This window comes from Cricetulus griseus, chromosome 4 (assembly GCF_003668045.3).
Source record: "Cricetulus griseus strain 17A/GY chromosome 4, alternate assembly CriGri-PICRH-1.0, whole genome shotgun sequence".
Classification (NCBI taxonomy): domain Eukaryota; kingdom Metazoa; phylum Chordata; class Mammalia; order Rodentia; family Cricetidae; genus Cricetulus; species Cricetulus griseus.
The window spans coordinates 132,692,069-132,764,157 of NC_048597.1; the positions used below are offsets into that span (position 1 = coordinate 132,692,069).

General features: G+C 37.3%; 4 protein-coding genes and 1 non-coding gene across 5 annotated transcripts; 2 read left to right on the forward strand and 3 right to left on the reverse strand.

The window, feature by feature from the left end:
- The first annotated feature begins 11,540 nt into the window (after window positions 1-11,540).
- Window positions 11,541-12,491, forward strand: LOC100767986 (olfactory receptor 7G2-like). The gene has a single exon (XM_027411648.1). The coding sequence runs from the start codon at window positions 11,553-11,555 to the stop codon at window positions 12,489-12,491; it is 939 nt and encodes a 312-aa protein (XP_027267449.1). The 5' UTR covers window positions 11,541-11,552.
- Window positions 12,492-41,814: 29,323 nt separating this feature from the next.
- Window positions 41,815-42,732, reverse strand: LOC100763037 (putative gustatory receptor clone PTE03). Its single transcript, XM_035444365.1, has one exon. It carries the CDS (start codon window positions 42,730-42,732, stop codon window positions 41,815-41,817), a length of 918 nt encoding a protein of 305 aa, XP_035300256.1.
- A 15,446-nt stretch (window positions 42,733-58,178) lies between these two features.
- On the reverse strand, window positions 58,179-59,018 carry LOC100763328 (olfactory receptor 7G2). The gene has a single exon (XM_035444711.1). The coding sequence runs from the start codon at window positions 59,016-59,018 to the stop codon at window positions 58,179-58,181; it is 840 nt and encodes a 279-aa protein (XP_035300602.1).
- A 7,703-nt stretch (window positions 59,019-66,721) lies between these two features.
- LOC113831877 lies at window positions 66,722-66,851 on the reverse strand. Its single transcript, XR_003484642.1, has one exon. It is a non-coding gene; the product is annotated as a small nucleolar RNA SNORA31 (small nucleolar RNA).
- A 1,287-nt stretch (window positions 66,852-68,138) lies between these two features.
- LOC100762883 (olfactory receptor 7G2) lies at window positions 68,139-71,176 on the forward strand. The gene is made up of 2 exons (XM_027411629.2): window positions 68,139-68,143; window positions 70,225-71,176. Exons 1-2 carry the CDS (start codon window positions 68,139-68,141, stop codon window positions 71,174-71,176), a joined length of 957 nt encoding a protein of 318 aa, XP_027267430.1.
- Window positions 71,177-72,089: the final 913 nt, after the last annotated feature.

Genomic DNA, 72,089 nt, shown 5'->3' on the forward strand with positions numbered 1-72,089 from the left:
TGATGTGGAAAAAAAACAAACAACCCAGTACAATAAAGGAACTTCTGGAAGCATCACCATCCCTGACTTCATTAAGCTCTATTATAGAGGCATAGACCTAAAAACAGCTTGGTATTGGCACAAAAGTAGTAACATAAACCAATGGAATCAAAATGAAAACCCTGATTTTAACCCATACACCTACAAACATGTGATTTTTGAGACAGAAGCTAAATTTATACAATGTAAAAAAGAAAGCATCTTCAACAAATGTGCTGGCATAACTGAATTCAGACATGTAGAAAGTTCCAAATTGACCCATATCTATTGTCATGCACAAAACTGAAGTCCAAATGGATCAAAAACCTCAACATAAATCCAGCCACACTGAACCTCTTAGAAGATAAAGAATGAATTAGTACAGGAGACTGCTTCCTGAATATAACACCAGTAGCACAGACATTGCTATAGACAATTAATAAGAGGACCTCCTGAAACTGAGAAGCTTCTGTAAGGCAAAGGACACAGTTAGCAAGATAAAATGCCAGCCCTCAGAATGGGAAAAGATCTTCACCAACCCCACATCTGACAGAGGGCTAATTTCCAAAATATACAATGAACTCAAGAAGCTAGCCACCAAAACACCAAACAATGAAATTAAAAAGTGAGGTTTTTAGAGAATTCTCAACAGAGGAATCTAAAATGGCTGAAAGATACTTAAGAAAGTGCATTTCCCTGATGCTAAAATCAAAAACACCAATGACAGTCTATACTGGAGAGGGTTTAGAGAAAGAGTAACACTCCTCCATTGCTGGTGGGAGTGTAAACTTGTATCACCACTCTGGAAATCAGTATGGTGATTTCTCAGAAAATGGAAATCAGTCTACCTCAAGATCCAGCAGTTCCTCTTTAGGGCATATACCCAAATAATGCACGTCCATACAACAAGGACATATGTTCAAATATGTTCATAGCAGCATTATTTGTAATAGCCAGAACCTGGAAGCAACCACAGAAACACTTATAAAGACTAATAGCTGGGAAACCATCATGGGACTGATCCAGACCCCCTGAATGTGGGTGTCAGTGAGGAGACCTTGGAAATCTATGGGGTCTCTTGCAATTGATTAGTACTTATCCCTAGCATAGTAATGGACTTTGGGAGCCCATCCCACGTGGAGGGATACTCCCTGAGCCTAGACACAAGGGGGTTGGCCTAAGCCCTATACCAAAGAATATGACAGACTTTAAAGACCCTCTATGGAAGGCCTCACCCTCCCCGGGGAGCAGAAAGGGTATGGGATAGGTAGAGTGTTAGTGGGGTGGGGGGTCAAGGAAGTAGGGGAGGGAGAGGGACCTGAGATTGACATGAAACATAATTTTCTTTCTAATTAAAATAAATATTAAAAAAGAAAGAATTTAATTGAGTGGCTTGCTTATAGTTTCAGAGGTACAATCCATCAGTGTTGACTAGTGTCATAATTTTGCATTGTTTAAGCAACTATAAAGCCAATGTTTCATTGTGCAGCTTCCTTGCCATGTTTAGAAAATGCTGTCTTAGCAGCAGTCATCCTGGTTTTCTGGCACTTGCAATGTTTCTGGCCCTCTTCTGCAAATTTTTACAGACTGGGGATTAGGAATTGCATTGTACATGTGTTATCTGAAACTCAGCCCACCGCTGTTATGATAAATCTTTCTGCCATAAGCCACTGAGCCCCGCTACCACATGTGCGCTTTATGCCAGCCGCCCGCCCGAGTTAGGCCCAAATCAATACATAGAAACTTGTATTAGGTTCAAAGCTGCTTGGCCAATGACTAGGACTTCTCATCTGCTAGCTCTGTCTTAATTTTCATAAATCTATATATTTTATAAGACTTATCTTATCAAAGACCACAGAAGGATAATATATAAACTCTAGAATTGACAGAGACATCTCGATACCTGGTACCAGAATATGAACATCGTCCCTAATCAGCAGGAAGCAGTTTAGAAAGAACGATGCCCATATTCCCAAATATTGTTTATAAATGTTTGTATTCATTTAAATGGAGTTAGTTATAAATGATAATGAGCATAGTCAATCTCTTTTTAAAGAAAAAAAGGAGGAATAGGATATATGAATGAATACTTTGCATTGGTATAGATTTTCATTTATTTATACAACTTTAAGGTCAATTTGTGATATGTATATGTCTCCTCTTGTTTAGGTACTGTGTTTATACAGATCTTTACATATAATAGTCAGAACTTTAAATTAGGTTAGTTAGGTTTTCTAGATATACAGAGATGTATTTGAAATGGTTAGGTATTCTTCAAACATTTCAAAGACCTACAGAAATATGGCATTTAAATGGTTTAGGGTTTTTCTTGGCAGTAAGACACAACTGTTCCTGGCACACCAATTATGTCTGATAGGAGGGCATCGAAGAAACTTGTTATGGAGTTTGCTTTCAACATGGCAAGATTAGTCATTTGGGCAAGAAACTGCTCTTGCCTGGACTGTTTGTTGCTGTATAAACTGGACATGTAGGACCCACAAGAAAGTGACTGCTGAACTTACAAAACAAGACAGTAGTGAAGGGTTCCTGCTGAAATGGAGAAGTGTGCTAGACACACTGTGGCTTATAGGCTGAAGATGGATGCCCCAACATTACAGAGGAACTTTGAGTGACTGTCCAGGTAGCAAGATGTCTCTGTCAATTCTAGAGTTTATATATTATCCTTCTGTGGTCTTTGATAGAGTTGAAGACAGATAGTTAAGGTTATAGTTTTCTTCACTTATTATAAAAGATAAGTTACCCTTTTTATTTAGACAGAAAAGAGGAGAGGATGGGGAATGTACTGTGTATGTTTATCTTATTGATTGTTAAATAAAATACTGTTTGGCCAATGAGACAGCAAGTTAGACGGGACTAGGAGTCAAAGAGGATTCTGGGAAATGTAGTAGAGAAGTGGTGATCCAGGCAGGAAGTGACATAGCAAGGAGACTCAGTTTAAGCAAGGAGAAACAGGAAGTGTCCTTTTTCCCATTCAGCATCCTCCAGCGGCACGATGTGATCCACCAGCAAGGAGGGACACCAATAAGGCATCCGATAAGATAAGTCTTATAAAATATATAGATTTATGAAAATTAAGACTGAGCTAGCTGATGAGAAGTCCTAGTCATTGGCCAAGCAGCTTTGAACCTAATACAAGTTTCTGTGTATTCATTTGGGCCCTAACTCAGGCGGGTGGCTGGCGTAAAGCTCACACGTGGCAGTGGGGCTCAGGCGGCTTTTGGCAGAAAGATTCATCGTAACACACCCCCATAACTTATTTGTTATTTCTTCACCACTATAACAATCTATGTAAATTGTAAAATAAGCTTGTTTAATTGGTGACAAAAACTGCACTTTCATAAATGTATAAAATTATTACTACTAAGAGATTATATGAGCTTAATATGATTCACTCAAGAACTAAAGACAATTGACAAATAGAACCTCACAAAAATAAAAGATTCTTTACAGCAATTAGATTAATCAATGGAGTGAAGAGGAAAAACACCAAGTGGGAATTAATCATTGCCCTCTATACATCTGATATAAAATTAATGTCAGTAATAAATAAAAAGTCAAACATTCAGAGACATATAGAAATCAAGAAAACTAATAACACAAGTGAAAATTTGAATTTGATTAGAAAATTCTCAGAAGAAAAAATTAAAAGGATACATTTTTCTACTTTGCTTTTTTTGAGATTGTAATATTATCATTTATCCCTTTCATTTCCTTCCTTCACACACTCCCTTATACTTACTTGCTCCCTTTCGAATTCATGGCTTTTTTTTCACTAATTGTTGAGATATGGATAAATGTTTATGTTTACACACATATAGTTCTAAATATAACTTGCTCAACCTGTATTAGAATTCTATATAATTTTGCAGGGCTATATGGTATTAGATAGCCAATTGTACTCTTCTATGGGGAAGATTATTTCTCCCACTCTCAGTATTCCTTAGTTGTCCATTGTTCTTTGTGTAGGGTTGAGGCTTCCTGGGTTTTCCCCCCCTTCCACTCTGCATACCCATTATTGCTATTCTTGTTCACCTCATTTTAGACAGTCATTTTGATGAGAATTTATAGGTGAAGTTCTGACATCCCTGAGAGAAAACAGTCTCGGAACAAATTCCCTGATCCTCTGGCTTCTACAATCTTTCTGTATCCTCTTCTGAAATATCTCTTGCGCTTCAGGTTTAGGGAGTTCTTTCCTCTTACAATTGTTTTTATTTTTGGTTTATTTTGCCACAGCAACAAAGAGAAACCACAGGAGTAGGTATGGTATTTCTCGATAATTTGATTGGATTTTAACCACCACTTTAATACTGGGGAGAGACTCTTCATTTAAACAGTAATCTAAGATCTCCAATATGCTTATAGGTGGTGGCACATGCCTTTAATCCCAGCACTAGGGAGGCTGAGGCAGGCAGATCTCTGTGAGCCCAAGGCCAGCCTGGCCTACAAAGCTACTTCCAAGAAAGCCAGGATAGTTACACAGAAAAGCCCTGTGTCAAAACAAAACAAAAAGACCTCATATGTTTAAGACTTCTGAAATTTTATAACTTTCCACTCCATTTACAATGCATTAATACTTCTTATGAGAAATTACAGTATCGAGGCTATATTTGAAATAAAGTATAATTTGAAATTCATTATAATAATATCATTATAATAATTTTATTAAAAATTATCATATATGTTGATGATATAGTCCCCTTTCCCAACACCTCCAAGATCTTTGCACATTCATTCCACTCAACTTTCTCTCTCTCCAAAAAGACACAGAAACAAAAATAAAAACAAGCAGAAGCCAACATAAGTAAAAATGTCAAAACAAAAAAAAAATGAAACAAAAAGCCCCACCTTCATATACATATACAAAAGAACCTGGAGTTTGTTTTTTGTTACCCTTCTCCTCCTAGACATTTTCCTTGTGAGAGTATGACACTCCATGACAGAATAAAATTGATTTTCCCTTTGTCATCCATTATCAATTCCAAATAGCTTCTTGGTTAGGAATGGAATCATCTGTCCACTTCTCTTTTTCAGAGCTTGGAAGGCATCAGATTTGAACCTGTGAACATATTGTGTTTTGATCATATTGAAACTGTGAAATTTGTTGTGTATGTAAAATACTCGTGACATTTAACATTCTTTCCATTTCTCCATCCATACAAAGCTGTGGGCCTTGAAGAGAACAAAGAATTTGATGAAGACATCCCAGTTAGTAGTTAATGTTCAAAACTTTCCCACTACTGTTGTGGGTTCCTGTGCTAATCTACTGAAAAAAGGCTTATTTGATAAGAGTTTACAATGTACTGATCAGTGGGTACAGAAATATTAACACAGGAGTCATTTTATTGCTCTGTTCCTTTAGCATAATAATAATATCACATTTTCCCCTAGACAAAGATCTGTCTGCCTCAGGTTCTTGGCCACTTTAGCAGTGTCATGGAGTGAGCATTAGTTCCAATAAAAACGTGTTTGTTTACCTTCATTAACCTAAGCCACAGTCCATCTGGGTCCTCAATAGAAACTCATGTGTTCTAGCTGTGTGACATTTCTTTGTTTATATTTTTATCATCAAAACTCTATTTGCACTACCATTATTATTAATTAGATAGTACAGATTAGGAAGAAATGACCCTGATAATAATCCATAGGTAATAATGCCCAGTAGAACTGAATGTTTTCATGAGATAAACACACTGTATTACAGGCAGTGGGGATCTCCATAAACCGATCCACACCATGCCAGATACCAGAGAAAGATGGCAGCAGCAAACATGTAAAGGCACATCAGAAGTGAAAGACATTCTGGGGTCTGGGGTCTTAGGGTATCACATACCATAGATTCATCCATCAAGGAGTTACCTCCTGGTGGACTGGTTCTTGAACTTCAATTGCCAACTGCTACTCCTCTAGCATGGCCAACAGCAGTATTCACATGCCGAGCAATATTAACTCACTCGTGTGATAGTGGCACAAATATTAAAGTGGTAAGTAATTGCTTCATGATTGGCTTTAAGGGCAACTCCATAGGAATTAATTTGTACCTGTTACTGTATGCCTGTTCAGAAGCCCATAGTATGTGAGGTCATGGTTCCTTTAAGGAATTAATTCTACTACTTAATTAAAGTTACAAAACTGTCTTCACATGTGTGTGTGTGTGTGTGTGTGTGTGTGTGTGTGTGTGTGTGTGTGTTTATATGTGTATGTTTACCATAGATATAACTTTCAGCCATAATCAGGAAATGTTTTATTTCCAATAAACTTCAATGAATTCAGAGACTTGTGCTGCACAAAATAATAATTTATAGCTAAGTTTTCTGTTCTATATAAGACATTAATACCTTTCTCTCTCAGGCTCAGGGAACACTGAGGAAGATGGGGGGGAAAGACTGTAGGAAACAGAAAATAGGGAACACAAGGGCTTCAAAATATCATCTTCTAAACCATAAATTTCATTCTAATCATGAACGTTCACTATTTACAGTTGATTCCAGTGGTTCTGAAGAAGAATGGACCTGTCAACAGCTAGGGGTGAATGGGAAGCCTCACCCATGACTGATGGACTTTTTCCTTTGGATAGATTCAAGGAAAAAATGGAATTAATGTCTGGAGTTGTATGCCCACTGCTTACCTGAGCAATCTTCAGTGGATAAATCCCATCTAATTGTCACTCAGATGCCTTTTATTGAATTAAATGTGTCAATTAAAAGACCAAAAATCTTGAGTCTAGCAAAGAGACAAGGGGGGACAGGGAACTGATAGCAATGTAAGAAAGATAAATGATAACATTAAGATAAATGATAAACAGTAGCCAAAATGCATTTTATGTATATATAAAATTGTCAAATATTTAGCTTAATAAACAAAGGACACTATCAATCAAAACATAGATTGGAACTTTCTACATAAAATTTACAAAACATAAATAATAATTCTTGCAACACTAATGGTAAAAAGCTTTGAAAATATTAATAAAATGAACAGAAACAAAGCAAAAAACTGGGTACAGAATTCTTACCCCCAGGGATCAGCAAATCATGCATGTTGAATTCCATACTTCTATACACTCAGTCATTAAGGCCAGCTCTACTGGGAATAGAATTATAGTAAAACTGATGTCCTAATGGGGAGCTTTGGATATTGAGTACCTGAGAAACCTATGCTACACTGTCATATTTAGCCTGTGACCAACTCCTTGATGTTCTTTGTATGTTCGGATGAAATACCAGAACTTTCAACCAAACATGATCATCCTTTTTCAGGAACCAATTAAGTACTAAGACACTCATTTTGTGCAACGGCTTGGTAAGATTCTGAGTATCATTGCCTGTAAGAGAGCAGGTACTTTGTGATGTCTTACTAAGTATTTTGAAAATGAGGGCAAGTGTTTATAATTCTATCCTAAGAAGAGATGAAGCATGAAAAATGTGAGAAATAAGAATTTTCACTTCATGTGTCACTTGTTGGTACTCTTCTTTGACATTATCATATTTGTTTATAACAACATTCATACTTCTCTCATGTTGCTTATATAATATGATCAAGTTATTTTGTTGTGGTTCTGGAGTAATCCAAAATTTTAAATGTCTTCAGATTATTTTTTTGAAGGTTGGAGATGCTTACCTTTCCTTGTGCGATCATTTCTTTTAACAGGGACAGAGTCATATTAGACCTGGATACCATAATTTGTCACATCTTGACAAATGCATTTTCAAGAAACCATATCCAAATTCAATCATCTTAGAAATTATACACAAATATGAATTTGGGTTATGTCACCCTTGATAGACAGTCCATCTTTAATCTTCTTTGTTTATTCTTAGATGAATCATAAGACATAGTACTGTCAATTAACAGACTTTGAGATGTAGGGAGAAAGACAGATTATACAAAGCAGCATCTTGGATCTTTCTAGACAATATGAAATATTATAAACAGAAACATCCCAAAGAGTGTGATTAGCAACAGCATGTTAGTTACATATTCTGATCCTAACAGGCTGGAAGTCATGAAGACTGGACTGTCACCTTTTAATGGGAACATCCAAACACTGAAAAATGAATTTTGTTTATTGATTTAAAAAACGGAGTCTGGGCCAAACTAGTCACCCTGGGGAGGGACATAACATTTCAAATAGAAACAACATGATGTTTCTATCTGTGAGGAGGCTTTCTGTTCATTAACAACTGTAAGCATTGCTGCCTCTTTGAGAATTAATCCAAAAGGGTTCCTCAATCTTCTGGATATAGCAATACCATTCACAAATCTGTTTCATAAACACTTAGAAATAGTACAGAGGCTATCTTAAAATTTAGGTTGGCATGATTTTTGTAGGCATTTTCCACTATCCCTTTGAGAAGTTCTCATTTTGTTCCCCAATAGTCTGCCTATCTTCTTCAGTATGTTCTGTGTGTCTCACTAAAATTTATTAGAAGGGGATCAGAAGGACCAGGAGGCAAAATAGGTGAGTGCTTAAACATGGTTAGCAGATACACATGATAATACCTTGTTTCTTCACACAATTAACCGGTGCTAACATTGTGTTGCATTTCAGATTTTACTAAAATAATTAAATAATACACATATAAAAGTTACTCCTTGACTATTTCCCTTCATTTGTTTTATTGAAAAAACATTTTATTGTGAATTCAATTAGAATTCTATATTTATCTATATTAAATATGCATTTGTGAATAAAAGAAAGGAGGCATATTATGCATCACTTAAAGAAAGCAATCTGTGTATTGTAGCCAAATATTGGAATATAGTATTAATTAAAATTTATAAATGGTGAGTGAACATGTTAGCATTAATTAAAAAATATCAATTAAGCATACCAGTTTAAATAAAACATTTATTTTCTGCTTTTATAGGAATATATATTTTAACTTCAAGACAATGCAGATATATTACTTAGCATAATGATCTTAAATAGAATATTGTGATAGAATGATGTACATTATAAAAGTGTGTTTATTTTTCATAGAAAAGGAGGAATTTGAGTGTTATGTGAGGGATTGAGATTCAATTATTATTTGCTATATATGAAAAGCCAGTAAAGCAATAAGTGGGAAAGGTGTGTATTTTATTGTTTATTCTCATGTAACCAAGCGTGCATTATTTATTTGCTTTCTATTATATGAGCATAATCCACAGTAACATACACTAATGCTTGCAGATTCAAAAATGCCTAAAATTTTGCTGTGATGTACAATTTTTCAATGATATGCTTCTAAAGTTTACAATCAAAATATATTTATAGTATGTAACTAATTAAGTGTTATTTAATCATATTATCACTATATAATGTATCATGTGTCTAGGCTAAATGAATATTGTAACTATTGTTCATTATTGTTGCATTTCTTTTCTACATAACCAAGATTAGTGGTGGTGTAATGATGTAAACTCTTACTCAAAATTGGCATTCTTCAAGTTAAAAATGTTCTCTTTCTTATAGTCTTACCTGCCTCAATCTATCATTTCTTTGGGGATAAAGAAACCTGCCATGTCCTTTTGCTCAATGCAGATACAAATACACACACACATACACACACACACACACACACACACACACACACACACACACACACACACGATAGGCAATATCAAATCAATGATCTTACATGCCCCACACTATGTTGGTAGTCTTTGTTCTTTTTACTTTTCTTTTTATTTATTTATTTATTAACTTATTTTTTGGTTTTTTTTCAAAACAAGGTTTCTCTGTTGCTTTGGAGGCTGTCTTGGAACACACTCTGTAAATCAGGCTGGTCTCAAACTCACAGAGATCTGCCTGCCTCTGCCTCCTGAGTGCTGGGATTAAAGATGTGCACCACCACTACCTGGCTGTTCTTTTTTCCTTTTCATCATTGAAGATTTTCCATAAAATCATTTGCAAAATTCCAGTATAAATGTAGAAATAAGAGTTGCACAAATTTAAGACATTCAATATGATGGCTGAAGAAGGTTTAATCGTGAACTGAGTATCACCTCAAGAGGGATACACACGTTTCTCATTCAGTTGTAGTTTATGAAGATATAAACGTTAATACAAGAGACTGAAATAAATACATGATGAGCCTCATTAACACAATATATAACATACATGTCTTATAAATTCAGAATTGTGAAATGATTATTATACAACATGATAATTGTTACCATTGCTACTCCCCTATTCATTGTTAGAAGGAAAACATTGCCATTAATGAATTCTCCTCTTCTTATATCTAATTATCTAAGTCTGTGTTATCTGTACATCTCTATCAAGAAAATACAAATTTTAACAATTCAGTATTTCATTCTTTATATTATTTTGATATTTTTCCAGAGTAGACCTATTAACATCTAATAATATATGTTCTGTTTTTCATTAAATCATGCAGATCCTTTAAGACAAATGAGTCATCAGCCAATGTGGCCTTTATACTTCCTGTGCAATTAATTTCTAAATAAGTAAGCTTTAGTTTTCAATGATGATGTTTTTGAGCTTAAAGAATCCAAGCAGTATTTACTAATCTTACTTCAAACACACCTGAAAGGATTCTCTCTATTAGTTTTAATTATCTGAAACTAATACCTGAAATGAAGGCTTAAGACTATGTTTAAAAGTAGATACTAAAATGAGAAAATGTTATCATATTTTTAATAATTTAGGGTTGCTAATTATTTACTATCTGGAGGGATAAGTAGAGAATGTTCATAAACACATCTCAGAACACAGAAGATCAGAGATTGGACTTTTCCTTTGAAGGTTGTGTATGTTGAGTCCATGCCATCACCTCATAAGTGCATCTGATATGAACCAGTAATTCAAGAGGCACAAAAGATGATTCGGAAGCCAAATGTTTGACCATTACTTTTGGGTTTGAGTTAGATATATTCACTATCATCTGTCATATTTCTTGAAAGCATGGATAGTTTTGAAAGAAAGAATCAGTGCTTTAATGTTCAATATAGTCTCAACATCAGAATATTCGCAAATATCTTGGTTGCAACAAACAGAGTAGATATTAGAATGTAAATAAGCAAGAGGAATGGAGTAACATTTTAGGGAAAAACCATAGGTATTTCTATAGTTTGCCTTATAGCTAAGAAAAATTTTATTTTGTATGCACCAGATCTCAAGCTTTAGAGGGGAAAAATTCAATAGTAATATTTTTTAATTTTTGTGTTCTGTGTCAGTGTATGTGTGCCACGTGTGAGATAGTAAGATTGGAAGCCAGAAGAACAGGGATCATAGGGAGTTATGAGCTTTCAGACAATGATGTTGGGAAACTACTCAAATCTTATGCAAGAGAAAGAAGTGCTTTTAATCCAGTAGTCCACTCTCCAGGCTTCAGTGGGAGAATTTGTTTAAAGATGCATTAATTTCATGATCTTGGTGCCCATTAAAATAAGTGAAATTATTAAAATTATGTTTGTATCTGTCCCATAGTAATGTGATGTTGATATCTACTACATAAGATTGATATCAAATTTTCATTGCACATTTTTTGTCGATATTCAGCATATACATGGAATCTTCAAACCAAACATATACTTCAGAATTCTTCCTCATGGGACTAGAATATGTCCCTGAACTACAGTCCCTCATCTTCAACTTGTTCCTGTTCATGTACCTCATCACCATCATGGGAAACCTACTCATTATCCTGGCTGTAAGCATAGACTCCCACCTCCACACTCCCATGTACTTCTTCCTGTGCAATCTGTCTTTCACTGATATCTGTACAAGTACAACAACAGTCCCAAAGTTGCTATTGAACATCCAAGCACATGACCGGAGCATCACTTACATAGGCTGCCTGTCCCAGGTGTGTTTTATCCTGACATTTTGTGTTTTAGAAAGTTGTCTCCTCACTGTCATGGCTTATGACCGCTATGTGGCCATTTGTCAACCTCTAAGATACACAATCATTATGAACCCTTTCTTATGCATCTTGCTAGTATTACTTTCCATGCTCATCAGCACTATAAATGCACTACTCCACACTCTTCTGTTACTACCACTGTCCTTTTGCACAGAGCAGGATGTCCCCAACTTCTTCTGTGAACTTGGTCTGGTCACCAAGCTTGCCTGCTCTGATACATTTATCAATATAATCTTTATTTATACTGCAACCATTGTATTTTCAGTTATTCCTCTCTCTGGGATTATTTTCTCTTACATGCAAATTGTGTCCTCTATTTTAAAGATCCCGTCAGTTGGTGGAAGGCATAAAGCTTTTTCCACCTGTGGGTCTCATCTTTCTGTGGTATCTTTGTTCTATGGGACTGGCTTAGGTGTGTACATGAGCTCTGCAGTTTCTAACTCTTCCATTAGCAATGTAATAGCATCCATGATGTACAGTGTGGTCCCACAGATGTTGAATCCTTTCATCTACAGTTTGAGGAGCAAAGAAATCAAGGGAGCCTTGAGGCAACTCATCATGAGGATCATTTGTTTTCTGTAATTTTGTATGCTAATTCACAGAGGAAAAAGTACTGTAGTGGTACCAACTCAGTAAAAACTTACATAGACATGTCTAAAATGTAAAATGTGTAGCATATGTTTGTGAAAGCAAAGGTTATGTATGTGTAGTGGCAGTTTTAAAATCCATAGTCAGCCTGATCTCACGGTCAGCATGTGTAGTGGCAGATACAAAATCCAGAGTCAGTCAGATTTCATGGTTTAGGCCAGATGAATTGTCACTTATAAGTAGATCCACTTTGGTTCAGATTAACTAAATACTGCAATCCACTAAGTAAGGACTAAGTCCTTATCATGTATGTCTTTGTGAGCTATGATAGCTTACCCCCAATTGGTTTCATTACTTTTAAAATCTAACATCCTCATAGTTACATTGTATTAGTATCTTAAAATATTACGAAATTCTGGCATGCCTGTTATAAGGATGCTAAGGATTCTCAAACAAGAAAAAGTCCTTATTCTAATATAATGAGAAAAATGTCTAGTACAAGTACTTCTGAAATTGTGAGTTTATAAACTCAGATATAAATGATCATCAGTTCATTTATGAGATAGCCAATCACACTATGCTTTGTTCAGTCTCTTGCTGGTTTTAGAAGTTGAAGATATTCCATTTTTACAGGATATCAGAAGCAGCACCCTGAGCACCCTCCTGTTATGTAGCTATTACATTGGAAATACAGAATCCCTAATACTGAAGAAGTCAACAACATTTAAGAGTCTGAGAAATTTCTGAAAGTAGCAACTTTCCAAAGACACCTCCCCACTGTTACAGTTGTATCATAGTATCTGAGGAGAGCTTTGTTTATTGAATTGAGCAGAGAGATTCTAGGATGAGAATTTGTGAACCATCATCTACACTGTGGTAGGCTGTATGATTTTTAAGCTATTTGATTTACTCATGTCTTAAATAAATTAATTGGTTCTACAAACTACACTTATGTGAAGTTATTTTTATGTCTTTCATTAGTAACTTACCTGAGTAAATAAAAGGTTTTTTTCAACATTTTTCCAGTAAAGTCACACAACTTTTGCCATAAGCTCATTATAGTAAAACTTTCTATGAAATCAGATGCACACACATACACACAAAGAAACACACAAAAATTACCTGTGATTAGTTTTTTCTTAATTTTGACCATGTTTCTTCAGAAATAATATTCTAAACATTTCTAAAGTTGATATAGAGCCATCATATATGCCTGTGCAGTTCTTTCCAATCAATACTTTATTCTTTTAATTTACACAATGCATAGTGAACAAATTCTCAATTTTGGTTATTTGTTATACTTCTAATATTACACCAAATCACCTTTTATGTAGGTTAGCAACTAATTGTTTATTTTTCATTTTTGATTTATTGATATCATAAAAATCAAAAAGACCTCATATTTGAAATGTAGGTAATAATTTTGTCCCATTGCAAATAAATTTTTGGAAGGGGTCTTTTCACATTTTAGGTAATAGATAGCTACATATTTGGCATAAAATTACTGTTAATTAGAGATTAATTGTTATCAATTGATATTTCGGTATATCCCGATAGTTTCACATTACAGGGATTTATCACTTAGAAACTATATTTTCTTCTAATATATTGACATTTACTAATATTTCTGACATTTATAAAATGCACAGGCATGCTTTTCCTCAATTTATTTTATGAGTTCTCCCTTGTGGTCCTACTCACATATGTACACAACCTGGACCCTAGAACTGGCATGTAGCATATTTCTCAATTTTTATCAAGACATACTATGAATTCCTTGTTCTTTTCTTCAGTTTCCCTAAAACCTGTTCTAATTTAATTTACCTTTTGTATATTTTGGAAATAACATAATAGTAAATATAGATAATCTTTAATTTTTTAAATTGTTTATAAAAATAATAGTTATAAAGTATAAGTCTTAAAAAAACTCATTTCTCTGAGTGATATTGGGATGGTACCTCCTGCTACATTCTCCCACTTTAAAAAGATTCTAAAACATTTAATAGTCAAAAGTGACAATTCAGCTTTGTTCAGATGAAATTTTTAGAATATATTTATTGACATCATATTGATAGTTCAGTACACTTAATCTAGTGCTGTTCATAGATTAATACAGTTGTTAGTGTGATTAAATTCTACTCTGAAGTCATATGGACATACTTTTCTCTGATTGAAAAAAATGTCAAGGAATTTCTTAATGTACTATATGTACAAGCTCATCCCATTCCCATTTTGCCAAATTTTCTAGTAGGCATCTCTGCTGTGTAACAATTTTCTCAGGGTTAAAACATTCCATATTGGAGGGACACTCATTATTACTTTGGATGTTCCAAAGGGAAGTGGAACATTCCATCATGCAAAGATCAAGAAATTCTAAAGGTGTGTTCTTTAATACTCAAAAAGTAAATGACATAGAACTGTCCAGGAGTCCTCACAACTTATCAGATGAACAGGCCCCTCCTTTCTCAAGAATATGTTAGCACTAAAGACTCCTGAGAAGACTTATCAATGACTAGCTTCCTGGAAGCGTTTCAGACAATTCAATCTGCCTATGGAAGTCCCTGCAAGTTATTCAGTAAGTTTGAGGGTTCCAGATTTTTTGAGCCATTATTCCTGCTGGTATGGGCTTTGCATGATGCAGCTATACTTGAGTCAGTGTATAACCCCTTGCCTATAATCCTGCAACTAATTTCAGTAAATCTATTGGTTTTCTAGGTTGGACATCAATAATACTGTTACATGTGTTTATGTCCTATTCCTTGTCTTCAGTAATTAGATATTAGTTCACATCTTCTCAGGAGTAATGTCCCATAACTATTTCCAGATGAGTTTTTACTCCTGTAATTTTGCGATTATCCAGAAAGACTAACACCTGATTAGTTGTTTTGCAGCTTTGTTGTGGGCTTCACCCATCACCAGTTACTTATTTATCACAATCCATCCACCATGCTAACAGTTGTTTTCTCTATGTTCTTCCTTAAAAGCTTTTCTGATACTTTTCAGTGATCCAGGCACAAATTCATTGATTTAGACTGTGACACATAATTGTCAAATGAAGTTTCTTGCATAAGAAAAAATGATACAGTAATACATCCCCAATTATAGTTGTTTAGTTTATTGGTGATTTACATATAAGAACCAAGTTACACAACTTCCAAAATAAAGAGGTGAGAAATGGTTCAGGATATGGGCCTGCTCAATGACATTTGGGAATGCAAAAGACAAAATTGATCATGTAGACCACATGAAGTTAAATGCTTCTATACAACAAAGGAATTGTCTGGCAATTTAATAAATAAATAGCAAATGTATAGATCAACTTGTAAAGTACACACATAACCATATGCTTCTATCTAGAATGTATAAATAAGACAAACAACTGAATATTAAAATCTGGTGTGGACTTTGGGAGCCCATTCCACATAGAGGAATACTTCCTGAGCCAAGACACATGGGGGTGGGCCTAGGCCCTATCCCAAAGGATACAGCAGACTCTGATGACACCCTATGGAAGGCTTCACCATCCGTGGGAGCAGAAAGAATATGTGATAGGTAGGGTTTTAGTTGGGAGGAATAGAAGAGGACAGGAGAGAGAAGGGAACTGGGATTGTCATGTAAAACAATCCTGTTTCTAATTCAAATCAAAAAATCTGAAATAATATATTTAAAAGATGCTAAATATCTGAGTGAATATCAAAGTCAGTGAAGAATTTGTGGTAGAAGCATAAGGACCAAAGCTTGATCTCTGGCACCCTGTTCAAAGCCAGACACAGCATTGTGTGTGCACACAATGCTAATTTTGGGGAAGCAGAGGAAAGAGGATCCTTAGGACTCACTGCCAGCCAGCCTAGTTGTATTAACTATAGTTGGTGAGAATCAATGTCTCAAAATCAATGTGAATAATGATTGAGGAAAACACTCACAGGGCATTGGTGGTGCTCGCCTTTAATCCCAGCAGGGAGGCAGACGGATCTCTGTGAGTTCGAGGCCAACCTGGTCTCCAGAGCGAGTGCCAGGATAAGCTCCAAAGCTAAGCAGAGAAACCCTGTCTCGAAAAATCAAAAAAAGAAAAAAAGAAAAGAAAAGAAGTTATTTATTGGTGAAACAAGCTTATTCACAGCAGCCATAACTACAAATGTTCATTGATCAACTTCAGGAAAACACTATTTTTTCCTAGAATGTATTGTGACTATTTATATACTTATATAAAATAGTGTAATTATACACAATTTTACAAGTAAATATTTACATTTTATATAAATATATTTTATTGGTTGTATGTATATTCATATATACATATACATAATCTGAATAAAGAAGTCAGAAGACAGACAACATGTATGAAAGTAGAGTGTAGGAATCATACTTATATTCAATTATGTTATAATAAGAAACAATATTTATTTTTAATTTTGAGATTATATTATAATTATATTTTACTATTTTCCTTCATTTCTCCAAATCTTCCCATCTACCAATCCTTGCTATATTTCCAACTCATGGCCTTTTTTCATTAGTTTTTATTGCTTGCATATATGTATGTACATATAATCCTAAATATAACAATGTTATTGTGTGTATGTTTCAGGGTTGACCATTTGATATTAGATAACCAATTGTCTAAACTTGAGCTAATAAAATGACTTCAATAGACATGCCAAAATGGATAGGGAAAATAATGGTGAACCAGCCATGTTCAAAGAACAACAGGCAACTAAGGAATTCTGGAAGTGGAAGAAAGTGTTCTCTGGAACAATACTTCATTTCAAAGAACTAGAGCACAAACTTTAGACAAAGAAAAATTAATAAGAGTATTTTATTACAGGCTACATTGTTTGTCACCATCCAAAGTTTTAAAAACAGTAAGTGAAAAAATGTTGTAGCAATAGTCATGTCTACCCCAGTATGCAACACTGCTAATATCTTGCAATACTAATATATTTTTTCTACTACTTTGTCAATGTTTACCATACACATGGAACCTCCACACAAGGTATTTTGGTATTATTTTTCATGGGACTAACATGTGTCCCTGAAGTGCAGCCTCTCATTTTCAGCTTCTTTTTGTCCATTTACCTCATCAATATCATTCGAAATCAGCTCCTATTCCTGGCTGTAAGCAGAAACTCCCACCTCCACAACCCATGTGATTTTATAGATTTCTATAAAACCTATCTTTCACTGATATTTGTACAAGGAGAAAGCAGTCCTAAAGTCACTGTTGAATATCTGAGCACATGACCAGAGCATTACTTACATAGGCTACCTGTCCTAAGTAAGTTTTGTCTAGTTTTCTTTTATAAGTTGTCTTCTTGTGATCTTCTTTTTCCACTTTGTGGCTATTTGTCAACCTCTAAGACAGCCAGTCATCCTGAACTCTTTCTTCTGTGACCTGATGATTCTAATTCACCTGTTCATTTATTGCATAAATGCACTAGTACACACACGCATGGCATTGCTGCTTCCCATCTGTGTAGAAATATATATCCACAACTTCTTACCTGAACTTGGCTAAGTCATCACAGTCACTTGCTGTTACTTTCATCAATATCCTTCTTTCATATACTCTTACTATTAAATTTTCTGGTATTCCAAACTGTGGAATGTTTTTCACTTATATTCAGATTCCCCATCAGTTGGTGGGAGGCATAAAGCTTGTTCTACCCACGGGTCTCATTTCTAGGGGTGTCTCTATTTTAGTTTTCTATTTTGGGTGTGTACCTGAGTTCTATAGCTTCCAACCTCTCCCCTAAAAATGTGATTACTTCAGTGATATATTGTGGCCCTGCAAACTCTGAGCCTCTTCATCTGCAGTTTGAGGAAAAGGGAACTACAGAGATGTGTAAAACAACTCATTATTGCAATATCCTCATATCTGTGGTTGAGATGTCTCCATAAACTTGTGTTTTCAGAATGTGTAGATTACAGAAACACTGATGATTTAGGATAAATGATACAATAACTATGTTCTTATGGAAATGGCTAGATGATAAAATGAGGTTTAATTCCATCTCAGCATGATTTATAATTATGTTCTTATTTTAATTTTTTGAGGTGAGTGGTATATATACATGATTTTAATATCCAACTTCATCATGAAAATAAGATTCATGTTTTCCATGCATTTCCTCTAAGTATGCTGAATTATCTAAATCATTGTCATGATTCCAATGAGATGGAATTTGCTTCTGTAATAAGAAAATTTTCTGTAATAAGAAAATTTAAACACAGATGGATAAATGAGAGTCTCATTTAAATTTCACTGCAAGTAGTCTTTTCTTTTTATATACATAGTGGGATTTTATTCAACCATACATTAGAATGAAATTACATCATGAGGGTAATGTACAGAACATATCAACATAGTCAGTGAAATATGCAAATATGATGTTATTATCATGTAAAGAATATATATCTTATTTATTTTTTATTATTATTTTATTAGTTCTAGTTAGGGAACAAGCTTATTTCAAGTCCCTTCTCCCTCTCCCTCCCCTCACCCCCAAACTTCCTCCCCACCCCCAGCCCACCCCCCACCCCATCCACCCACCACTCCCCAGGCAGGGTAGGGCCCTCAACGGGGGCTCTGCAAAGTCCACCAAGTCTTCCTATGCTGGTCCTGGGCCCTTCCCCATGTGTCCAGGGCCAGAGTGTAACCCTTCATATGGGATGGGCTCTCAAAGTCCCTTCTTGCACCAGGGAAAAATACTAATCCACCACCAGAGGCTCCCTGGAGTGCAGAGGCCTCATTATTGACATCCATGTTCAGGGGTCTGGATCAGTCTTCTACGGGCCTCCTGGACAGCATCTGGGGTCGATGTGCTCTCCCTTGTTCAGGCCAACTGTTCCTGTGGGTTTCTCCAACCTGGTACAGACCCCTTCGTTCTTCATTCCTCCCTCTCTTCAACTAAATTCCCGATTTCGGCTCATTGTATATCTGTGGATGTCTGTCTCTGTTTCCATCAGCCACTGGATGAGGGCTCTAGGATGGCATAAAGAGAAGTCATCAATCTCATTTTAGGGGGAGGGTTTTTAGGTTATCCTCTCCACTGTTGCCTGGATTGACAGATCATGTCATCCTTGTAGGTCTCTGGAGATCTCCCTGGTTCCAGATCCCTTCTCGGGCCTATAGTGGCTCCCTCTGATATCGTATCTCTCATCCTGCTCTTATTTTATTCTTATAATTGTAATTAGACCAATTTAAATTAGAAGCAAGCTTCTTTTACATGTCAATCCCAGTTCCCTCTCCCTCCCCTGCCCCAATTCACAATCCCAATCCCTTTCTGCTCCCTAGGGAGGGTGAGGACTTCCATGGGGGAACTTCAATGTCTGTCATATCATTTAGAGCAGGGCCTAGACCTGTCCCCATGAGTCTAGGCTAAGAGAGTTTACCTCTATGAGAAATGGGCTCCCAAAATCCATTCTTATACTAGAGATAAATACTGATCTACTATTAGGCATATACCCAAAAGATGAACATTCATACAACAAGGACATCTTCTCAACCATGTTTACAGCAGCATTATTTGTAATAGCCAGAAACTGGGAGCAACCTAGATGACCCTCAACTGAGGAATGAATGGAGAAAATGTGGTACATTTACACAATGGAGTACTACTCAGTGGATAAAACAATAGAATCTTGAAATTCACAGGCAAATGGATGGAACTAGAAGAAACCATCCTGAGTGATGTAACCCAGTCACAAAAAGACAAAAGTGGTATGTACTCATTCATATATGGATTTTAGACATAGAGCAAAGGATTACCAGCCTACAATACACACCACCAGAGAAGGTAGGAAGCAAGGAAGACCCTAAGAGAGACACATATAGTCTCCAGAAAAAAAAGGGAAAGGGACAAGATCTCCTAAGCTATTGGGTATCATGGGGGAAGGGGAGAGGGAGTTAGAAGAAAGAGAAGGGGAGAAGGGGAGGGGAGAGCAGGACAGGAGGGAGCAGGAAGGTTGAGTCAGGGGAGAAATGGAGAGAGCTAGAAAAGGGATATTATCATAGAGGGAGCCACAATTGGTATAAAGAGAAGCAGGCACCCACAGCTAAACATTGAGCTGAACTCCTGGAATTCAGTTGCAGAGAGGGAGAAGTGATGACTAGGCTGGAGAAACCCACAGACCTGAATAAGGGGGAACTCATGGACCCCAGACTGATAGCTGGAAAACCATCATAGATGATCCAGACCCTCTGAAGGAGGAGGTTAGTTTGGAGGTCTGAACAATCTATGGGACCACTTATAGTGGATCAGTATTTACCCCTAGTACACAAATGAACTTTGGGAGCCCTCTCCACATAGAGGGATACTCTCTCAGCCTAGACACACTGGTGATGGTCTAGGCCCTGCTCCAAATGATATGACAGACTTTGAGGATCCCCCATGGAAGTCCTTACCCTTCCTGAGGAGCAGAAAGGGGTTGGGATAGGGCACTTGGTGGGGGTCAGGGGGGGAAAGGAGGGAGAGGAAACTGAGATTGACATGTAAAAGAAGCTTGATTCTAATTTAAGCAAAGAAAATATTTTGGGGCCTTTGAACTGGGTTTTCCTCCCTCTATTGCTATTGTTCTTTTTTTTTTTTTACTGCTAAAGTTGTTTTACTATTTCTTTCTTTCTTTTACGTACCAAACAGTTTCCTTTCACTTCCCTCCTCCCATTCAGAAGGGTTAAGGCCTCCCATGGGAGTCAGCAAAGCATAGCACATCAAGTTGAGGCAGGACCAAGCTCTTCCCACTTGTATTATGGCTGGGCAAGGCATCCTACCATAGAGAATAGTTTCCAACGAGATAGCTCAGACTTCAGGTTCAGGTTCTGATACAACTGCTAGCAGCGCCACAAAAGACCAAGCTATACAACAGTAACCAGATGTGGAAGGCGTAGGTCTGTCTCATTACAGCTCCCAGCTGTGCATCCAGAGTACAGGAGTTCCCAGAAGTTCAGGTCAGCTGTCTGTGTGTTTCCCTGTCATGATCACGAATGCCCCACATTGCTCATTTAATCCCTCCCCCCTCTCATCAACTGGCCTCCTGGAGCTCATCCTAGTGCTTGGCTATGGTTCTTTGAATATGCTTCCTTCAAATACTGTGTGAATGCTCTCTAATGAAATTAGGGTGGTCACCAATCTGGTGATATTGGGGTTTAAGCTTCAAACACAATATCAGAAAAGCAAAGCAGCTAGATACTAGCTCTTACTTCTACCTCAGACTGGAAGGCAATCCTGAGTCCACCAAATCTCAGACTGCAATCCCAGACTGCTATGCTCTACTCATTGTGGCTAGAGAATCCTAGGACTGACTACTGAAACCCTGCCCAGATGTTTTATATCTCTGTAGTGCTGAGATCTCTATTATTCTTTTAGACTGATTCAAACTTGTGTATCCCTGGGTGGCCTTGAACACAGAGATATCTATTGGAAACCTACACCCCATTTGGGACAGGCTGTGGGTCCCACCAAGCCTGCAGCCTTTACAGGGAAAGGTCCCTCTCTTCACAGGTGTTCCCAGCTCCCAGGTGACCCGTTGCCGCTGAGCTGCTCCCAGCTTGGAGACTCACACAGACCTCCTACGGTTTTACCACCATGTGCTTGGGACCAGCTTGGACTGCTGCCTACCCGAACCCAGAGGCTTCCAGCCTTTGAACCGAGTTGGAGTAGGTCTTGGCTTTCAGCAGGATCCGTGCAGTGGCCTTAAAGCCGCACTTCATTCAGTGGTTTCGGCCACAGGGCAGTATACTCTATAATATAAGCACAGTCTCTTTTGTGACCTCTCTCCACAGCTGCCACCCACCACTGCCAAGCGCCATGGACTAACTGAACATCTGTGCCACCCACTGGTCAAAGATAGTTACTGCATCTGGAGTAGAAATCAGGTAAAATTATGACAGAATATTTATCATTTGCTAAAATTGGTAATATTTTTGCTTAATACATGAATTCACTGTTTGAGGAGGATGCTAATTTGCCAATTACTGGCCTATATGCTGTAATGGCAATTAGCTTGCTGGTACAAATAATACTATTAGCCAGAGGGCTCAGGAACAGGGACAGAGATAACCTCACCACCTGCTTGCAGGAAATAACAGCTTTATACAATGAGGTTTTGGAGAACAGATTAGGTCAGACCACAATTGTGCAGCAAGTGGGACAGAAATTGGATGATAAGCTTGGCTCTGTGTCCAATACACTAAAGACAGAGCTGTCTGTTACCCAAGATGAGATGCAGCTTATTTATGCCATGTCTGAGGCCTTAGAGGCTAGGCTGTCAGAAGACCATGATGAGCTAAAGAATATCTGTAGCCAGCTAGAAACTCAGATAGGCAATGTTACCCAGAAATTAGATGTAAAGGTGCAAGATACCCAGGATAGGGTTGAAGAATTGGACAATGCTATTCAATCAATTATTGAAGCCTCCAAGGTAGCAGATCACAAATTTGAGTCTAGATTTGAATGTTTGGAAGATAATACAGTACAGGGCTGACAGATTATATAGGTCCATGCGGTCGATTGCGGGGGACTCAAAATCAGCAAATCATGACCACAAATCTAGACTCCAATACCTAGAAGGCAGTTTCCATACCGTCCAGATGCTGCCTAAGAATGATCATATTAAAGACCTAGAAAAACATGTAAATGAGCAGTTAGAGCAATTTACAGATTCACTAACATGCTTGGAATCTTTTATGATTAAGGAGATTGAAACTTTTCAAAAGGATATCATTACTAGGCTTAAAGATCATTGGGATGCCTCAGAAGCAATCCCAGGCACCTACACCACCCAGGTATCGTGACTATTCTTCTAAGGTTGTTACTCATACACCATTAGTATACCCAGCTACCATGGTAGAAAAGCCAGCTTCTAAGAAACACCCTCATGGACAGATGGCTTATGAATGGCAACCTATACAGCTGAAGGATCTTAAGAATATTAAAGAATCAGTTGTCTCATATGGTAACCATAGCCCATATGAAAAAGAGCTATTACATTCATGGGCAACCTTCAACAGGGTGACACCCAGAGATTGGGAACGATTGGTAGCAGCTGTACTTGAGAATTCATGCCAAATCCAGTGGAAGGCATTAGTAAGGAAAGAGGCAAAGCTCCTTGATGGCAGGGCATAAAGGAAGGTTTTGAAGCCCCTCTACATAAGTTTCTTGGTCAGGGTATTTATGCTAACCCACAGGTTCAGGCTGAATATGATGACTATATACTGTCTCTATGCAGGAAAGCAGCATTAAATGCCTGGGATAAGGTTCGTGAGCCAGGAGAATGCCTAAAAGCTTATACCAGAATAGAACAGGGACCTACAGAACAGTTCCAGGACTTCTTTCAAAGGTTAACTAGGGCAGTAGAATTACAGATAACAGATCCAGAAACATGACAATCAATTATATATACAATAGCTTATGAAAATGCAAACCCTATATGCAAAAGAATACTTTTGCCTTTAAAGATCAGATCAGCTCTGCTAGAAGAATGGGTTTTGTATGCAGCCAACATTGATTATAATGTGCAAGATACTGGAGTTTGGGTAGGAGAAGCAATCTCCAAAAGCTTAAAACGGCAACAGGAAATTAAAAGTTCTAGAGGTGAGGATGTAAGGGCTGGGCAAGGAGAAGCACCTTACAGTGGTCAACATAGGTACCAAGAGGCTAGAGGTTACTACTACTATAAACCAGAACCTTGGGTAGGAAGAGACTTCCCCTGGAGACCACGAAGACACCAGGAACCTAGATGTTTCAACTGTGGTAGAATGGGACATACTAAGAGAAATTGTAGACAAATGAATTCTAACAATGCCTCATACGGAAGGCCACTTCCTTCTGGATTGTGTAGAAGATGTGGTAAGGGCAGACACTGGACCAATGAATGTAGATCGACCAGGGCCATACAAGGAAACCCGTTAAGGTCGGGAAACCCCGAGGGGGACTCAAGAAGGCCCCCCACTTTGAGAAAGGTCAGATCATTCCCAGTAGCAGTGGGAGACAATCTCTCACAGGACCAATAGATATTTCTTTGCCTATTGTGAAAAATGATACTGCTCTAGATGGTAGTTTGAATAGTGATGAAGTATCAAATGTGAATGGACAAAATGAGAAACGCATATTTTGGCAAGCTTCTATTAATGATAAAAGGCCTCAGTTGAAAGTGAAAGTTAATAATAAAGTTATTTCTGGCTTAGTAGACACTGGGGCAGATGTAACTATTATTACCCAAAAATCTTGGCCTCAGAAATGGCCAATGTGCATTTTTTAGGAATTGAAACTCTATTTAGAGTTCGACAGAGTGCTAACTCAGTGGTCTGCATTGGATCAGAAGGACAGAAAGGGATACTGAAACCATACGTTGCAGATATAGCTATAAATCTCTGGGGTCATGATCTCTTACAGCAATGGAATACTCAGATTAATATTCCTCCAAAGTCAGATACAAATTATGTACAATCTTTAGATAGTAGGAAAGATCTGGTAAGACGCTATGGAAAATGTTTACCACAATCCATGCTGTACAGAAACTAGGTACAAATGATGGACCTTCAGAGGAGCCAAAGGCTCTGCCATTGATGTGGCTTACAGATGAACCAGTTTGGGTAGGACAATTGCCTATGACCTCTGAGAAGCAAGAGGTTTTAGAAAAGTTAGTACAGGAACAGCTAGATGCTGTACATATAGAGAAATCTACCAGTCCTTGGAATTCTCCTGTATTTGTTATCAAAAAGAAGTCACGTAAGTGGAGAATGCTGACAGACCTGAGAGCCATTAACAAGGTAATACAACCAATGGACTCTCTGCAACCTGGAATGCCATTACCTTCCTTAATACCTAAAGGATGGCCTATCATAATCATTGATCTAAAAGACTGTTTTTTCACAATACTGTTACAGGAAAATGATAGAGAAAAATTTGCATTTAATGTACAAACTCTTAATAATTCACAGCCAGTTAGGAGATATCAGTGGAGAGTTTTGCCATAAGGAATGCTAAATAGTGCTACTTTGTGTCAACACTTTGTACAGCAACCTTTGGAAATAATTCGTAAAAAAATTCACAATCTCTTGTTTTATCATTACATGGATGAAATTCTTTTATCAGATTCTAATAAGGAAACTTTGGAATGTATGTTTGAAATGGTGAAGGAAGTTCTGCCTCGTTAGGGTTTACAGATTGCCCCAGAAAAGATACAAAGAGGAGATTCTATTAACTATTTGGGTTACAAGATAGACTTACAAAGAATCAGACCTCAAAAGGTACAAATTAGGAGAGATTGTTATCAAACTCTTAATTCTCTTCAGAAATTATTAGGGGAAATTTCTCAATTACAGATGATTATGGGTATAGAAGGACATGAGTTAAAGCATTTAAAAATGGCCCTTAAAGGTGATAAAGACCTAAACAGTCCGAGAATATTATCTGCTGAGGCAGAAAAAGAGTTACAATTTTCTGGGTAGAAAACAGAATATTGAATGCACACATAGATCAGATAAACCTTGATTTAGACTGTATTCTGGTTATCTTGCCATCCAGAGAATACCCTTCTGGAATTCTGATGCAAAGGGGAGACACTATATTGGAATGGATATTTCTGCCACATAAACAAAATAAAAAGTTAAAGACATATATAGAAAAGATTTCTGATTTGATTTTAACGGGAAAATTAAGACTTCATCAACTGACTGGAAAAGATCCAGCAGAATTTACAGTACCTTTAACTAATAAAGAAATTTCCTCCCTGTGGAAAGATAATGAATATTGGCAAATAGCTCTTACTGACTTTTTGGGAACAATTAGCAACAATTTTCCCAAAACTGACAGAATTAAATTCATAAAAAAGACAGTCTGGATTCTTCCACATATTGTAAGACAAACTCCCATGTCTGGAGTTCTTGCCTTCTACACTGATGCCAACAAATCAGGTAAGGAGGTTATAAAGCAGGTGAGGTAAGTAAAGTAGTTCAAAGTCCATATACATCTGTACAGAAGGCAGAATTATATGCAATTCTCATGGTATTTATGAATTTTACAGAACCTCTTAATATACTTACTGATTCCCAATATGCAGAGAGAGTCGTGTTATACACTGAGACTGCAGAAATCATTCTTGATAATACAGAATTAACTTCTCTGTTTTTAAATCACAAGAAACAATCAGAAACAGAAGTAATCTATATACATTACACATAGCAGATCCCATACGGGTCTGCCAGGCCCACTAGCACAAGGCAATGATGAGATTGATCGTTTATTAATTGAAAGTGTGCTAAAAAGCCTCAGAATTTCATAAGAAACACCATGTAAATAGCAAAGGTTGGAAAAAGGACTTCTCGATCACTTGGAAACAAGCCAAGGAGATAGTGAGAAACTGTCCTACTTGTTCCTTTTATAACCAAACTCCATTGCCAGCAGGTTGTAATCCTAAAGGCATTTGGAGAAATGAGGTTTGGCAGATGGATGTCTTTCACTTTGCAGAGTTTGGAAATTTGAAATATGTGCATCATACTATAAACACATTCTCAGGGTTCCAATGGGCTACTGCTCTTAACTCTGAAAAAGCTGATTGTTATTACACACCTGCTAGAGGTGATGGCAGTTATGGTTATACCTGTGCAAATAAAAACTGACAATGCTCCAGCATATGTCTCTACAAAATTGGAACAATTTTTCAAATATTATAACATAAAGCATGTTACCGGTATACCACACAATCCTACAGGACAAGCAGTGGTTGAGAGATCTAATAGAACACTTGAGGAGATGCTCAACAAACAAGCTTGGAAGACTAACCCTCCCAAACATAGTTTGCATAATGCTTTATTAACACCTAACTTTCTTAATGCCAATGAAAAAGGACAAACTGCTACAGAAAGACACTGGACTACGGAAAAAACTGCTGAACTCAATCAGCTGGCATACTTCAAAGATGTACTAACCTCTGTATGGAAACCAGGACATGTGTTACGTTCAGGTAGGGGTTTTGCATTGGTTTCTACAGGAGAAGAAAAACTTTGGATACCATCAAAGTTGGTCAAGATTCGAGTGGAAAAGGAAAAACCTCTCGAAGAGGACAAAAGACAGGTATTCTATTAAGGTATATCTTATAAACTAAATAGAAAACCCCCCAAAGGAAAGGGAAGTGTTTTGCTTTTATCTTCACAGGAAAACTTATCTCCAGAAGGCAGAGGACACAGAATGGGTAGATGCTTAAGAAGAAAAGGTACCTATAACCATCAAACAAAAGGAACATGCCGTATGGTAAACTTTACAGCTGTCTCTCAGAGAACGCTATTTCCTGTTATTTCCTAGTCCCTATTCAATTAAACCAATGCTAGATTTAGAGGTGGATTTGGCTTTCCTCCTCTAAAATCCAAGCACATTATTTAACTAAACTTTAGTGTTTCTGTATTGTATCAAGAAGCCAATTGATGTAATACAGAATAAAAGAAGAATTTGGGGACTGTCTTTGTCTTTTCTTGGATCTTTCTCTCAAGGTGTACACCCTCTCATAATTGTTATGCTCTCATGGTTGCATTCCCCAGCACGTGTACATACACAAGCAAACATTTCTCTGCTAACTGTTTATGTTTGAGTCCCACACAGCCAATGAAGACCTGCCTGATAGCAATCCCTGGACACCCTGGAAAGAAAATGGGCCACACCTCCTCGACTGCACTGGATCCAACTTGCTCCATTTCAACTGACACTCTGGCCAATGGTTCGGGTACTGACTTCAATGAAGTTGAGGATTTCAATTGAGATTTTCAATCAACCGAATCCCATATAACATGGACTGGATACAATCCATTCAAGACTTTCACTATACTAACATTTTCTTCCTACAGGACCCCACATGACTATCGTTGTCCCATTTCAGCAGGAAGTAACTTGGAGGATGCTATGCCTCCTTTCCCCATTGTTGTCACTTAGGATAGTGTATATACCTAGTTAGGGATAGATTCCTATAGTTTATGGTTTGATTGGAAGTAGGTGTTCAGGCTTGGACACCTCTTTCAGATGACTTTAGGGTTTAGTTAAAATAGATAGTTAGGATGTGACGTAAGCAGATTGTTGTATCTTAAATTTTACCTTTAGGATTGTTAATTTTGGATACTTTACATTGTTAAGTTTTAATCCTCTTTTAGACTAAAAGGGGAATTGTAGGGGAAGCTGTAGCCACGCCTACTTAGGGACTGGCTACAGGTGTGCCTGACCACCCTTGCCAGGGCGTGGTTGGGGTGACGTAGAGTGAGACTTTCAGGGGACTGTATTTCTCTTTTGGTTTCACTTTTGTACTTGCAGTACAGACTGCTGCCATGCCAGCTGGCTAGGTTGCTCTGTAAGTAAGGCTTTTCCCTATTAAATACCATTATATTTCTACCTGACTCCGTATTGGTAATTTCCCACTATATCTGGTGTCAGAAGTGGGATTACGCCATGCCGCAAGGTGTTCCCAGACAAAGAGGTAAACCTGCCATCACAGCCTGCCCTGACGAGCTGCTGAGAGACATCGGAACAGCTTCCATATGCTCGCGCCGTCCCAGCGCTTCTTGAGTTTAGACTCAGCACTCCAGAGATGATAAAGACAGATCCAGATAAAGAAAAACCTCTAAAGGTTTACACAACATTTAAAAATATATGTAGGCTTGTGAGAGAAAAAAATAACAGGAGGAAATAGAGTAGCCGGTTGTGGCGGCACACGCCAGTAGGATTTGCTAAAGGAAGCAGAGGCAGGTGGATTTCCACAGAGAAACTTTGTCTCGGGGAAAAAAGAAACAAAAGAAAGTAAAAATAAAGTAATAAAAAAGCCACATAAAGATGGAAAATACACAGAGAATCTAGATACTAAATGCCATACTGTTGTCTTTAAATTGTTTGATTGCCGAGGAAAGACTTACTGCTGCTAAAATACATTTGATTACAAATGCTGCTAAAGTAATCCATCTTATATGTTTTAAAAATGCTTTGACTTCAAAATTTAAGTCTAAGGACAGGCTACTTAGAAATAAAGGTTTTGCTTGTATTTCCATAGAAAATCAAAAGCTATGGATTCCTTCCAGACTAATATGGTTTGATCAAGCAAGACCCCCCTGAAGCTGAGATGATACAGCCTTACAGACTACAAAAACAAGGACTTGGTCAGGTTTCTATGTTTTTATCATGATCCCCATGGTATATGAACATCGCCCCCAATCAACAGGAAGCAGTTTAGAAGAAACGATGCCCATATTCCCAAATATTGTTTATATATGTTTGTTTTCATTTAAATGGGATTAGTTATAAATGATAATGAGCATAGTCAATCTCTTTTTAAAGAAAAAAAGGAGAATAGGATATAGGAATGAATACTTTGCATTGGTATAGATTTTCATTTATTGATACAACTTTAAGGTCAATTTTGTGATAAGTATATGTCTCCTCTTGTTTAGGTACTGTGTTTATACAGATCTTTTAAAATGATATACATAATTAAATACAGGTTATATAGTCACCTATGATAGTCAGAACTTATAATTAGGTTAGTTAGGTTTTCTAGATTTACAGAGATGTATTTGAGATGGTTAGGTATTCTTCAAACATTTCAAAGACCTACAGAAATATGGCATTTAAATGGTTTAGGGTTTTTCTTGGCAGTAAGACACAACTGCTCCTGGCACACCAATTATATCTGAAAGGAGGATGGGCATCAAAGAAACTCGTTATGGAATTTGCTTTCAACATGGCAAGATTAGCCATTTGGGCAAGAAACTGCTCTTGCTGGACTGTTTGTTGCTGTATAAACTGGACATATAGGACCCACAAGAAAGTGACTGCTGAACTTACAAAACAAGACAGTAGTGAAGGGTTCCTGCTGAAATGGAGAAGTGTGCTAGACACACTGTGGCCTATAGGCTGAAGATGGATGCCCCAACATTACAGAGGAACTTTGGGTGACTGTCCAGGTAGCGAGATGTCTCTGTCAATTCTAGAGTTTATATATTATCCTTCTGTGGTCTTTGATAGAGTTGAAAATAGAGATGGTTATAGTTTTCTTCAGTTATTAGATAAGTTATCTTTCTTTTTATTTAGACAGAAAAGAGGAGATGATGAGGAATGTACTACTGTGCATGTTTATCTTATTGATTGTTAAATAAAATACTGTTTGGTCAATGAGACAGGAAGTTAGACAGAACTAGGAGTCAAAGAGGATTCTGGGAAATGTAGTAGAGAAGTGCTGATCCAGGCAGGAAATGACATAGCATGGACTCATATTTAAGCGAAGGAGAAACAGGAAGGGCCCTCTTTTTTCCCCTCAGCTCCTGCTCCAGCGGCACAATGTGATCCACCAGCAAGGAGGGACACCAACAAGGTGTCTGATAAGATAAGTCCTGTAAAATATATAGGTTTATGATAGTCAAGACTGAGCTAACAGATGAGAATCCTAGCCATTGGCCAAGCAGTATTGTACCTAATACAAGTTTCTGTGTATTCATTTGGGCCCTAACTCAGGTGGGCGGCTGGCGTTAAGCTCACAAGTGGCAGTGGGGCTCAGGCGGCTTTGGCAGAAAGATTTATCATAACAGATATCCATTTACCTTTATCTCCTGGGTTCTGCAATTAAAGGTGTGTACAACCACTGCCTGATTTCTATACCTTGAGGCTGACTTTGCTTTCTGAATCCTCAGGCAAGCTTTAATAAATCATAAATATCACCACCATTCTCAATTTTTGTCTAACACAAAGAAAAGCTACTAACAAAAGAAAAACTATACGTAATAAATATATGCAATAGGTACAGGCATTAAGTTTGTCAACAATGTCTAATACATTTGCATTTGATAAATTCAGACACAATACTATATTATCTATCTTATCTTGGTGAGTCTAAAGTCTTGTAACTAATTTACTTTCTATTCTAATTTGTATTATTAAATTATCTTTTAATGTCTCTCAAATTTTTCACTTTATACCTCTTAAGTAAGTGTATTTTCTGAGTCTGGTAAACTAATAAAACTATAACTATGTGGAGAAAGGGGAACACTCCTCCACTGCTGTACAGTGGCCAACTTGTATAACCACTTTGGAAAGTAGTATGGTGGTTCCTCAGGAAAAGGAGAATTAGTCTACCTCAATCCAGCAATTCCACTCTTAGGCATATACCCAAAAGATGCACATTCATAAAGGGCATCTATTCATCTGTGTTCATAGTAGCATTATTTGTAATATCCAGAACCTGGATGCCACCTAGATGCTCTTCAATGGAAGAATGGATAAAGAAAATGTACCTTTTCACAGTGGAGTTCTTACTCAGTGGGAAAAGACAATGGAATCTTGAATTCACAGGCAAATGGATGGAACTAAAAGAAACCATCCTGAATGAGGTAACCCAGTCACAAAAAGTTGAGCATGGTATGTACTCAATCATATATCGATTTTAGACATAGAATAAAGGAATACCAGCCTACAATCCACACTGCTAGAGGAAATAAGGAGGACCCTAAGAGAGACATACATACATGATCCCCTGGAGAAGTAGAAAAGAACTCCTGAGCAAATTTTGAGCATGGGCGTCAAGGAGAGGGAGCTAGGAGAAAGATGAGGTGAGAGGAGGATATGAAGGAGAAGGAAGATTGAGTCAGGTGTAGATTAGAGGAGAGCAAGAAAAGAATACCATAATAGAGAGCCATTATAGGTTTAAAGAGAAATCTGGCACTAGGGAAACTGCCAGAGATATAAAAGGATGACACCAACTAACAATCTAAGCAATAGTGGAGAGGCTATCTTAAATGCCCTTCCCTGATAATGAGATTGATGACTACTTTACATGCCATCCTAGATCCTTCATCCAGTAGCCAATGAAAGGAGAAGCAGACACCCCAGGTAAACACTGAGCTGAACTCCTGGAATCCAGCTGCAGAGATGGAGGAGTGAGGAGCAAAGGTGTGAAAACCAAGCTAGGGAAACCCACAGAAACAGTTGACCTAAACTAGGGGTGAGCTCATGGACCCCAGACTGATAGATGGGAAAGCAGCATAGGACTGATCCAGACCTCCTGAACATGGGTGTCAGTGAGGAGGTCTTGGCAATCTATGGGGCCTCTGGCAATGTATCAGTATTTATCCCAAGTATATAAACGGAATTTGGGAGCCCATTCCACATAGAAGGATATTCTTTCATCCTATACACATGGGGAAGGGCCTAGGCCCAGACCCAAATGATATGACAGACTTTGAAGATCCTCTATGGAAGGCCTGACCCTTCCTGGGGAGCAGAAAGGGGATAGGATAGGGGGACAGGGGGCAGAGGAGGAGCGGAGGAGGGGAGGGAGAGTGAACTGGGATTGACATGTAAAATAAATTTGTTTCTGATTTAAATTTTAAAAAGGAAAAAAACTATCTTGGAATATAGCTAAAGAAAATAGCTGTATTTTTCCATCTGCCAAGATATACTATCAACTGATATAAAACTTCAAAATAACTTTAGCTTAGACAAGGTGCCCTGTTAATGGGTTTTAAGATAAACTATTCCCAGAGAATTGTAATATTATTTAAAAGGACATATAGCAAACTGTCTGATTTGATGAACCAAGGAAAATAATGTGAAACAATTTAATTTGCAGGGCTAGGTCTAGCTGATAACCACAGACCATGAATAACTTTCTGCAAGAATTCTTAACATCAGTTTTATGGCCTTCATTCATATTCACCATGGGAAACAGATTCTCTAACTAACCAGGGCTGCAAAAAATAAACCAACTTCATAGCCCCAAGAAAGAGTTATAATTTTCCCTTTTTATGATCAAGGGTTACATGGAGAACATAAATAATATATTGATAGAGGGAGCCATTATAGGGTTAGGGAGAAACCTCATGATAGATAAATTCTCAGGAATTTATAAGGATGACCCCAGCTAAGATGGCTAGCAATAATGGTGAGGGTGTAGGAATGGGCCTTCCCTTTAATCAGATTAATGACTGCCATAACTGATATCATAGAATCTATATCCAATAACTGATGGAAGCAGATGCAGTGACCCACAGCCAAGCACTTGGCTGAGCTCCTAAAGTTCATTTGAAGAGAGGAAGGAGACATCATTTGAACACAGTGGGGAAAGACCATGATGGGGAAAACCACAGAGACAGCTGAGCCAAGCTAATGGGAGCTCACAGACTATCGACTGACAACTGGGAAACCTACATGGGACCTAACCAGACCCTCTGAATGTGGGTGACAGTTATGTGACTTGATCTGTTGGGGGAGTGGGACTGGCAGTGGTACCAGGACCTAACCCAGGGGCATGAACTGATTTTTTTGGAATCCATTCTTATAGCAGGATACCTTGCTCAACCAAGATACAACGGGGAGAGGCTTGGTCCTGCCTCTACTTAGTATGATGGACTTTGTGGACTCCCTAAGGAAGGCCTTACCCCCTCTGAGGAGTGGATGGTGGTGGGTGTTGAAGTATCCCACTATTAATGTGTAGGGTTAGATTGTGATAATGTGGGTGCCCTTGCATTTGGGTCACAGATGCTCAGAATTGATACCTCATCATGGTGGATTTTCCTTTTATGATTATGTAATGTTCTTCTTCCACCTCTTTTGATTAATTTTAAAGTCATTTTTTACATATTAGCATATGTACCCTGCTTGTTCTTAGGCCCATTTCATTGGAAAATGGTAATGTCTGTCTTTGAAGTTGAGATGTGCTTCTTGTATTCAGCAGAAGGCTGGATCCTGTTTTTTGCATCCATTCTATTAGCCTGTCCTTTGTATTGACAAATAGAGTCCATTGGCATTAAAAGATGTTATTGACCAGTGATTATTAATTCCTGTTATTTGTTGTTGTTGTTGTTGTTGTTGTTGTTGTTGTTGTTTTGGTGGTGGTGTTGGTGGTGGTAGGGTGTCCCTCCTTTGGGATTTGCTGTTGTAAGGTTATCTACTGTCTGTGTTTTTGTGGATGTAGCTCAGAACCTTGGGTTGGAGTTTTCCTTGTTTTCTGCAGGGCTGTATTTGTGGATAGGTATTGTTTAAATCTGGTTTGTATATGAAACATCTTGTTTTCTCTGACTACTGTGATGGAAAGTTTTGGGGCATATATAGTAGTCTGCACTGGCATCTTTAATGCTTTAATATCCATAAAATGTCTACCTAGGACCCTCAGACTCCATTGAGGAGTCAGGTGTAATTCTCTTTATGTATTTCTTTGTCATTTTCCTTTTCAGCTCTTAAAATTTTTCCTTTATTCTGTATGTTTAATATTGTGATTATTATGTGGCAAGGGAACTTTTTGTTTTATTTTTTGTTTTTAATTAGCTTCATTATTATTTTAAATTATGATTAATTACATCATGTCCCAGTTCCTGTGATTATTTATTTTTTTTTAAAGTCTGTTTTTATTTTACATAATAATCCCAATTCCCCCTCTCTCTCCTCCTCTCAATACCCCAACCTTCCCCCCACCCCAAGTCCATCCACTCCTTGAAGAGGGTGAGGCTTCCCAAGGGGAGTCCACAAAGTCTGTCATAAGACATTATGGCAGGACCAAGGTCCTCACCACTGTGTCTTGGCTGAGCAAGATATCCTTCCATTGGGAATGGGCTCCAAAAAGCCAGTTCAGGCACTAGGAATAAATACTGGCTCCACTGCCAGTGGCCCCATAGACTGCCCAAGCCCCTCAACTGACGCCACATTCAGAGGGTCTAGTTTAGTCCTATGCAGATTCCCCAGCTGTCAATCTGGAGTCAGTGTGCTCGCACCAGCTCGGGGAAGCTAATTCTATGGGTTTCACCATCATGGTCTTGACCCCTTTGCTCATATTATCATTCCTCCCTCTCTTTGACTGGACCCTGGGAGCTCACCCAAGAGCTTAGCTGTGGATCTCTGCATCTACTTCCATCAGTTTCTGGATGAAGGTTCTATGACAACAATTAAGGTAGTCATCAATCTGATTACAGAGGAAGTCCAGTTCACAAACACTCTTCATTTATTGCTTAGAGTCTTAGCTGGGGTCATCCTTGTGGATTCCTGGTAATTTCCCTAGTGTCAGGTTTTACACTAATCCCATAATGGCTCCATCTATCAAGATATCTATTTCCTTGCTCTCCTTCTCTGTCCTTCCCCCAACTTGACCATCCCATTCTCTCATATTCTCCTCCCCCTTCCCTGTTCCCTTATCTTCCACCACCCCCCATTCTCTCAATTTACTCAGGAGATCTTTTCTATTTCCTCTTCCCTTAGGGTCCTCCTTGTTACCTAGATTCTCTGGGGTTGTAGACTGTAGGCCAGTTATCACTTGCTTTATGTCTAATATCTACTATGAGTGAGTATATACTGTGTTTGTCTTTCTGGGTCTAGGTTACCCAGATTCACAATGGGTTTTTCTAGTTCCATCCATTTGCCTAAAATTTTCAAGATGTCATTGTTTTACCACTGAGTAGTGAACTATTGTGTAAATGTACCATATTCTTTATCCATTCTTAGATAGAGGGGCATCTAGGTTGCTTCTAGGTTCTGGCAATTACAAATAATGCTGCTATGAATGTAGATGAGCAAATGTGCTTTTGGTATGAATGTGTTACCTTTGGGTATATGCCCAAGTGTAGCACTGCTGGGTCTTGAGGTAGATTGATTCCCTATTTTCTGAGAAACCACTATACTGATTTCCAAAGTGGCTGTACAAGTTTGTACTCCCACCAGCAGTGGAGGCACGTTCCCCTTACTCCACATCTTCTCCAGCATAAGCTATCATCTGTGTTTTTGATCTTGTCAAAAATGGCAGGTGTGAGATAGTATCTCAGGAGTTGTTTTGATTTGCATATCCCTGATGGCTAAGGATGTTGAACAATTCCTTAAGTGTCTTTTGAACATTTTTTTTGGCACTAGCCAATTTGGTGTTCTGCAAGCTTCTTGTACCTCTATAGTCTTTCTTTAGGCTGAGAAATTTTTCTTGTATGATTTTGTGAATATGTTTTCTGTGCCTTTAAGCTGGAGTTCTTTTTCTCCTTTTTCTATCCCTATTACTCTTAGCTTTGGTCTTTTCATGATGTTCCTTATTTCTTGGATGTTTTGTGTTAGGAATTTATTGAATTTAACATTTTTTGACTGATGAATCTATTTCCCCTATCACGTCTTCATAAAGCCTTAGATTCTATCTTCCATCTCTTGTATTCTTTTGGTGATGTTTGCATTCATCGTTCCTGTTTGCTTCCCCGGATTTTCTATTTCTAGGGTTCCCTCAGTTTGTGTTTTCTTTATTGTTTCTATATCACTTGTCATGTCTTGAACAATTTCCTTCATCTGTTTATTCATTCTTTTCTTAGCCTTGTTTACAGGATTTATTGAATTCTTCCAATTGTTTATCTTTTCCTCAATATCTTTCAGGGAATTTTTCATTTCCTCTTTGAGAGTGTCTATTATTTTCAGTTCATTTTTGTGTATTTTAGCTGCATTGGTATTTTCAGGTTTTGCTGTTGTAGGATCACCAGATTATGCCATGTTGCTTTTTCAGTTTTTTAACGTATTCTTACTCATTTCTTTATTCATCTGTTCTTCCAAAAGGTGTGACTTGTACCAGTGCTTGTTCTTCCAAGTGGTGTGGTTTGTACCTGCACCTATGTAGTCTGCTGCAGCTGCAGGGTATGGGTGTTTTTCTAATTGCTGTGATTTGTGCCTGCTCCTATATAGCTTACAGAGATTTCCTGGAAGGCCTGGCCATCGGGATGATAAACTGGTGAGAAAGTTAATGTGGTAGATTGGATCTTGGAGGGACAGAGTCCAGTGGGTGGATGAATGTAGGGGCACAGCCTGGAGGCAGTTCTCTCACATGCTTGCTGGGTGGTAGGGACTATACCCCTATTCCTATTATTAGGTTTGGTCCTTTCATTGTGTCTCAGATTTCCTAGCTGTTTTGAATCCATAATTTTTTAATTTATCATTTTCTTTGAGCAATATGTCTATTTCTTTTATCATATCTCCAACATCTGAGATTTTTTCTTCTGTCTCTTATATTCTGTTGTTGTTTCTTGTGTCTATATTTCCAGTTCACTTAACCTGGATTTTTCATGTCCAGAATTCCATCCGTTTTTTATGTATTGTTTCTATTTCTATTTTCAGGTCTTGAACAATTTTATTCATTTCTTTCAATTGTCTGTTTTTCTTGGATTCTTTGCTTTATTGTGATTTATTTATTTCCTCTAATTATTGTTTTTATTTTCCTGGAGTTCTTAAGAGATTTGTTCTTTTCTGCTTTCAGTACCTCAATTATTTTCATAAAGTTGGCTTTAAAGTATTTTTCTTGTGCTTCAGCTGTAGTGAAATGTTCGTGGGTTGATATAGCTGGATGTTGGGATTGACACATTGCCTTGGCTGTTGTGCTGATTGATGCTGTTGTCTATGCATCTGGCTTTGGAGTGATTATAGTTGTAGGTATTGATTTTTTTTTGTATTCCCTTGGTTCTGGTTACAGCGCCAAAGTTTGTTTCTGAGTGTTACAAAGATCAGTTGGAAAGGTATCCTGGAGCTTGGGAGCCAAGGAATACCACAGGTCACAGTAAGCTTAGCAGCTTACAGCCCTGTTTTAGGGGAGGCTTCCCCAGGGTGTGTTTCTTTGGCTGGACTCTTTTTCCATACAAAATGGTGGTGCATACCTTTAATACCAGCACTCAGGAGGCAGAGGCAGGCAGATCTCTGTGAGTTTGAGGACACCCTGATCTACAGAGTGAGTGCCAGGATAGGCTCCAAAGCTACACAGAGAATCACTGTCTCAAAAAACAAAAACACAAAAAAACAAAAATTTAAGGTTAAAATTCTTAAAATACCCCATACTGAACAAACCAAAGTTTCTTCATTGTGATACACCATGACTTTGAAACCAGTGCCAAAGAAACACACTTTGTCCCTGGAATCAGAGTCAGTGAAACAAATATACACTGACCCTAAAACTAGAGCCAAAAAACTAAAAAGGACCAGTGAAAGAAACATACTTTGTCCCTGAAACCAGAGCCCAATCTGACCCTAATCCTTTGATAAGATAACCCTGCCAAATTTATATTTGAAATATAAATTGTATTTAAAATAAAACACTAGTATATGTATAGAATCTTACCTAATAAAAGGAATAACAAAAAGTATTAAAATATTATTTTAGTACTACTGTTTAATATAATTCCCAAATGAAAGTGAACAAAATAACATGTATTATTAGAATGCTGAACATCCCAGTATGTCATAATTTGCTTGGAAGGGTGTCTTCACCTAACCCCAGTTAAAAGTCTTTGCATACAAAAGGGTGTCATATTTTCATGAATATGAGACAATTCTAAATATGTTTTATTGTTAAAATTGCATCTATACTGATCACATTCTTAGTACCTATAATTTCAAATCTTACTCCATTCTTTATAATATTTCCATACATGCATACATTACACATCATCCCTTTCTACTTCCCAACATGTTCTCCTATCTTGTTTCTTTTTGCCTAATACCACAGTAATGTAACAGTTATACAGTAACAGAATGAGAACAATGAAAAAGGATTCTGGATGGTGGATGTCTACAGAAACTAGAAGAGTAAGAGTTTGTTGACCAAAGGCTCCGCATGCTTGTTTGGGAAATATCCTGAAGAAATGATTCTAAGAACTAATTGGAACATACATCATTCTGAGAATCTCGATATTTCTGAGAGTTCCAACTTTAAATACAGCTTCCATATACACATTTATTTCACCATACTTTCATTTTAAAACTTAAATACATGCATATAAAACTCTCTATAATTATATAAAGGCACTTGTTATTTTACTCAAAAAACTTCATTTTCTGGAATCCATATTTTTGGAATGATTAATCCAGACATAATGTTTGAAGAAGGAAGTAAAATTAGTCATTTATCATGAGTAATATATCAGAAGTCATCAACATTAGTCAAACCCCTAGTTTCTGTGACATTTGCCAGTAGGTCTGCTCAGAATAATAAACTGTATTAAAACTATAATCAACACAGTGAACGTGTAAAGCAAACCTTAACAAGTATCTGATACAAAAGTAATTCATGGCTAAAATAACAGGATAAATATGGAATCTGATGAAATTAAGTTTTATTATTTATTACAAAGCAGGAATTGTGCTATGTTACTTTCCAACAAGGATTACACAATACAATTAAGTGCAACAGTAACCAAACACTAAAATAGTAGTTTTCATACCCCAAAATTAATCCCCGGGGTATTTATATTGGTATCACCTATGATATTATTAGAAATATGCACCAATAAGACCATTCTAAAACACTAACAACCTTTGTGGATTCCACAAACATGCACTTCTACAAAGGTATGGGAAATTCATGGACCAAGTACCAGTCATGAACCATACAGATGATGTCTAAAAATGACTCATGTTGACCTCATATGTCTGACCAGAAATTTGTTTGCAGATGAGTACATACTAGGTTCTGGAGGATGATACATGAAAGGATAATTTTGTATGATCTTAGAGAACATCATTTGTCTTAATAAAGGATTTTGATAACATCTGTTATACCAGCAATAGACAAGGGTTACCTTAGAAAGACTATAACCAAAGGAAGAATGAACATGACTAGAACATATCTGGATGTGCCTTCCTGAAGTCTAATTTACTCTAGATGGTTGTCTTAATTCAATCACAACATTCTAATATATTTCTTGAAAATATTATAAATGATTATTATAGTTACACACTTCTCATCTTCTCCTCCATGACACTATGCTTCTGTCTCTCCATCTCCCCTGTTTCTTTCAAATCATGGCATTTCATTTTTTGTTGTTTTTTTTTTTTGAGACAGAGTTTCTCTGTATTGTTTTGGAGTCTGTCTTAGAACTCGCTCTGTAGATCAGTCTGGCCTCAAACTCACAGAGATCCATCTGCCTGCCTCTGCCTCCCGAGTTCTGGGATTAAAGGCATGTGTCACCAATGCCCAGCTTTATTTTTAAATATTATTAATATGTTATATATGTATATGTGTGTACATATATATACATATATGTATATATGAAATCTGCTGTGTTGATTTAGTGGTGTTCATATGTATATACATTTGGGGCTGACTCCTTGACATCAGATCACCTATCAAGAGGCTAATTTTCCCACAGCTTATCTCCTCATCTAGGGATTGTATTTTATGAGATGTCTCTCATCAATATTGGCACATTAGTGGTGTTATCATTTTCAGGTCTTCTTTAGTTGAAAACATTATTGATATTTCATGGGAGCATCTTCCCTGTCATATAAAGGAGACACTATTTTGTATCAGATGCCCACATTATCTGCTGCTTACAAATTCCCTCCCCCTCTGTGATGTTTCCTGAGCCTTCAATATAGGGGTTCTACTTTTTATGTATTGAGATTTGGTAGCACCCATCCAGTTGTTCTTTTCATTTTGACCAGCTGTGTCTTTCTCTAATGGTCATAATATGTGGCAAAAAAGAAGTTTCTTGGATGAGACGTGAGAGTTATACTTATATGTAGGTATAGGATAAATATTTAGAATGTGCTTAGAAATTATACTGGGTTAGGGAAGGTGTAATAGTGAGTTCTCCTCTAGGGTCCTCAGATAATTATCCCTGCTTTCCATTTGTCCTATTCCTGCCTTCATAGAACCTGTAAGTTACTACTATCTTTGAGGGGGAAACTCACAACTTTATAACCCTATAAATAAATGGAATTCATAATAGAGATTATTTTCAGAGACAGGGAATACAAGTGCAGGGAGTATTGCTGGAACAGAGAGAACAGCCACAAAAGAACCCTCTGCTTTCAGCATTCATTCACAATACCACATAGTTCTTCCATTCTTTATTCAGCTCAACAGTAGCTTCCACAGATAATACAGCATTGTGGCTCTGGTAAAAAAAATTCTGATCAGTATAGGTATTAAAAAACTTATTAGAATAGATTAAGGGAGTCAGACAATATGGCAATATCCATGAGTATGTAGTAGGCTTGGTTTAATAAAATATTCACCTGATGTATTTGTTTTTTAACATAATACTGTAAATAATATAATGAATTAACTGTCCTAGATAATTTTATCCAGAATTGTTTGTTCAGAGTTTGCTTTTGTGGACTCTATTCAAGAAATTAATCTCAAAATTTCTACATAGGACTTCAAAATTTCCAGGAACCAGAGAAGACAACATAAACTTTCATATACAAATAACAACCCTTAGATATTATGGCATCTAGTCACTATTCTAACACAAACAAATGGTTGAGGGGTTGTCATTTTAGCTATCCTAGTGTTCCCTAAGTCAGTACAGAAAGTCACATTCAAAGCCACAATGCAATATTAAGAAGATAGTTATTCAGATGATTTTCCTCAAAGCTCTCCTGATATCTCTGTTTCTCAGACTGTAGATAAATGGGTTCAGCATTGGAGGGAGCACAGTGTACATCAGTGATGCCACGGAAGTCTTCCTGTATGACTCTGTAAATGCAGAACTAATATATACCCCAAAAGCTGTCCCATAGAACAAGGAAACAACGGACAGATGAGATCCACATGTTGAGAAAGCTTTATACCTACCTCCTGGTGATGGCATTCTCAGTATGGAAGAGATAATTTTAAAGTAAGAAAAAATAATCCCTAGTAGGGGGACACCACCTAATGCACTAGTCACTGAATATACCAGAATGTTATTGATAAGAGTGTCAGAACATGCAAGCTTGATGACCTGATCAAGTTCACAGAAAAAGTGGGGAATTTCAAGATATGTACAGAAAGATAGCCGCAAAATCATTAAACCATGCAGAAGGGCATCCACAATGCTAATGCCCAAAGAAAATAAAATTATCAGAAAACACAGGTGGAATTTCATGGTGGCTGTGTAGTGAAGTGGAGTGCAGATAGCCACATACCGATCAAAAGCCATTGCTGCAAGGAGAAAGTTTTCCATTCCAGCAAAAAGCAAGACAAAGCTGAGCTGTGTAATGCAACCTGTGTAACTGATAGCTTTGCTCTGTCTCTGAAGGTTTGTCAGCATCTTAGGGACCGTGGTGGTGCTAAAGCAGATGTCAGTGAAGGACAGGGTAGAGAGGAAGAAGTACATAGGAGTGTGGAGGTGGGAGTCAGAGACAATGACCAGAATGATAAGCAGGTTTCCAAAAACTGTCACTAGGTACATAAGCAGGAAGAGTCCAAAGAGAATGGGCTGAAGTTCTGGATCTTCTGAGAGTCCCAAGAGAAAGAACTCTATCACACCTGTCCAGTTTTCTAATCCCATAATTTGTTAGAGTCTGGAGGGGAAAATACAGGTGCTTGGTCAAGAAAGCAAATGTACAAGCTCATTATGACTTTTACTCTCATCCCTTAGCCCCACACTTTGCCTTTACTGCCTTTCTTTGTATCCTTCTCTTTACTACTATATTTTAGTGAAGGCCTTACATTTTAGAACCAAATAAGAATAAAATAAAATTATACATAGTTTTTAAGCTAAAACTTCTCCAAGGCCTCAGGAATATAAAAATCATACTAAAGCTAAGCAAAAATATAGAATTAATTGGTATTTTACATTGAACATGTCTAAGTCTGGCATCCGTGTCCAGTTTGTATACATAAAAATAATTTTTAATTGTGTCAGATGTTTCCATTCTCTCATTCATAGAAAACAATTATAAAATCTTAATTTAATGTTGAAAGGACAAGGAAAAGAAAACAAAATAAAAATCTTTTATAGCAGCATTTGACATGTAATAGTCATTTATCATGTCTACTGTAATTTATTTAAGCCATAAACATTATCAGACCACTTTTCACAATACAGTATACAAGGGAAGTGATGCATTGGTCAAGACAAAATATAAAAGAGACTATACACAAAATATTATTGATACATAAGGAAAGCTGGGAGTGAGAGAGGTGGTCTTCTACCTGGAAGAGCACACCAATTGTTTGTCTAGTGTGAAAATGTCTTCTCTGAAAAAATACATACAAGTAGCTTTATAGAGACTGAACATGTGCTATTTAGGAATTTATGCATATACATGTACATATATTTATGCAGTCACACAATGAAAAAGAGGCCATAAATTTGAAGGATAATGGGGAGAGTATATTGGAGGATTTGGAAGGAGAAACGGAAGGAATACAGATTTAAATTATATTGTAATCTCAAAAACAAAAATTTTTAAAAATTAAAATAGATCATCTTCAAAATAATAATATCAAACTTCATTGAAGAATCATTTATTAAAACTGCCATTGGGAATAATGCATACAAAGAAGCAAGAAAAATACCCAATTCAATAATGAACACTGATGTTAATATTTTGTCATGTAAATATAATGATTTCTAGTTATAAAATTATAGTTGCCATATCAACATAATAATTGTGCTAAGATATACATATTTTTTCTAACAGTAATCTATAATATAATAAACTTTTTAGATGTTTTAAATAATATAATTATGTCTTATATTTAAACTATTCACTAAATACTAAAGAGAATACTAAAGTCAATAAAAATATCAACCATTAAATTAAAGTATGTTGACTATTACTGCTAAGTGTTATTAAAACTGAAATGACACATACTTATTTTTCTTTTTCATGTATGAATTAGGAATATGTTACTGTAAAATGTTGGTATTCACTATCTTAAGATTTTTAGTGCGCTTAATTTTTTAAGTCTGTAAACAATATCTTTTTCATTTTAATTTCATCTGCTATTTATGCTTCTCTCATTGATTTTAATATTATGTTTTTGCTCTACATCATTAATATTGATTTGATTTATCCAAGTTCTTTGTGTACATAATAATTCACTTATCTTTTTTCTCCAATAGAAGGACATTTATATTTTGGTATTAATGTGTATATGTTTGAATAAATGTAAAATCTGTAGGGTTATTTATAATAATATATTAAGAATAATTAAATTATGTGATGTATTTTTTTCTTTGAAATGAGAAAATGAAGTGGAATGTAGAAGATACATTAGACAATTAGCAGACCTTGTGGCAAAATTATCATAATTGGCTTAATATGGGTGTATATTGATTTGCTTTTCTTATCTGTACTTAGAGTTATTCTTACTTTAAAAATATAAATATGCCAAAAAAGTTATGCTAATGTATACTTTTGCAGTCAGCTTTTATTTATAACACAAAAGAACATCAGTCAAGATTTTGCCTAGTTTTTCTTTTGAGTCAAAAATGAAAACTTAGATATCATTCACTACGTAAATTTGGCCATTGTTAAATGATTTAAAATTCAGGTTAATCCTGGGAGATCCTTCACAATATAGGAAGAGTATATTGGCATTGAGATTCAGATTTAGTGTAAGAAATTAGCAGAATGAATGCTGCCCAAATGTTGCCATATAAGTAGAGGTAAACTTGAGATGATTGAAACTGAAAGTTATGTAGGTAGCTGGCATTTCTTTATCCCACACATTCCTGAATGGACCTATGGACTATAGCCTGGAATAGTACTGAAAATTACAAAAGAGATTTCTGATTACCTGGGTTTCAAGATTAAAGAATGGCATTCAGTTCTTCTAGGTATCTCAGGGAAAAACAAATAAGGAAGCTTTGTTCTGAGGAACAAAGAAAGAAGGAGGCACTGTGACCCTGTGAAGAAATGGTGGTCACTAAGAGCAGGGTCAGGAAAGCTACCTGTATAAAGCTAGTAAGTAGATGGTCAACAGCAGACTCCAGGCAGTCTCCATGGCCCTTGGGGTTTAATATCCAGAGTTCCTCATTAGTCGGATACTTACATTCCCATGTGATTACAGGGCAGCACAAATGTTTATGAAACAAACCTGAATAAAAGTAAACATTGCTTTGGTAGATTCTTTCAAAGAAACTAGCCAAGTGAATACCTTCTTCCTCATACCCACTTTTCATCACATGAAATTCAATCAGCCTTTGAAACATACATCTTTCATTTGTTATCAAATTTTAGACTTTTTTGCCCTACTTTAATGACAATATAAGACCAATGGAAAATGTAGCTACTCTTGTAAACATGTACTTGTTAAATAAGGATGTTAGCAAGGAGAATGTGTGAAAATGTTTTCTTTATTTTTTCACTTTTAATTAAAATATAATTATGTTACTTGTCTTCTTTCCTCCCTCCACTCCTTCTTTGACTATTAATGTGCAAAAATATACAAACGAAGCCTGCTGAGTCTGTTTCTTGTCATTTGTGTGCACATGGTTTAAGGGCTAATAACTGTATAAAATAACCAATCAGAGTGCTTAGCCCTGGAAGAGGCTAATTCTATTTCTCTCAGCAATCATTAGTTATCTATACTTCTTTGCCCAGGTATAGACCCCATGGTATTTTCCCTTTCTGTGTTGGTATATCTTTGTAATTGTTTAGCTCTTCTTTATGCAGCCATTTCTATAAGAGACAGTCTCACAACAGATTTCGAATGGAATCTGACAATTAAAATATACCTAAATATATTTGGTCTCTCCTCCACAGTGTTTCTTGAGCTATAGATAGAGATGCAATGATTAAGATATATTCATTGGCCAGGTGCACAAGCCTTTAATCCCAGCACTGGGAAGGCAGAGGCAGGCAGATCTCTGTGAGTTCAAGGCCAGCCTGGTCTCCAGAGCAAGTACCAGGATAGGCTCCAAAGCTATACAAAGAAACCCTGTCTCTAAAAACCAAAAAAAAAAAATCTATTCATTGAAGCCATCCCCACAATCTGTTCATCTCAGTACTATCTGTGGTTGCAGTTTTCTTTAGTGGTTTCCACTCGATGGCAAGAGAATCTTCTTTGATGAAGAGTGAGCGTTATATTTATCTTTGAGTAGAAGGATAACATTTACAATATAGTTAAGAAATTATGCAGACAGGAAAAATAGCAGTAGTAGATTCTCTCCTAGGGTCCATTGATGACCCTACTCCCACGTAGTTGGCTAAATTTCTTGTAGTAGGGGTGGTTTTCCCATGGTTAAGAGGACCTTCAGCCTGGTTAGTTACCACCAACATTAAATCACACTATTGCTCTTGTTAAAATTTATATTTGTATTTGTTAATTAATTCATTCCCTTTTCTAGCCTTATCAGTTTCCCTCCCTCCTTACCTCCCAGTCCCTCCCCCACAACCTTCTCTCCTCCCCCATCTTCCCTCTTTCTCTTCAAAATAGGGCAGACATCTCCTGCATATTTACCAGCCATAGTATATCAAGTTTCAGTAATAGTAGGCACATCTTCTCCTATTAAGGCCCACCATGATTGTACTTTTATGGATATCTTGCCATGCTGGTCATTGTTATGGTTCATAGGGATCACAGCTAGCTAGTACTAAGAATTGTTTTCCTCCATTGGGAGCTAGAAAAATACTTTCTGGACCTATGGAAGGTAGGCTATACAAAAAGATGGCCTTTAGGTTAGATCCAACTTCAATAATCTTACTCCTTGTCCTATGTGTGCAGTAACTTCACAGGTAGAGTCTTACCTTCAATCTCCGAAAGGCATCAACAGACAAGAGCAATAGCCTATACTGTTTGGAGAACTTTTAGGACTACATTAATCAGCCATTCAAAGTTGAGTTTTATCATTCTTTGTATCAAGGTTTTTGTTGGTCTATGATGCTTGTGTGGAACATTTCAGCTCAAGTGGCCTAATTTCATTTCCTTTGTATATCATATATACTTGTACATATCCTCATATGAATTACATATAATTTAGGTAAATATAAAATGATACGATTCCTGGAGGATTTATCAGACAAGCTGGGGGTTATCTATACTCCTCCCTCCTTCTTCATTTGTCTTGATAATATTTCTCCCTCTCCAGTAACAGATTCTTCCCTATTTTTAACATTTTACCACCTGTATCCTGTTATTCCACTTTTAAGCCACTCTGCATAGTACCTTTGCTGGTTTCCAGGGTTACTCCATGTTGTATGCTCACATCCAAAGATTTGGAACTAGGAAGCACAGCTTCTCACCGTTTCAGTACTGTGGGTCTTACACTGTAATCTTGGATTGGTCATATGTGGGTCTTACACTGTAATCTTGGATTGGTCATGTTTTCTCCAGCCAAAGATATGTGGATCTAATTCAATCCCCGACATGTGAATATAGTATCCCTGCATCATTTGTTGAAAAAGTTCTCATTTTATGATGTATTTTTGACACCTTTGTCAAAAATTAAAAGAGAGTACCTATGTGGCTTTATTTCATAGGGTCTAAATTAGGCTCTATGGTGTTCTCCCAGTTTCCTGTTATCTTTGTCACTGTGACTCTTACTATACTTTGGGACCTAAATCCTGATGTTTAGAATTACTTTGACTATCTTGAAGATTTTTATATGGATTTCAAAATTGTTTTCTAAGTTATAGCCTCTTAAAACTGTTTCATTAATTTATTAACCGTATATATTTTGCAATCTTTCCACCATTTTATAACAATAGCTCCCTAGTTTGATTGCTCAAGTCAGTAAATTATTTGAATGTTCCCTGATATTTTCACCAATTTATCTCTTGTGAAAGAATTGGGATGTCCTCAACAGTGGGTTATTACAATTAAAACTAATTTTAATATTTAAATATGGGCCTTTTCATGGACACATGCTTTTATCCCTATGTAATAAATAATGAAAAGAGAAATATGAATCACTAGTTAGGTATAGGATTATTTGATTCAAAACTGGCCAATATATTTTTAAAATGATTGTACCATTAGGTATTCTTCCAGAGGTATATGAAATATTTCATTTTTTTCTTGTCTGTGTTGTACATGGTACAGTTAGTTTTTTCTATTTTTAGTAGTATATATTCTCTGCAACAAAACTGTAAGTTGTATTAAGACAATTTCATATATGTAAATAAGGCACTGTGTTCATATTCATTTTTCTTTTGTTCAATTTGTCATTCCTCCTAATAAGTCATTGCTTTTCTAAAAGTTTGTATCTTTATTATTCAAATTTAATTTGCATTTCCCTAATAACTAATGAAACTAAGAATCCTTTCATGTGCTTCCTTGCCATGAATACTTTATTTAAATTCCTAAATATTTATATTAATTTGTTTATTTACTCATCCTTATTTAGATAGGATGCCTTCTGTATTTGAGTTCCTAGTAGTTGCTCACAATTATCAGCCATGGGCTGTTTATAACATAAAAATTATCATAGTTAAAGAGAGAAATTCAGTGGAAAAATATCCATATAACAAGTAATTTTCCAGGCAAAGTTGAAATCAAATTCATGAGTGACACAATATGTTAAAATGGACAGACAGATTTAAGTAAAGGGTGACTATTTTATTAAATATGTTCACTCTGAAAATTAATAGACTAAGAAAGCCAAAGTCAGTGTTTGAAATATTGAGACAAATGAACCTGGATACATGATAACAGCAATATAAGTGAAAGAAAAAAATCTCAGCAACTTAAGGTAATATTTATCTAAAATTGTCCTTGATAGTATTATGTTAAGCAACTGTTGATCCAAAGCTTAGTGAATGGGTTGGTGTTTATATTTTCTTGTAGCATGGAGAGTACTATCCTGTATCTAACATGTAGGAATGAAGGCTCTATGTGGGTCCCAGCTCAACTTTTCCATATTCAATGAGTTGAGTTGACATTTTCTTCAGTAAAGGGAATTTGCACTTTGTGAAGAATAACCTAGTTTTGGCATCAGCCTGGATTGCTTAGGGACACCCATCGGAACCTTTTGACCAACAACTTGAATAGATGTCACCCATTAAGCTACATTTGTAAACAAGATGTGTCCAGTTGGTGCTTGGCATTCCATAGTATTTGGCAATTTCATTTAAATCAGTGTCGTGACTTGCAGGATGTCAACCTGGGGCAAGAGAGTCAGGGATAGGGAATGGAGACAAGAGATGCAAAAAGAATGACCACAAGAGGATTCTGATCAAGTGGCAAACTTTACTTTTCTCAGGCTAGCTTATATAGTCAGCAGAGCAGGATATGGGGAGGGGTAGAATGGGTTGTTTGTGTGCCAGGTGTTAGTGTAGGCAGAATATTAGGAAACCACAAAGAGAGGATGTTTGGCAGGCAAACAATTCATGAGTAAGAGGTCCAGGAAGGGTTGCCTAGGTGACTGAGTCTGTGGGTGGAGGACTGGTTGTTTCTTTTCTTGAGCTGAGGTTCTAAGGAGCTGCTATGTAAAGGTTAATAATATACAACTATGTGGCCAGCCAAGCATGCCTAGGATCTCTTGCCAAGCCCTGAGATCTTTGGCTCCCAACAAATCACTTTTTCATATGTTTATATTTTAGGAAGTGTCTGCTATATAAGGTTTCTTTTTTTCTATTTTTATTTAAATTATAAACAAGCTTGTTTTACATGTCATTCCCAGTTCTCTCTTCCTCCCCTCCTCCCCTGCCCTCCACAAACCCCCTTTTTGCTTCCCAAGGAGGGTGAGCATGGACTAGGAAGGAGCTGGCTGAGGAATCCTCAGGAGGGAAGAAAGCATGGTATTCCATCAGGAACTCCTTAGTACCTTGGGAGTTGGAACAGAACTTGAGAAGAAAGCTCAGCAGGTAGTCTGCTAAAGAGGTGGAAATAAGAGTGGGGAATTAGTCTTGGAGGAATGAAGGGGTAATAAAGACCTGTTTCCCTGGCTTGAGTTGCCTGTGGGTTTCCAGAGAATTCCTGCTGGAGTTATAGGCTGAGAAAAAGCAAAGGGGGAAGAGAGGGTGGCAGGGGAAGATCTGTATGACCCACTGGAAATGGGGTTAGAAATGGAAGAGTGACCTTAACAGGTGGTCTACTGAAGAGCTAGTGATCAGACTGAGGGTTTAGTTTCTTAGGAGAGAAGGAATAGTTATATTGCCTATTTCCCTGGATGGAGAGATATGTGGGTTTCCAGAGAATGCTTTCTGGGATTGAGGGATGGAATAAACCAACAAGTAGGGTGACAGAAGTTTGGAAGGGAAGATCTGGGCGATTGAATGGAGATGAGGGCAGAGAGCTATGGAAGACGGCAGTAAGTAGTCCGTAACACAGCTAGGGATGAGACTGGAGAATTGGGTTTTGAGGAGCAGAGGGAAAGTGAAGACCTGCTTTAAGCCTATGGAGTTCTTTGGATGGAGTGAAAAAATACACTAAAAAACATGGAACAATGGACATAAAGGAAGAATTATGAAAATATGTTGACAAGTATGGACTTCAATTTGCTTCACAAAGCTGTTAGACTATGAAGGACACATTAGAGTACCATGAAACTTGTTAAGAAGTTTTTCATTGTACAAACCTTTTGAAATATTTCATTTTTAATGAAAATGATAGTCTATGCACATTTTTAAAAATTAAAAATGATTTTTAGTTCTATGTGTAAAAATTAAAAAGACAAAAAGGCAGACAAAAGAAAGGCATCCAGCTTTCACAATCTAAGAAATACAAATAGTTTCTTTAAAATTACATACTCTTACTTTCTTTTGACCTAGAATAATATATGTGAGAGTTGTGGTATTTTCTTAAAGCAACCAAGAGATTGAATAAAACCTAAAACAAAATAAATATCTCACAAATGTTGAAAGCAACAGGTGGCTATAAGCTGATAGCATCTATATGCGATTTTGAGTGTTATTTAGGATCAGCTAATACCAGAAAAGTAATTTTGTCCCTTTTAAAAGTGTATTAATAATTTCTGTAAAAAAATTCATTTCTTTTCCAAGCATTGTTTTATGTTCTGTTCAATAAATATAGAACAAAGTCTTTTGTGAGGAACAGGCAAAATGGATAGATAAGACACACAAACCGACAACAATTAAGCCTGTAACTACAAACTATAGACAGATGGAAGACACAGAGACAAATGGAGAATTCAAATTTTGACTCACCCTTGATTAAACTATTCCAAAAGGAAGTTTTGTTTCATTATTTAAGGTAGCATCAGAACACATGATAAAACAATAGGGTAATTAGGGGTGCAGAAATAATGTCAATATAATAAATTAATATATATATATATAAATATACATATATATATATACATATATCAAATTGTGCTAGATAGATTTAGGTCAATTTGACATAAACTTAGAGGAGGGAACCTCAATTCAGTAAATGCTTCCATAAGAGTGGGTTGTAGGAAAGGCTAGAAGAAACTGTATTAATTGGTGATTAATGAAGGAGTGTCCAGCCCATTGTAAGTGGTACAATCCCTTTGATGGTGGTCCTGGGTTGTATAATAAAAGCAGGCTGAGAAAGTCATGTTGAACAAGCCAGCAAACAGTTCCTGCTCTGACTTCCTTTGATGATGAATAGTGCTGAGGAAGAGTAAATCAAATAAATCATTTCCTCTCCAACTTGCTTTTTGGTTGTGGTGTTTCATCATGGCAATAGAAACCCTAGCTAAGAAATAAATTTACAGTTGATGCAATGATAAAGAGAAAATATATGAACCATTCCACCAAAATAAGAAACAGGATAAGAGTGTCTTCTTTCCTTCATCCAGTAGCTGATGGAAGCAGAAGCAGAGATTCACAGCTAAGCACTGAGCCAAACTCCTGGAATCCAGTTGTAGAGAGGCAGGCCTGAATGGGGGGTTGGGGTGGGGAGATGGTAGGGGCAACAGGAGGATGAGATGGAGAAGGAACTGGGTTTAGAATGTAAAATAAGATTGTTTTTTAATTCAGGCCTTAGTGAGGGTGAGGTCTCTCATGGGGAATTTCTAACTAAAATCTCAGTTGCACTTTCATAAAAATAGGTGAAATGATCTTAAAATTTAATGAAAATATAAAATTTGCCACAGTCTAAGCAATCCTGAACCAAAAGAATATAGTCAGCTATAGGCAAGTAAGGAACACTGAGAACGGGAAAAGGTCTTACGCATGGAAGAGCATATCTATTGATCATTCCAAATGGCCAGCAATAAAATCAGGCTCTGTTTTGTCTTTACATTGGGTGGTTCTACTATGTCTGCATCTAATATTTCCTTACAGGCACAGAAATTTCATATTCATACTATTGCATTCTATTTTATATCAATCCTTGGGATTGAAACTCAGGTCATTCATGTTTGAATGTCAAAATTTGTCTGTTTGAATGTCAAAGAATGTCTGAGATCATTTTAAGTATGGTTTGCATTTCCACGAAGTTAAAAATATTTCCAAAATCTGTTTATCCAATTTTATTTCTTTTGAGAACTGTCTGTTCATCTTATTGGCCTTGTTATTAATTAGCACTTTTGTGGGGTTTTAGTGTTTCATTTCCACAGTTCTTATGTTTTACTTGTTAACCACTTTTTCTTAAATATGTCTGGCAGACTTTTTTTCTACTCTGAAAACTGTGTGTTCATTATGTTACTAGGTCTTTTGCTGTAAAGAAACCTTTTAATTTCATGAAACACAAAATGTAAATTCTCTGGGATATTTTCTGTGTTATGTAGATAATACTCCAAGTTTCAGTGTGTGTGTGTGTGTGTGTGTGTGTGTGTGTGTGTGTACATGTGTGTGTCCCCTAGATTACTTTTATTCTGCATTCCTGTAGCAATTTCAGATTTTGAAGTTTGAAATTAGGTATTTAATGCTGTTTGTATCAATTTTTTGTGCAGAGTGAAAGAAATAGATTTATTACCATTTTCCTGTTTGTGGATTCAAGGTTTCATCAGCAAAATATGTTTTTGACACATTTATAAAAATGTTCCCATAGTGATGTGGGTTTATCTCTGAGTCATTCTGGGTTCCATTTGAGTTGAGAACAGTATGCAAAGCCAAATACGGGCACTGCAATTTTACTGTGCTTTCTTTTGGTGCCATGGAGAGCCAGCCCTTGGTTTCATTGCTTGGCCACAACTACCACCAAGGCTACATTGGCAGCATGAATTCCATTCTGTCACAGAAATACACTGGTATAGAGTTCTATGTAACTATGGATGCATATATATATATATATATATATATATATATATATATATGTGTGTGTGTGTGTGTGTGTGTGTGTGTGTGTGTGTGTGTGTGTGTGGGTATTCAGCCACTTCTTTCGTGGGTTTTCATGTTGTTCCAATTCTTTTTATTCCTTATTTTAGTTCTCCCCTTCATGATCTCATTCTCTGAAATATCCCACACTACATTTTTACCCAGTAGTCTTCTTAAACAGGGTTTACAATTTTAAAATATTAAAGTAATTAATTTATCTTTTGTTACAGTGAAATTAAATTTATGTGAACAAAATATTTCATTCACATATTCCTTGTTTGGAGATGTGGCAAAGATACACATGATGACTGGGTTACTGCCATATTTGCATGGTGATCTCCAAAGTCACTTTGGCATGATATGTCCAATTTCCAGGAGCCATGTGACTTCTTCAGGTGACAATGTCTGAGAACATGTGCAAGCTCTCCTTTTGGCAAGGTCTGAGAGAATTTAACCCATTTTTGGCAAGGTCAATGTTTAGTTCACTGTATAATTCTGGGAATAACCTGAGGAGTATATGTTCTACCTGCTCTCCTTGCTTTCCTTACACAAATCACATTGCTGGCTGGTTTCACAGCATATGGAAAGCTCCTGAAACTTGACTCAGAATAAACCTTTCATCTTCTAGGTTGCATTTTTCCCTGCATATTGGATAGAAAAACATAATAGAAATGAATACACTCACTTCTTCTTCCACATATTTATTCTTTTCTTTAAAACTAGATTCTACATATGACAGAAACCACAGGGTACTTGTTATCCTGAGTTTGGCTTGCTTTGCTTTATATGATGATGTCATTACAAGAATTTCCTGAAAATGACATAATTTAATTTTAAGGCAGAATAAAACTACTATAAGCAGTAAAATATAAAATGAAATTAATTCTGTAATATTTCAAGTTAGAGAAGCTGAGCACCCCAAGGCTGAGGCTGTGAAGCAATGCATGCCAAAGATAATATAAAGAGTGACCAGGATGATCAGGAAACAGAGTCATAGACCAATGCTGCAAGGGGGATTTTTTTATAAGCGAGGCAAACAATTAGCAAAAAGATCTAGACAATTCAAATGATACAACTACAAAATACTCCTATACCCAGGGCTCAGGCAACATTGCAGAAGAGAGGAGAGAAAATTTGTAAGAGTCAGAAGACCAAGAAGTTTTCTGGGAGACTGGGTCTTCATAATACCAGAAGCTACACCCATAAAGTCTCATCAACATGACTGCCTAAACATGAGCTGAACAAGGACGATACCAATAGACATTCAAAGTGGGTGAAGGAAAGACAGCAAAGCCTCAGCCCTACACAAAGAACTACAGGTGATTAAACAATTCTGAGAATTGGATAGATAGTCTTCTCCAAGAATAACACCAATTGATTATCCAATACCAAATTGTCAAATCTGAAATATACATAAAATAATATTGCACAGTCTGATAAGATTATATTAAAGAACATACATGTATATACGTATACATACATAAATATAACAGCTATTATTGTAAGGAGAGGCAACTAGTTTGAAAGACAGGAAGTATGAGAGAGAGTTTGTAGGAAGAAAATGGAAGGGAATGATATAATCTCAAAAATAAAAAGAAACAATAATACATATCTAGGTAATTCTACTTAGTGGATATAATATATTTTCATCTTTATACCTGAAGATTAGTGCATCTGCCAGCCCTCATCAGAAGAGTTTCTTTTTGTGGTAGATGATGGTTAATACAGAAACCCATAACTGGTCAACATTCAAAAATAATATATTGAGAAATGTTCAGCCCTAAAAAGAACATCTAAATCCCATCCCTTTCCCTAGAGGCTCAGGGAAACATCAAGAAAGAGGCACATAGAAATTTTAAGAGTCAGATGGGCTAGTTGTGAATAGCCAAATAGTATTTTCCAGGCATGCCAATACCACTACACAAATTAACTCACAGTTCTTCTTACCACATGCATAATATCTACAGAAGATTCCTTATCTTTGGAGTTGAGGTCCCTAATAGGTTTTTAATAGGTTTTCAATATTCTAGGAGATAGTCCTATACAATCACACTGATGCCACTAAGTGGACTCTGTGTGTTTAAAACAAACAAAAATAACACATGGAAATGAAAATAAGGAGGGTTTGGAGAGAAAGGGAGAAATTGGAGGGGAGGAATAGAAGTATATGGGTGAAAATACATTATAAGCATTATAGGCATGTATCAAATTCTCAAACAATTAAAAACTGTTTTAAAATGTAGGTGAGGCGTCTTGTGAAAATGATGATCTGATCTTGTTTTTTTTTTTGTTTTGTTTTGTTTTGTTTTAAACTCATCTGATGTTGAGTTTGTTTACTCAGTATGTGATCTTATCTACTCATTTATTTGGACTAGCTTAAATTAGCCTGATTTCAGTAGAAGATTCTGGAAAGTAATGCAGAGGTAACAATCAAATTCTGCAGCAAGAATGGTGATCAGTATATTATTCCTAGGATATTGACCGAGTATCGAGGCAGGAGCAGACCCACCAAAAGAGGTGTGTAGCTTTAGATGTTCTTCCAGTCCCTCAGAAAGGAGTACTGCAATAGTTGTTTGGTTTCTGGGTTCCACACTATTTCTTGAACCTAATGTAAAAGAATGGTAATAAGGAAAAAATAAGTAAGTTGCACATCTCTTGTTCCACAGAAACAATAGAATTACCTAGGGATTTATTAAGAATATCCAGAGATTGGACCCCAATCTCTAACCCTAATGAAAATCAACTCTAGAAATGAGTATCAACAATCCTGCAATTTCTGTAACCTATAAAGTCCTCCCACCTATTTTAAAGTTTAAGAATTTCTGTATTAGAAAATTTTCTATGTTATAAACACAAATAAGTTAAAATGTTTTATTTTGATTTTCTATGCTTCCATGCTTGTTATCTATATCATCTCTGAACTTGTCCTTTCAGTCCAATTTTGAATGAGTACTAATCTATTTAAACATTGCGCCAAGTGGTAAGAATGAAAGTAAATTGTATAGCTTTATCCATTCAGAATCATTTTCTACTTTCTGACACACGGATGGCAAGGTGAAATACATATTACAAAACACGTATTATTCTTTGGGAAGTACTTTCCCAAAGCTCTTACATGGCATATAATTAGAAGGCAAAAGGAATATCTTCAAGAGAAAAAGTGTAGGGTATAGGGTCATAGAACACATGTTAAAATAGGTACAGTACATTACTTTTCAAAAGACATAGTCACAAGTAAAATTACAGCTACATTAAATGTCTTAAGAAAAATGACCCTACAAAATGTGATTTTCCTCTTTCTGGAAGACACACAGTAAGCCATAAAAGCATAAATCACCTAGAGTATCCATACTCTCACAAGATTCAAATTAAGTTCAGTCTCCAGACAGACATGTATTTTTATTGCAGTGTATGTTTGTGATGAAGTTTATAAGCACAAACATACAAGGCTCCTATGGAGGGGGTCAAAGGACAACTTGCATGAATCGGTTCTATCAAAAAACCAGTAGGATGATATTTGGTTACATCATGTTTGTAAGATTTTATTTATTTATTTATTTATTTATTTATTTATTTATTTATTTGGTAATTGATTGATTGATTGACTGACTGACTGATTGGTTGATTGATTAATTGATTGATGATTGATTGGGTGTACATGTAGACACCCACATGCCATGACTTGTATATGGAACTCAGATAACAAATTATTGGTAGTTAGATCTCTCCTTCTACCATGTGAAATATAGAGGGTAAGAAGATAAGGTCATCAGGTATTGCAGTAAACACCCTTACCAACTGAGCTAGCTCACTGGCCTGAAATCTGGTCACATTTTCAGGACCAGCACTGAACCTACCAAAGGTATTTATTATAATTGGTAAGTTATGTAATGGGCCCAAGGAAGGACACTTAGTTTTCTGTTTCTTCTATCTTGACCAGAAACTGGCCTTGAATTTGGATACTATTTACAGCATCTGGAATAAAAAGAGTTTTATGAAGGTCTGGCATAAGTCCAAATTTCTTTAAACATATTCTCCTCCATAAAAGTACTTAAAATGAAAAACAACCCCATTCATTATTCTATGGCACTAATATTAGGACATTTGTGTTGTCAGGTCTGAAAATTCCATCACTGGTGAGTGATAACTCTCTTAAAATCATGCCAAACAACAAATATTATACAATGGTATAATGTATAATGGTGTTGTGCCTGGTAAGTGATGTTTACCTCATAGGCACATGCACTATGACTAATAGGTCACAGTAACAGCTTAACTGGGAATGAGTGTCCATCTCTTTGCTTTACATAGTACTAACAAACACTTACATGCAATCTTCATGAACCTAGTTATACACTTGTGTGGAAACTATTTTCTACCTTTAAATTATACCTAAATATCGCTTAACTATTTTCCTAACTAGTTCATCTCTTATACTTACAATGTTGAGACTGAACTATAACAAAATTTCATAAAACAACAATCTCTGTTTCCGATTCTGATTCTGTGGAACTCAGAAATATAAACTATGTATAAAAACCTGGGATAATGTCTTTGAGCCACAGAAAAATGACATAACAGTGAAGTTTCGACACAAGTAAAACATAGTGCTTATGTTATAATATTAAAATCATGAAGTACAAAAAGAGCAGGCATTCTGATTCATTAGACATTGTATCAGTTTACTTACTCTAGAAATTGATTACCAAATAAATGAAATATCATAGAAAAGAAGTCATCCTACTAATGAATTTCCTCAAGGCTTCCCTCATGTCCCTGTTCCTCAGACTGATAAAAGGGTTCAGCATTTGAGGGACTAAGAATACATCACAGAAGCCATTGCAGTCTTCCTGGATGAGTTCACAGTAGCAGATGCAATATATACCCCAAAACCTGTCACATAGAACAAGGACACAACCAACAGGTGAGACCCACAAGTGGAAATGACTTTATACTTTCCTTCTGATGATGACATTCTCAAAACAGAGGACATGATGTAAACATAAGAAAAAATGATTCCAGAGAGAGGAACACCAACAAATATGCAGGATGAGAGATAGATCAGGATATTATCAATGAGAGTATCAGAACAGGCCAACTTGAGGATCTGGGGAAGTTCACTGAAGAAGGTTGGTATTTCCAGGTGAGTGCAGAAGGATAGTCGCAGCACCATCAGGCTGTGCATCAAAGAATCCACAACACTAATGAGCAGGGACAATAGAATCAGCAGGACACAGAACCAGGGTTCCATGATGACTGTGTACCTCAGGGGCTGACAAATAGCAATATAGCGGTCAGAAGCCATTACTTCAAGGAGACAGTTTTCCATGCCACCAAAAATTAAGACAAAGCTCATTTGAGTGAGGCAGCCTCTGTATGTGATAGTCTGACTATTTTGTTGTATGTCCACCAGCATCTTTGGGATTGTGCTTGTGCTTAAACAGATGTCATTTAAGGACAGGTTGGAGAGAAATAAGTACATAGGTGTGTGAAGATTGGAGTCTGATCTGGATATTAAGATTATGAGCAGGTTTCCCAGGATGGTGACCAGGTACATGGAAAGGAACATGCTGATTAGGACAGGCTGCAGTTCTGGGTCATCTGCCAATCCAAGAAGAAGGAATCCTGGAAAACCTGTTTGGTTTCTCTTTTCCATGTTGTAAGTAAATAGGATAGAGATGGTGATAGGTGGAAAAGTTTGGAACAGAAGCAGCAGTCACATTTTAAAAGTTGCTAGAATACTTCCCCTAAAGTTTGGAGTTATAATTCAAGGGTTAAAACATTTACTGGACAAGCATGAGTCCCAGAGTTCAGACCCACAGAAACCCACATAAAGACCAGGGTGCTGTAGCAGTTTACCTGTAACCCAGCTTCCGAAGTCTCCCGAGTGTGTGTCCTTGGGAAATGAAAATCATGAAGGATCACCATTTCAAAACACTTTTCAAGACAGATAATCACAGACTGCCTTGTAGACGCATTCATGTCCCTGGGAGATTTGAAATTCAAAGTTCTTCATTAGACTGGCACTTGTTTTGTCATTTTGACCCCGTGAGTGCACATCCTCAGAGAATTTATGAGAGTGGAGTTCATGTTATCCACTTCTTGATCCAAGATCCTGCCTTCCAGTATTGAGATGTCTTATTTTCACTTCCTTCCATGTCACATGCTTTGAGCTTTTACTACTTGATTTTTTATTAATTTCTAACTTTACACTTTTTCTATATATTTCCTGTGTATCATCAGCTTGACATAATTGTGTACTATGACGTGTATCTAACATGTATGACTCTTATCTTTTTGTAAGCCAGGCCCCCTCTGAGTAGCCCTGTCTGTCCTTAAACTCACAGGCTGGCCTCACAGAGATCCACCTGCCTCTGCCTCCCAAATGATGGAATTAAATGCATGTGCCACCATGACTGGCCTCAACATGCAATTCCCTCTATCTCCCATTCTCCCACTCCCCCTACCATCTCCACATCCCACCCCCATCCACTCCTCAAAGAGGATAAGGTCTCCCATGGGGGATCATCAAAGCCTGTTGTATCACTTGGGACAGAACCAAGGCCCTCCTCCTGTATCTAGTCTGAGAGAATATCGCTCCATAGGGAATAGGTTCCAAAAAGCCCATTCATGCACTAAGGATAAATACTGGTTCCACTGCCTACAGCCCCATAGACTGGCCAAGCCCCCTAATGACACCCACACACAGGGGGCCTAATTTGGTCCTATGCAGGTTCCCCATCACTCAGCCTGGTGTACCTGAGCCCCCACTTACTCAAGTGAGATGTTTCTGTGTGTTTCCCCAGCATGGTCTTGACCCCTTTGCTCATCACTTCTCCCTCTCTACGACTGGATTCCAGGAGTTTGGTCAGTGCTTAGCTGTGAATTTCTGCTTCTGCTTCTGCTTCTGTTTCTGCTTCCATCAGCTGCTGGATGAAGGCTCTATGATGGCATTTAAGATAGTCATCAATTTGTTTTTTGGAGGAGAGTGTTTATGGTAGCTTCGCTACTATTGCTCAGATTCTTAGGGTCATCCTTGTGGATTCCTTGGAATTTATCTAGTGTCAGGTTTTATTTGTTAAGCCCATGTCTTTGCCTATATATGTATCTCCTTTGCTCTCCTTCTCTGTTGTTTCCCCAACTCAGCCTTTCTGATACCTCATGATCTCATCTCTCCTCGCCTTCTCCCCTTCTGTTTTGCCTACCTCCCTTGCACTCTGCCAATGCTCCCAATTTACTCAAGATATCTTGTCCCTTTCCTCTTCTTGGGAGGGCCATATATGTCTCTCCTAGGGTACTCCTTGTTTTTCATCATCTCTGGGGTTGTGGATTATAGGCTTGTTATTTTTTGCTCTATGTCTAATATGCATTTATCAGTGAGTGCATACCATGTTTATCTTTCTGAGACTGGGTGACCTCACTCAGAATGGTTTCTTCTAGTTCCATCCTTTTGCCTGTGAAATTCAAGATGTCATTTTTTTTTTACACTGGGTAGTACTCCATTGTGTAAATGTACCACATTTTCTTTATCCATTCTTTGGTTGAGGGGCATGAAGGTTGCTTTCAGGTTCTGGCTACTACAAATAATGCATCAATGAACATATCTGAACAGAAGCCCTTGTTGTACGAATGTACATCCTCTGGGTGTCGCATACACCCAAAGTGAAATTGCTGGGTCTTGATATAAATTGATTTCCATTTTCATGACAAACCACCATACTGATTTCCAAAATAGCTGTACAAGTTTTCATTCCCACCAGCAAAGGAGCAGTGTTCCCCTTTCTCCACATGCTCTCCAGCATAAGCTGTCATTGGTGTTTTTTATTTTAGCCATTCTGACAGGTATAAGATGGTATCTCAGACTTTTTTGATTTGCATTTCCCTGATGGATAAGGATGTTCAGCAATTCTTAAGTGCCTTTTGGCCATTTGATATTCCTTTGTTGAGAATTCTCTATTTAGATCTCTACCCCATTTAAATTGTATTATTTGGTATTTTGGTTGCAGGTAGAGCAAGATCTACCACCATGTACAAAAATTAAGTCCAGATGGATCAAAGACCTCAAAATAAATACAACCACACTGAAACTCTTAGAAGAGAAAGTGGGAAATACCCTTGAACTCATGGGCACAGGAGACTACTTCCTAAACATAACATGAGTAGCACAGACACTGAGCTCAACAATTAATAAATGATATCTCCTGAAACTGAGAGACTTCTGTAAGGCAAAGGACACAGTCAACAAGACAAAAGTGGCATCCTACAGAATGGGAAAAGATCTTCACCAACCACACATCAGACAGAGGGCTGATTTTCAAAATATACAAAGAATTCAAGAAACTAATCACTAAAACACCAAATAATCCAATTAAAAAGTGGGGTATGGAACTGAATACAGAATTCTCAATAGAGGAATCTAAAATGGCTGAAAGAGACATAAGAAAGCGTTCAACATCCTTAGCCATCAGGGAAATGCAAATCAAAAAAAAACTCTGAGATATCATCTCAGACGTGTCAGAATGGCTAAAATCAAAAACACCAATGATAGTTTATGCTGGAGAGGATGTGGAGAAAGGGGAACACTCCTCCTTTGCTGGTGTAAGTGCAAACTTGTACAACCACTTTGGAATTCAGTATGGCAGGTTCTCAGGAAAATGGGAATCAGTCTACCTCAAGATCCAGCAATTCCACACTTAAGAATATACCCAAAGAATGTACATTTGTACAAAAAGGACTTCTGTTCAACTATGTTCATAGCAGCATCATTTGTAATACCCAGAACCTGGAAGCAACCTAGATGCCCCTCAGCAGAAGAATGGATAAAGAAAATGTGGTACAATGACACAATGGACTACTACTCAGCAGAAAATAACAATGGAATCTTGAAATTTTCAGGAAAATGGATGGTACTAGAAGAAACCATTCTGAGCGAGATAACCCAATCACAAAAAGACAAACATGGTATGTCCTCACATGTATTTGGATTTTAGACACAGACTAAAGGAATACCAGCCTACAATCCACACTGCCAGAGAAACTAGGAAACAAAGAGGACCCTAAGAGAGACATACATAGTCCCCTGGAGAAGGGGAAAGGGACAAGATCTCCTGAGCAAATTGGGAGCAAGGGAGGTGGGTGGAGGGAGCTAGAAGAATGGGAAGGGGAGAAGAGGAGGGATGCAGAGGACTTAAGGGAGCAGAAAGGTTGAGTTGGGGGAAGAATAGAAGAAAACAAGAAAGAAGATACCTTAATAGAGGGAGACATTTTAGGTTTACAGAGAAATTAGGCACTAGGGAAAGGTCTGGAGATCTACAAAGATGACACCAATTAACAATCTAAGCAACATAGGAGAGGCTACCTTAAATGTCCTCCCTCGATAATGAGATTGATGACTGTCTTATATGCCATCCTATAGCCTCCATCCAGCAGCTGGTGGAAGTAGAAACAGACACCCACAACTAATCACTGAACTGAACTGGAATCCAGTTACAGAGAAGAACGAGTGATGGGCAAAGGGGTCTAAACCAGGCTGGTGAAACCAACAGAAACAGCTGAACTGAACAATGGGGAGCTCTTGATCTCCAGACTGATAGCTGGGATACCAGCATGGGACTGATCCAGACCCCAGGAACATGGGTGTCAGTGACTAGACCTTGGAAATCTGCGGAACCTCCTGTAGTAGTTCAGTATTTATCCCTAGCATAGGTGTGGACCTTAGGAGCCCAATCCACATAAAAGGATACTCCCTGAGCCAAGACTTACAGGAGTGAGCCTAGGCCCTATCCCAAAGGATATGATAGACTCTGATGGCCCCCTATGGAAGGCCTCACCCTCCCTGGGGAGCAGAAAGGATATGTGATAGGCAGGGTATTAGTTGGGGGAGGAGGTGGTAGGGAAGGGGGGAGGGAGTGGGAACTAGGATTGACATGTAAAACAATTTTGTTTATAATTCAAATAAAAAAATAAAAGAAGAAGAAGCCATCCTGAGTGAGGTAACCAAGTCACAGAAAGACACACATGGTGTGTACTCACTCATATATGGATATTAACCATAGAGCAAAGGATTACCAGCCTACAATCCACACCTCCAGATAAGCCAAGAAACAAAGAGGACCCTAAGGGAGACACGCATGCCCCCCCAAGAAGGGGAAAAGGACAAGATCTCTTGAGTAAATTGGATGACAGTTGTGTAGATTGATCTACCTGTGGGACTCCTACCAGTGAGAGAAGATGCTGTTCATAATGCTTTAGTTGGCTTTTTGGAACCTATTCCTCATACTAGGTTGCCTTGTCAGCCTTAATACAAGGCAGTAGGGCACTTAGTCCTACCACAACTTGAGATGGCATGCTTTGTTGACACCCATGGAAGGCCTGCCTCTTTCTGAAAAGAAACAGAGGAGGAATGGATTGTGGTGTGTGGGCATCAGAAGGCAGGTGTTTGGAGGGAATGGGATGAGAGGAGGGAGGAAAAACTGTGGTCTTGATGTAAAATAAATAGATATATTAAAATGAAAATAAAAAAGCAGGGTGAGAGCAAGTCATACTGAGCAAAGCAGTAAACAGCACCTCTCAACGGCCTTTGCAACAACTGGTGCCTCCAGCCATGCTCCTGCCCTGTTTGAGTTCCTGTCCTGGCTTCCTTCATTGGTGAACCACGATGTGGTTATGTAAGGCATGTAAATCCTTTCCATTCCAACTTGCTTTTGGTCTTGGTGTTTCATAACACCTTGAAAACAGTCTACAGCTTGATCTGGATCTGATGTTGTTGTGGTTGTCCTGCACAGAACTGGAGATCTTCCTGTTCTATGAACTTGCTCATCTCATCAAACTCACCTCTTCTGACACCCTCATCAGCAGTGATCTTATATATACATTGTAACTTTACATTTGTTTTTTTTTTTAAATGATTTTCTCTAATTCCAAATAGGTCTCTTCAGTTATAAGAATACCTTCAGTTAGAGACAGGCATTAAGTTTTGTAGGGGAAGCTGTAGCCATGCCTACTTAGGGGCCGGCTACAGGTGTGCCTGACCACGCTTTGTGAGGGCATGGTCAGAGTGACGTAGTGTGACTGCATTTGCTCTTTCGGTTTCACTTTGGTACTTGCTGTACAGACTGCTACCATGCCGGCTGGCTAGGTCGCTCTGTAAGTAAGGCTTTTCCCTATTAAATACCCTTATATTTCTACCTGACTCCATATTGGTAATTTCCCACTATAAAGTTTTTTCCACTTGTGGGTCTCATTTTCCAATTTTGTTTCTGTTCAGTGGGAGAGCGTTAGTTATTTATGTTAGCTCTGCACTTTTTCAACAAGAAGTACTGCAGTGACTTCACTAATATGCTTTGTTGCCCCTCAAATGATGAACCTCTTTTTATATTTCAAGGACATGATGCCTTGGAAAAAACTCATAATAAGCTTCTCTTCAATGACATAGCATTGTACTTTGATTTTTAGAGTAAGTCAAAGCAAATCATTACTTCTGTATCAATCCACATCCTCAAAAATTTCCTTCAAAATGATGTTGTTACCTTATTTGGGTTTATGTTCTGGTCCCTGATATTTTACAAGTTAATTTAAAAATATAGATAAAAATTTTCTTCTCAGTTTATAGGAACTGAGCCTGAGCTAGAAGCTTGAGATTTAATAATTCATTTACACTGATTTATTAAAACAATGCTATGTGTATGTCTAATGTTTAATATGCACAGGTCAATAAGATGCTATTGCATGACTTCTCTAAAGGGACATAAAAGTAATATTTATCCACATTAAATAAACTATATAGTCAAAAATAGACAAAGCCAATATTCCAGCAAGTTCAAATGTTATTTTATTACAGTTACTTGCAGGACCAAATCCAACAGCACTGTTCATCAAATTCCTTATCTGTCTGGCTAGAGCATTATTACAATCCTACAAGCAAATATTGGTTCAAGCAGCCTATGGTCTTCATAAAATTAAATTGGAGGGAACTTGTATGGTTTTGTGTGTTCTTCTGTGCTCCTAATTAGGGGTTTCACTGCTCTTGGGAAACACCATAGTCATGAGAAAGGAGATTCTTTTCATATAGGCTGGCATAAAAATACATAGGGACAGCTTGCTATAAGATGGAGTCTAATTCTGTGAACTCTACAGTTCCTCTTGTGTTGTGGTAACTCCCAACCATAATATTATTTTCATTGCTACTTCATAGCAATACTTTTGCTTCTGTTATGAATTACAATATAAATATCTGATATGCAATAATTCTGATATGAAAACTCTGTAAAAGAGTTGTTCAACCCACAAAGGGATTGAAGCCCACGGGTTGAGAATCTTTGATCTAGAGGGTTCATCCTACTGTACCTCACATCTTTTGCTGTCTATTTATTACTTTCAAACCCCCTCCTTTATCTTGTTTCCTGAACCTCTGATGGAGAGGTATGTTTTCATCTACTCCTGAATAGAGTAGAACACTGAATATTAGAACAATAACACAGGCCACAGCAATGTATACTTTGAATTAGAATGAAATGGAAACTCATCCCCAGACCATAGCTGAATTATCAGGTGAAAGTCTAGTATGTTAATTATCACAACAATCCACATGACCTAGATAATGAAAATCCTCCTTTAATGTGTTTAAACTATCTGTGGTTTTGGTTTTGTTATCTGGGCTAAAAGCACAGCACCTAATGCCAACAAATACTTGGTTTCTAGCTAGCATCACTGGGGAAAAAATCAATATTTGTAAAGACATTCTTTCAAGATACTCTTTCTTCTTTTGTGCTGTCTCTTGATTTAGCATGGGTGTGCTTTCATGTATATATTTTAATGCCTTGGCTGTAATGAATATGAATACATTCAACACCTCCTGTCTGGATTAGCAGGGCCAGTGAATACAAGAATCATACCAAATTCCAGAGAAAAATAAGACTTTAGTAACATAAAGTTTTCAGAATTGGTGTGCAAGGTGTTATAAGTATTGCCAGACCAGAAAGGCCAACTGAGTATGTACCTAATTGTCTAGCTATTTGGGATATATGATCACAAGTGATTTCTATATAACCATCCTCTACTTATGGGTAGATAGTAGTCCCCATTTCTTTTTTTTTTGTAAGTGAATTTAAATGCACTTTATTTTCAGACAACCTACATGATATGTTCTTTCTTGAAAAAAAAATGTCTCCACTCCAATTAAATCATGGTCAAAATAAAAGCTCCAGATGACATGATCCCATTTGTCCTAAGCCCTAGTGTTGTATGGATTGCAAGCAGCAGCCAGCTATGGTGACAGGTAACAGATCCAATTTGTTACTGCAAAACAAGGAGACCACATTAAGAGCCACCCTCAGCTTGAGGGTGGCTTTCCTACCATATACATGTACTCCCCAATTCAATCTGGACTGCCACAAAGACAGGCAGGAAGTGCAGAGAGCATTTTCTTTTGCATCCTAGTGCAAACCAGAAGAACAACCACAAACTGTTCAAGGTATATCAGTGGATGCAGGTAGGCTCCATTTCTATAATAGGCCTTTTGTTTCTCAGTTGATTTAGTTTATGTTACCAAATTTGGGGTAACAGCCTGTGCAAGAATAAGACAAGTTCTGCCACATGTCCATAATAATCCAATTAAAAGAGACAAATTAATAATAAAAAGGAGGAAAAAGATATTTATTCAATACATCCACAATGGGAAGAAATACAATGAGACTCATTGTCCCCTAAAGTCTTCTTCTGGATCCTAAAATGAGGTTGAGGTCTAAATATTAGCTAACAAATAAGCATAACTGAACAGTTAGGCTAAGATACTTTCCCTTGCCATCAATATCTCAGTCCCATATCCCTTCTACAAGTTCATCTGATGTTAGCTCTTTGTTCACCAACCAAACCAGAAACACTGCAGCAGTCTCAATAATACATTCTGTGGTTCTGCCTCTTATATTTTTTGAGATTACAATATAATCACGTAATTCTTTCCCCTTCTCTTTCCTCCTTCTGATTCCTGACCTGTACTCCCTAGCTCTCTCAAAAAATGCACAGTCTCTACCTTGAACAAAAATCTATAGGCAACTAATAGAATGCTGAGAGCAGGAGAAACAGTCTTCCCCTAGGAACAGCACACTGATTAATTATCAAATACTACATTGTCTTCCTGAAAACATACATACAAGTAACATACATAATGATGAAAGTAGAACACTTAACTGCAGTCTGAGGAATATGGACATGAAAGAAGATATGCGGAACACATTAAAACATATATTAAAACATGAAATTTAAATAGATCTCCTAATTAACACATTGATATAGGTATGATGGGGTGTTTGAATTTACTAAAATTTCAGTGTTATGTTGCCATGTCTTTGAAATGGAGGTGATGAGAAAATATAAGGAAAAGCAAATAAGGTAAATATGACCTCTTGGGTTAGGACACCAGACATTTTTAATTTCTTCCATCTACATAGTTGGTCTTTAAGGACCTACACTCCTGGGATCTTAGTGAAATTAACATTAAGTGTCTAATAAGAAGCTTTAGATATTAAACTGCCGGGGGTCTGGAGTCAGCCAGGGATACAGGTGTTGGCCAGTGAAATATTACCTTAAAAGCTCTGCAAAATCAGGAAAGAATAGGTTCATCTTCAGCTAGAGATTGCCCTGTCTTTCAGGAGTCCCAGATTCTGTCCTGTGTGAGCAAGGGCTGAGTGCTGCTTTCTTTCGCATTGTGTGGGATGCTGAAGATCACTCTTCATGAAGACATTCAAGTAATGCGCAGTGCAGTATTTAATGATTGGACATGCGGTCAGGTGTTTTATAACAGATTTATCGCAGGGAATCAGTGAGGAAATTGCATTTGAAAGATTCTGAGAGACAGGTCTTCTGAGAGGATCCTGTCCTTTTAATCATGCATTGTAATTTTCATTCAGCTTTCTTTCATTCTGCTAGGAATCTATTACCTATCTTCAGCGGATCCAGGGTCATTTTCTTCCAAAATAGAAATATGTTTCTTCTCAAATACGTTGACTGTCTTAATTAAGTTTTTAATATTACTACCTCTGGTGGTGGAAGCAAATGTTTGGACTAGTTAGTACATTAGGTCTCAAAGGCTTCAATAGCAAATTACTACATATTGGATAGATTGTTCACAATATTCTGCTAGCAGTTGTGGAATGTTAAATATGTTAAATAGATGGGGGCAGCCAAGTCTATTCCCAAAATACATTGACATTTGTGTGTAGTCTTTGTGTATATTGATGTGGTCTTTTCTCTTTATGTCACTCTGATAATTTTCTATCCTTATAAAACCATATTTTGTGTTGGATAAGAACATGAACTGTTGGACAAATTCTAAATTGACTCTTCATTATTGGCTTTGTCCTTGTGCAATCTTGGTCTAAATTACTGAGGATAAATTATGTAACAAATGAAATATGGGATAAACATGGCTCTGTCCCAAACAATTTCAGTCTTCTTATTCTCTGTGTTGTCTGGCCTTACCACTGTGAAGACATGTGAGGAATCTGGGAAGAGAACTGAAAATGCAGTAAACATCAACTGCCATTTTCATTATGCCAATTTTGGATCTAGCTGTGAACAATATTTTAAACAAAAATCACAGAGAGATAAGTGCCATGCAGGGAACATGGCTTAGTGTGTAAAGGTATTTATAACATAGGTGGGACAATATCAAGACCCATATAAAAGCTGGAAAAAGTAGTGCACATATGTATAATCCTAGTACAAATATTAGGAAATGAGAGGTGGTTGCAGGAAATGTTCTCATAGAGTCCTGGTCCAGATATCCTGCTATGCTGCATTATAAAAACAGCAAATAAACTCTTTTTTATTTACTTACTTTTATTTAAATAACATTTTTAGTCTATTTTACAGATGAACAACAGTTTCCCCTCCCTCCAGTCACCACCCCCAAATCCCCATCCACTACTCTTCAGTCTCCATTCAAAAAAGGGCAGGCTTCCCATGGCCTTGAACAAAGCATGGCACATGAAGTTGAGGCAGGGCCTAACTCCTCCCCTTGTGTCAAGGCTGGGTCAGGTAATCCAACATGGGGAACAGGTTCCCAAAAGCCAGCTAAGCACCAGGGACAGATCCTGATATCACTTCTAGGAGGCTTACAAACTCAGCCACACAACTTTCACACACATGCAGAGTTTCTAGGTCAGTCCCTTGAGACCCAGAAAGACAAACATGGTATGTACTCACTCATAAGTGGATAATAGCATCAAAGAGACTTTATCTCAAGCAATCAGGAGCAAAAATCAATGTCTAAGTCTTTCCTTTGCTTTTAATAAATGGATCATACCATGCATGTGAAATGCCTCCAACAGGCTAGAGTTTGAAAACTTGCTTTACAGCCAATGGCAGTATCTGGGGAGATTGCAAAACCTTTAGATGGTCAATGAAGTGACATAGAAATTTTATAGCCAAGACTCACTTTCATCTGTGTACCAACTGGTGAACACACTGGGCTGCTATGGAGTTACAAACCACGATCACACAGATGACCCTGGTAAAACCCAGTTATTCACCAAATGAAAGATAAAGATATGAACATGGAACAGCAGTGGGGAAGGAAGAGGGGAGGTGACAGGGTGAAAGGGAGATGTGAGGGGATGAGAGTAATCAGAATGCATTTATATAGACAAATAAAGTCGTCAAAAATAAATTTAACTAACAAAAGAAAGATGAAATACTATAAAGACATGTTAAAATTTTGACTATTCCTTCTCAACAACACAGCTAACATTCAGTAAGACAATAGTGATTAACATAATTTTATTATCCTGGTGTATTATGCTATTGCTTTTTCTTATTAAGAATTAATTAATTAGATTTTAATTTTGTTCCATTTTTCCTCAAAGATTGACAAGAAACACGGAACCCCAAAACCTAACATTTGTGTTACAATTCCTTCTTCTGGGATTTACAGATGATCCAGAAATTCAGTCTCTCATCTTCAGCCTCTTCTTGTTCATATACTTGGTCACACTACTGGGAAACCTGCTCATAATTCTAGGTATAAGTTTTGAGTCCCACCTCCATACTCCCATGTACTTCTTCCTCTCCAACTTGTCCTTTAATGACATCAGTTTCAGCACAGCCACAGTCATCAAGATGCTGATGAACATCCAAGCAAATGATCAGAGCATCACCTACACAGGCTGCCTCACACAGCTCTTCTTTGTACTTGTTTTTGCATACTTTGAAAATTTTCTCCTTACAGTGATGGCCTATGACCGCTATATAGCTATATGTCACCCTTTGAAGTATAGTATCATTATGAATCCTAATTTTTGTTTTCTACTTTCACTGATCTCTCTGTTCATTAGTATTACGGATGCCCTGATTCATACTCTCATGGTACAACGGCTGACCTTCTGCACAGATCTTGAAATCCCCCACTTCTTCTGTGAACTTGATCAGGTCATCAAGCTGTCTTGTTCAGACACCCACATTGATAACATTGTGGTCTTTGTTGCAACTTGTGTATTTGGTGGCATTCCTCTTTGTGGAATCATTTATTCTTATTATCACATTGTGGCTGCAGTCTTGAGGATAGCTACACTGGAGGGAAAGTACAAAGCCTTTTCTACCTGTGGGGCTCACTTGTCCGTGGTTTCCTTATTTTATGGGGCTAGTTCTATGGTATTTATCAGTTCTGCAATGAGTGCCTCACCAAAAAAATCTGCAGTAGCTTCAGTGATGTACTCTGTGCTTCCTCAGATGATGAACCCTTTTATCTACAGTTTAAGGAACAAGGACATGAAAGTTGCTATACGAAATCTTTTAAGTAGGATTGTGTCACTTGAATAATGTGTCCTTTGTTTAGAGTTTGCATGTCTAGAATTAGTCAAAATGACTAGATTTCTAGTAAAGTACAACTTCTGAGACTTCCATTACTATATTTTTCTAAAATCATGCTTCAAAAAATTGATCATGTGTGTTTTTTTCTTCCTCCATTTTTTATTTAAATTAGAAACAAGATTGTTTTACATGTCAATCCCAGTTCCCTCTCCCTCCCCTATTCTCCTACCCCCACTAACACTCTACCTGTCCCATACCCTTTCTGCTCCCCAGGGAGAATGAGGTCTTACATGGGGAGGAATCTTCAGAGTCTGTCATATCCTTTGGGATAGGGTCTAGGCCATCCCCCGTGTGTCTAGGCTGAGGGAGTATCCCTCTGTGTGAAACAGGCTTCCAAAGTCCATCCCTATGCTAGGGATAAGTACTGATCTACTATAAGAGGCCTCATCGATTTCTGAGACCTCCTCACTGACATCCACATTCATATGGTCTGGATCAGTTCCATGCTGGTTTCCCAGTGATCAGTCTGGGGGATAAGAGCTCCCACTTGTTCAGGTCAGCTGTTTCTGTGGGTTTCAACAGCCTGGTCTGGACCCCTTTGCTCATCACTCCTCCCTCTCTGCAACTGGATTCCAGGAGTTCAGTTCAGTGTTTAGCTGTGGGTGTCTGCTTCTACTTCCATCAGCTGCTGGATGAAGCCTCTAGGATGGCATATAAGTTAGTCATCAATCTCATTATCAGAGGAGGGCATTTATGTAGCCTCGCCTCTGTTACTTAGATTGTTAGTTGGTGTTATCCTTGTAGATCGCTCTCGAAACCTAAAAGCCCCGACACAGTTTTATCCGGTAAAGCAAATGACTAGAGGTCTTGGGACTGACCATGTCCTCATTTTTCATCAGTTATTATTTCATGCATATATGTA

What these genes read in the sequence shown, in the direction of transcription:
- LOC100763328 (XM_035444711.1), bottom strand. Translation starts at nt 59,018, where the DNA reads ATGGAAAAGAGAAACCAAACAGGTTTTCCAGGATTCCTTCTTCTTGGA.
- LOC100767986 (XM_027411648.1), top strand. Translation starts at nt 11,553, where the DNA reads ATGGAATCTTCAAACCAAACATATACTTCAGAATTCTTCCTCATGGGA.
- LOC100763037 (XM_035444365.1), bottom strand. Translation starts at nt 42,732, where the DNA reads ATGGGATTAGAAAACTGGACAGGTGTGATAGAGTTCTTTCTCTTGGGA.